The following is a 71,047-nucleotide window of genomic DNA, read 5'->3' as shown; positions in this document are numbered from 1 at the left end:
CCAAATCCAACTAGCGGTCAGCTCCCCGACCTCCACAAGCGGTCCCGAAGGCTACACCGCTTTGTTGTCAACACGGAAGCATGCCTCCCAGAGCGTTGGCCTGACTCGTGTACAGTTTTCAAAACCTTCCCAATAATGGACTCGCACTCGATCTGCAGCACCTGATTCCGGACTACCTACCTCCTGAGACTAATACCAAATGGGCAAACGGAGCTTCGGGACCATGGTTCGATCGCCTTCACGTTCGCCTTGTACGGTTGACTGCGCGCCGCCCCTTGCTGGCGTCGGAGCGTCGATACCCTTCGCACTCGGCTCCTTTTACTTCGGCGTACTTCCCCCCCGCGTGTAACACTCGGTTTCTATGGACATCCGCCGCCGGGTGGATACGTACCATCCAATGCCACATCTCCGCCGCCCCCCCTAAGGTAACCTTCCAGGCGTCACAAAGTCGATCGTGTTAATATGCCGAATAGCAGCAAGTCGCAAGACCGTACTCTATCCTTCCTAACTCCGTATCTCTGCACCGTTTTATAGATCTCCAGCGCAGATTCCCTGCAGTGGAATTCGCACGAGCCTTTGCACCTGGCCACCAGGAAAAAACCTGCTCGTATCGTCCACCGGCGTCACCCGTATCTACTGCTGTCGTGACCGACGCCCCCCATTCATCTGCTCGTAATCATCAGCCCCATTAAAATGTCACCGCAACCTCGCCTGCTTACAGCCTGTGAAGCCCGGCCACAATTCCTCATACGCACCGACTCTGGGAATTCCTGCAATCCGCCATTCACGACCAATCAAGGCCCGCGGGACACCGGGAGCGGCCCCAAGGCCTCTCCCGTACACCGCGCCTACCCGCGAGCGCCGTCAACAAGCGGAACTGACATACCGAGCTGATTGAGGATTCGCCCGAATAAGACCGATACCACGACATCCCTCTGTATTAGGAAGGGACCGCAAGGAAACTCCTGTGCATGCGGAGCCGAGGTTTCTCTCGGCAAGCCGCTGTGGCACTTCGATTTGCACTCATACAACTGTGACGTATGCAAAAAGTTCGGAATCAGTTTCAGTACTGCAAATCGGCGCGAGGGGAAGGAAGGGGGCGGGCATGTGCCAGCTAACAGCCATATTACGAACAAAAACGAAATCAATCAGCATATGGGACCGTGGACCCAGCGAAACCCCGTCCCGCTGGCCGGGAACACAACAAACGTTTGACAAAACACGCGCTATCAAACGCCAGGACAGAGCGAGAATCAAGAGAGAATCCAGATGCAGCTGTCAGTTCTGCGTCGTCCTCATTGTTCTGCGCTGACGAAATTCGTGTTGTTGTGCTATACGAACAGGCGTGTCAAGGCAGTTGATGCTACTGTAGCCAACTCATGCCCATAATAGGGAGCATCTAATGGACCAGCCGCAGACTACCTCGACTGACCTCAACCCCACCCCGGGGCGCGTGGCACAGCGTGTCTTCCGTTTCCCAGGCGCCTCATTCTACGCATCGCCTCAAGGAATAGTGTGACGAATTCGTACATTCACCAGCTGGTGGAACGCCAAGTGGCCGCCGCAGAAGACGCCGAATGACCGTGTTGCCTAAGCGAAGCTTCTGAAGCCACGCCTGCCGCACATTGGCCCGCCCTTTCAAGCCTCCAGCCTCAATTCTCCAGCAACACCCTAACCCCCACACTTGTCTCCGATGTCTGCGCCTCACGGTCCACAGCGCACCCATACCTGACCCAACACCTGTGCACACCCGCGTGTTGTTCACAAACCCACCCACGTACAGGACTCGAATTTCATCTACGAACACGAGTTTGCGACGACCTACACCCTGAGCCTGACCAGGTCGAATACAAAACACAGATAGGGCCTCACTGTGCACACATCAAGGTGCATCTGCAACGGTTGACATCCACTCACGCCGTTGTGCTGGCGGAGAGTCGGAGTCTTTCTCACTAGGCAACTGCCTACACAAACGTATGCCCACGTGTCGCAACGTGCCTGACCTTGATGCGATCCGCCGTCGAACGACAGGACTAACCCAATTCGAGACGCTGCCTCTTCTCTCAAGGTAACACCCAGTCCCTCGCCAAGCGGATCGAGTAAATATGCCAGTTTCATTCGGCTAGACGAACATTCACGACCCATCGATACTTAGTGCTACTCCCTCGAGGCTTACTTTGTTCCCCACCCCTTCCACTGGTGCTATTGCCTAGATATCCGCCCCCGGCTCCGTCGCCCTGCTCCCACGACAACCAGGGATCTCTTGCTGTCGTCCGGGGTCGCCATCCGCGTCCCGTGCCATCGCTGACACCTCTGCTCATGGCGGCCTCCTCGCACTCGGTCTCCCTCTCTCCGCGCTTCGTGCGCAACAGATCTCCTAACCGTGATCAGTTGCCTACGGTCTTTTTGGAACGTCACAATCCACAACACATGTCGGGCTAGGGCATGGATGTGAGCAATCGTCATAAGACTGGTGCTGTGCTAAAACGGCGCCGTGCCCGGATGGTAGGCTTCACGTGCCTTTCGCGTAAAGGACGGGTTACCAAACCAGCGACTACCCCTCAGCTGTGCTAGCCCAGACGGTACTCCAAGGCCAGGGCGCCGCTCAGGCGACTCTCGTCACCCTGATAAATCAATACCGAAAGAACACCGGAAAACGCCTGGAAACACCTCCCGCCGTGATGCTTCACGCTTTTTCTACCGGCCAATTTGCCGCCCCCCTGTATCGGTCAATGTGCTCTGATACGTCCCACGACGCTCCTTGTTGATGGGGCCCGCCTCCACGGCATTGGCAGATCATGAGTCTGCGCTCGCGCACGTAAACCAAAAGTCCATCAACGAGCGTGTGGCGCCCTGGGTCAACCGTGACCGCCCCCATCCGGCTAGCAGCTAGCAGCTCAGCTAACCTTTTGGGCAGCATGCTCGGTCACAACTCTGGTTGACAGAAAGAGCCAAAAAACGAGTGAAGTGGGATGCAGTAGTGGGGACCGCTTTTGCAAAAATGTTCTTCGCGAACGGCGGTCGTACCGTAGCCTCACAGGCACAGGCAAGTCAACGTACTTCTTGCATGTGCTGTCGACTCGGACCTGTGATACACGTCCTCAGGGTACCAGGAGTCGGCAGCCTAATTCGGGCACAAACAGCACCCTGCCACTCGACATGGCGGCAGCTTTCCGTCCCTCATCCTACTCGTTACACTCAATATCTCGACGCGCATGCTTACTCCGGACACCTGAGGAATCCGTGCTGGACGTCGCATCAGACTTGGGATGACGGCTTCGAGGACGCTGCGATCCCGGAGTCACGCTGGCTACCCCACAGCCTGCCCTTGCACCCATCCACAACCATGCGCTCTCAGCACCCGATCTACCCGGCTTCGAATCCCTAGTTACCCGGCCGCAACCTCACACACGTGTCCCGCTCCCCTGCGCACACTGGTGTGCTACCCGCAGACGCGCCCAAGCACAGAATTCGCTATCCGTCTTCCATGCAATTAGTCACAACGTACTAGCTCCGTCTGGGCGAGTAACGCACAAACTGGGGATAGGGGAAACCGTGTGTACTCACCCAGGTTCGTCTGAAACGGTTGACATCCAGTCACGTCTTTCTGCATTCGGAGCGTCGCAACCCTTTTCACATGGCAATTGACGCAACACACTTCACTTATGCTACCTTGCTGCATGAGAATCGGAATCGGCGCACTTTTGCCTCCAAACAGCAGGAATAGCCCATATCGAGAACCCTGCTGCCCCTGTCGCGGAATGATCCTGCCTCTGCAAGCGGCCCAAGTGCACATTCCCAACGATATTCGACAGCAAAACTAGACTCCACCCTTTCAGGCTCGGCTCCACTCCACCGACGCTTAATGTTCCCGCCCTCTCCGGTATATGTCTGGATATCCGCCCCCGGCTCCGTCGCCCTGCTCCCGCGACAGTCAGGGATCTCTTGCTGTCGTCCGGGGTCGCCATCCGCGTCCCGTGCCATCGCTGACACCTCTGCTCATGGCGGCCTCCTCGCACTCGGTCTCCCTCTCTCTGTGCTTCGTGCGCAACAGATCTCCTAACCGTGATCAGTTGCCTACGGTCTTTTTGGAGCGTCACAAACCGCAATACATGTCGGGCCAGGTCATGGATGTGAGCAATCGCCGTAAGACTCGTGCTGTGCTAAAACGGAGCCGTGCCCCCGATGGCAGACCTCACGGGCCTTTCGCGTAAAGGACGGGTTACCAAACCAGCGACTACCCCTCAGCTGTGCTAGCCCAGACGGTACTCCAAGGCCAGGGCGCCGCTCAGGCGACTCTCGTCACCCTGATAAATCAATACCGAAAGAACACCGGAAAACGCCTGGAAACACCTCCCGCCGTGATGCTTCACGCTTTTTCTACCGGCCAATTTGCCGCCCCCCTGTATCGGTCAATGTGCTCTGATACGTCCCACGACGCTCCTTGTTGATGGGGCCCGCCTCCACGGCATTGGCAGATCATGAGTCTGCGCTCGCGCACGTAAACCAAAAGTCCATCAAGGAGCGTGTGGCGCCATGGGTCAACCGTGACGCCGCTGTTCTGGCCGCAAGGGCGTCAGCCTCAATGATGTAACATGCGGAAGCAGATGTTGGGGTAGGGAGTACACTCAAGAGGGTCATCTGATATGGTGACTGGGCTGGGAGGTGGGCAGGCTGTCCTCTCGATGCGCAGTTCGAACAAGTGTCGCAATGTACTTCCTTGCATTTTCCTCGATTCGGTTCAGTGGCACACGACACGGCGTGCAGCTGAAGTCGACCGCGGTGATCAAACACCCCTGCCCCCAGCCCGTGACACAGCATCGAGGACGATTCGCGTCCATCCACATGTCTCCGCTGACTATCGTCCGACATGTGCGTACTTCGTCGACCTGTAACAAACAGCAGCGGCTCACACAGCCGCCTCGGATTCAGGGAAACGCTTAGACAGCTCTTCCGCAGCCACGCCTCCTACCCATCCGCCAGGCCTTGCAGTCGTCGAAAAGAAATACGGTGTAAGCGTCCCGACTTCCACAGATGGATCAGACTCCTACGTCTCGCGGTCCTCATGACCTGCACATATGGCGCGACGCTGGTATCACTCGAGTACCGGTTGCAAACGCTTCCAGGCAATGTACCTTCCTTTCGTCTTCAACCCATACTCTGGCTGCGTACTGCCTCAGCCTGCGCAAGAAAAATACAAAACATAGGTAGGGGTCACACTGAGAACAAACGCAAGAGCGCCTCTAACAGTGGGAAACGTGTCACGCCGCTCCAGTGTCCAAGCGTCGGCGCCTTCTCAGTAGGCGATTGCGTTCACAGGCGTATGTCAACGTGCTGCATAAGAACTGACCTCGATACAAACCGGCCGCCCAAAGGGCATACAACACTCAACTTCAGAGCTCCACATCTCCCCTCTCGGCCGTATACCAAAGCTATCCTCCATATCCAAGCGGATCGAGCGGATATGCCAAGTGGCATTCAACCGGACGAGCATATTCCACCCATACAAACTCTGTGCTACTGCGACACGGTTGTATGCCCCTCTGCAGTTCCCATTGCACAACAAATTTCACCAGCATCGCTCCATCCCACCGCTTCCATGGAAGTTCTCCAGTCGTTAGCCGAATGTGCTGGGGGCCTGCAATCCCTTCCATTTCTCCTGTCACATCGGTTGCTGCATATACGCCCTCACGCCCCCCCTCCCCCAGACACCGCCCCGTCTCCAATGCCACAAACCCTCCAATCTCTCCTTACAGTCTATGAAACCAAAACATAATATGTCATATCCGGCGGGTCAGAGGTGTCATGTTATCGACACTCTCACGACCAGTCGTGCTCCATAGGAAATCACGAGGCGCCCGAAACCCGTCCCGCCTTAGCACCGCAATTCCCCAGTGGTATCAGTGCGCAGCGCCATTGTACCGGACAGATAGGCGATTGTATTTCCCCCGATTAGGTGGATACCATGCCCTGTTGGGATCCGAAAATACCGCAGGGACACCACTGTCCTCATGGGGACCAGGCTTCCCCTCTCCCACTGTTTTTTAGTCAAATCTGCCTCCATACGTATGACTGCCGCATTGACGGAGAGCTCTGACGTCAGATGCAATTCTGCGCTTTAGACCAGGCCGACCGCCTCCTGAACCTCCACAGGTAGCACACGGAGGCAAACAGGCCACACGTCCCAGTGCGGCCGAGTATACAACGACCGTTTGAGGCACAATCAGGGAAAACTAACGCCGGGGCAGAAAGGTAAAATCAAAGGCAAATGCAGATACAGTTGTGAGGTCTGCGGGATCCGGATTGTTCTACGAGGGCAAAAGCACACTCGTCGCTGCAGAGGGACAAGGACAAACGTGTCAAGGCAGTGTATTCCAGTGCTGCCGACTCAGATCGGCGATACACGTCATCAGATGAACATGCTGCAGGTTGTATCGGTCAAACGAGAACCCCAGCCCCTGACGCGACACCGCTGCAGGTGCCGTTGCTTCCTTCTAATCATGTCAAATGATTGTAGGATAGCAAGTACGTACTGCGTGGAGCTGACGAATTCAGCGGTGGCGACCTCACCTCACCTACAAGGAAGGCGCCACTGTCGTCGCACCTTCGGCGTGTCGCCTACCGCCACCCCCGCCGTCTGAAACCTCCAAACTAATAATTTGTCAGCATTCTTACCGCCACAGCCGCTTACGCAGCCTACGCCGTCTGGTCTGCCGCACAACGATTACCTGTTCGCCCCCGGCTCGCACTCATACACCGCTAGTCACCCCTACGAATCCAGGCACGCGCAGTCGATCTTCATCCACGGCTTCCCCATTGCTTACCTTCATCCCCTGAAGACGGAACAGAGAGAGCCGCTGTACAGCGCACAGAAGAAAACTCCAACACGAAAACGCCGTCGACCTTCTCGCGGAAATATACCGCCTCACCAAGGGGCCCAAGTGCATATTCCCAACGACACTAGGCAGCAAAACTAGGCTCCACACTTTCAGGCTCGGCTCCACTCCACCGACGCCTAATGTTCCCGCCCTCTCCGGTATATGTCTGGATATCCGCCCCCGGCTCCGTCGCCCTGCTCCCGCGACAGTCAGGGATCTCTTGCTGTCGTCCGGGGTCGCCATCCGCGTCCCGTGCCATCGCTGACACCTCTGCTCATGGCGGCCTCCTCGCACTCGGTCTCCCTCTCTCTGTGCTTCGTGCGCAACAGATCTCCTAACCGTGATCAGTTGCCTACGGTCTTTTTGGAGCGTCACAAACCGCAATACATGTCGGGCCAGGCCATGGATGTGAGCAATCGCCATAAGACTCGTGCTGTGCTAAAACGGAGCCGTGCCCCCGATGGCAGACCTCACGGGCCTTTCGCGTAAAGGACGGGTTACCAAACCAGCGACTGCCTCTCAGCTGTGCTAGCCCAGACGGTACTCCAAGGCCAGGGCGCCGCTCAGGCGACTCTCGTCACCCTGATAATCCAATACCGAAAGAAAACCGGAAAACGCCTGGAAACACCTCCCGCCGTGATGCTTCACGCTTTTTCTACCGGCCAATTTGCCGCCCCCCTGTATCGGTCAATGTGCTCTGATACGTCCCACGACGCTCCTTGTTGATGGGGCCCGCCTCCACGGCATTGGCAGATCATGAGTCTGCGCTCGCGCACGTAAACCAAAAGTCCATCAACGAGCGTGTGGCGCCCTGGGTCAACCGTGACCGCCCCCATCCGGCTAGCAGCTAGCAGCTCAGCTAACCTTTTGGGCAGCATGCTCGGTCACAACTCTGGTTGACAGAAAGAGCCAAAAAACGAGTGAAGTGGGATGCAGTAGTGAGGACCGCTTTTGCAAAAATGTTCTTCGCGAACGGCGGTCGTACCGTAGCCTCACAGGCACAGGCAAGTCAACGTACTTCATGCATGTGCTGTCGACTCGGACCTGTGATACACGTCCTCAGGGTACCAGGAGTCGGCAGCCTAATTCGGGCACAAACAGCACCCTGCCACTCGACATGGCGGCAGCTTTCCGTCCCTCATCCTACTCGTTACACTCAATATCTCGACGCGCATGCTTACTCCGGACACCTGAGGAATCCGTGCTGGACGTCGCATCAGACTTGGGATGACGGCTTCGAGGACGCTGCGATCCCGGAGTCACGCTGGCTACCCCACAGCCTGCCCTTGCACCCATCCACAACCATGCGCTCTCAGCACCCGATCTACCCGGCTTCGAATCCCTAGTTACCCGGCCGCAACCTCACACACGTGTCCCGCTCCCCTGCGCACACTGGTGTGCTACCCGCAGACGCGCCCAAGCACAGAATTCGCTATCCGTCTTCCATGCAATTAGTCACAACGTACTAGCTCCGTCTGGGCGAGTAACGCACAAACTGGGGATAGGGGAAACCGTGTGTACTCACCCAGGTTCGTCTGAAACGGTTGACATCCAGTCACGTCTTTCTGCATTCGGAGCGTCGCAACCCTTTTCACATGGCAATTGACGCAACACACTTCACTTATGCTACCTTGCTGCATGAGAATCGGAATCGGCGCACTTTTGCCTCCAAACAGCAGGAATAGCCCATATCGAGAACCCTGCTGCCCCTGTCGCGGAATGATCCTGCCTCTGCAAGCGGCCCAAGTGCATATTCCCAACGACACTAGGCAGCAAAACTAGGCTCCACACTTTCAGGCTCGGCTCCACTCCACCGACGCCTAATGTTCCCGCCCTCTCCGGTATATGTCTGGATATCCGCCCCCGGCTCCGTCGCCCTGCTCCCGCGACAGTCAGGGATCTCTTGCTGTCGTCCGGGGTCGCCATCCGCGTCCCGTGCCATCGCTGACACCTCTGCTCATGGCGGCCTCCTCGCACTCGGTCTCCCTCTCTCTGTGCTTCGTGCGCAACAGATCTCCTAACCGTGATCAGTTGCCTACGGTCTTTTTGGAGCGTCACAAACCGCAATACATGTCGGGCCAGGCCATGGATGTGCGCAATCGCCATAAGACTCGTGCTGTGCTAAAACGGCGCCGTGCCCGGATGGTAGGCTTCACGTGCCTTTTGGGTAAAAGGTCGGTTACCAGACCCGCGACCAGACCTCAGCTGTGCTAGCCCAGACGGTACTCCAAGGCCAGGGCGCCGCTCAGGCGACTCTCGTCACCCTGATAAATCAATACCGAAAGAACACCGGAAAACGCCTTGAAACACCTCCCTCCGGGGTGCTTCCCGCTTTTTCTACCGGCGAATTTGCCGTCCCCCTGCATCGGTCAATGTGCTCTGATACGTCCCACGACGCTCCTCATTCACTGGGTACCTCCGGCCATCGACCAATCGTGCATCGGCGTACACGGTCGTAAAAGAGGATGCGGGGCGTGGAGAGCATGGTGCCGTGGAGAAAGTGCGTCCCCATCCCTCTGACCCAGAGCACAACCAACGCTTGAGCCAACACACGCTATCAAAAGCCAGGACAGAGCGAGAATCAAGAGAGAATCCAGATGCAGCTGTCAGTTCTGCGTCGTCCTCATTGTTCTGCGCTGACGAAATTCGTGTTGTTGTGCTATACGAACAGGCGTGTCAAGGCAGTTGATGCTACTGTAGCCAACTCATGCCCATAATAGGGAGCATCTAATGGACCAGCCGCAGACTACCTCGACTGACCTCAACCCCACCCCGGGGCGCGTGGCACAGCGTGTCTTCCGTTTCCCAGGCGCCTCATTCTACGCATCGCCTCAAGGAATAGTGTGACGAATTCGTACATTCACCAGCTGGCGGAACGCCAAGTGGCCGCCGCAGAAGAAGTCGAATGACCGCGTTGCCTAAGCAAAGCTTCTGAAGCCACGCCTGCCGCACATTGGCCCGCCCTTTCAAGCCTCCAGCCTCAATTCTCCAGCAACAGCCTGACCCCTCACTCGTCTCCGATGCCTGCGCCTCATGGTCCACAGCGCACGCACACAGGACCCACCCCCCTGGGTCCATTCTGGTGCTGATCGCAAGCGGCCCCATGCGCAGGATTCAAAATCCTTGTTGACACGTGTTTGCGAAGACCTACACTCTGAGCCTGAACACATAAAAGGCAACAAGGGGAGGATGCACGCTGTGAATAAGCGTAGGACCGCCGGGAAAAGTAAGTATCAAGTCATGTCCCGCTGGCGACGGAGTGTCGCGGGTCCTCACCATGCGGCTACCTCAACAGACATATGCCATCTTGCTGCATGCGACCTCATAGCGATGCTCACAGGTGGCCCTGGGAACCCGCAACTCAATCCCTCACCGCAGCCATCCGCCTCGCAATCAGCCCATCCTTCGTATAGCGTATCTTGTGGATGTGGTGGGCAGCACTCGCCCGCGAGAAACACCCAACCCTGCCTACATCATTGCTACTACCTCGCCTCAGAATGCGTACCCACAGAGTGCTCATGCGCCAGCGCTGCCTATGTCCTCCAGCAGTCATCCTCTCGTTGGAGACGCCCCTCCTTGAGCCTCTCATCACAAGACGCGATCCATTGCAAAAGTCACAAAAACTCCACTGTTCGCCTACCGCCTGTGACACAATTCCGCAATTCACCATCCACGCCAACCCTCCGACGTCTCGTGATCAGCCCCATACAGCATAGTTTGCTCCATGGGAAATCGCGAGGCGTCCGAAACCCGTCCCGCCTTAGCACCGCAATTCCTCAGCGGTATCAGTGCGCAGCGCCATTGTACCGGACAGATAGGCGATTGTATTTCCCCCGATTAGGTGGATACCATGCCCTGTTGGGATCCGAAAATACCGCAGGGACACCACTGTCCTCATGGGGACCAGGCTTCCCCTCTCCCACTGTTTTTTAGTCAAATCTGCCTCCATACGTATGACTGCCGCATTGACGGAGAGCTCTGACGTCAGATGCAATTCTGCGCTTTAGACCAGGCCGACCGCCTCCTGCACCTCCACAGGTAGCACACGGAGGCAAACAGGCCACACGTCCCAGTGCGGCCGAGTATACAACGACCGTTTGAGGCACAATCAGGGAAAACTAACGCCGGGGCAGAAAGGTAAAATCAAAGGCAAATGCAGATACAGTTGTGAGGTCTGCGGGATCCGGATTGTTCTACGAGGGCAAAAGCACACTCGTCGCTGCAGAGGGACAAGGACAAACGTGTCAAGGCAGTGTATTCCAGTGCTGCCGACTCAGATCGGCGATACACGTCATCAGATGAACATGCTGCAGGTTGTATCGGTCAAACGAGAACCCCAGCCCCTGACGCGACACCGCTGCAGGTGCCGTTGCTTCCTTCTAATCATGTCAAATGATTGTAGGATAACAAGTACGTACTGCGTGGAGCTGACGAATTCAGCGGTGGCGACCTCACCTCACCTACAAGGAAGGCGCCACTGCCGTCGCACCTTCGGCGTGTCGCCTACCGCCACCCCCGCCTTCTGAAACCTCCAAACTAATACTTTGTCAGCATTCTTACCGCCACAGCCGCTTACGCAGCCTACGCCGTCTGGTCTGCCGCACAACGATTACCTGTTCGCCCCTCGCTCCCCCCACGTACGCCGCATCTCACCGGTGCCAACCAGTTGAATCGAAATGTGTCTTCAAATCAGAAATCCTGGCTTCTTACCGCTTGCGCCTGAAGTCAATAAAGAGGAAGAAGCGGTAGGAACCACGCTGAGAACACATGCATGTGCGTCCAAAACGGCGAGATATCCGTCGTGGGAATCTGGCGTCAGAGGCTCGTTGCGCTTCCCACTAAGCCATATCTTTTGCTCCAGAGGCCTATGCGAGCGTACTGCGCAGGTCCTTCTCTCGATACAAACCCGCCGCCGAATGGGCATATCGCTTGATCTCAGAGCTCCTCGTTTCCCCTGTAAGGAATATACTGTCCCTCGCCAAGTCCCCTGAGTGCGCATGCTAAGCGGCATTCGACAGGAAGACTAGACCCCACCCTTCCAGACTCCGTGCTACTGCCCCACATTTTTACACATTGCCGCAGATTCTCTGCATTGACAATTGCACCATCTGCCGCGCTATCACACCAAGAGCCACGGAAGGGTCGTGCCATCCTCCGATGGTGTTACGGCTTTTCCGTGTTGTCAGTCACTCCTGTTGTCGTGGTGGGCCCCGCTGATCCACCGCCTCGTCCACAGAAAAGCCCCTGCACAGAATTCACAAATCCTCCAATATTGACCTACAGCCTATCAAAAAAGACCGCGTTGTGTCATACGCGCCGAGTCCAGACATGCACTCAACCACATCACCAACTCATGTGCTGTCCTGGATAGCGGGAGGGGCCCAAAGGGCTAGGTTATCCCGCTTTATCGCTGCAGTCCACATGAAACATCGACAGACACTCCCCTTCTCCCCAGCCTATATTTTCCGCGGTTCAGTCATACCTCATGTCTTTTGACGGGATCAGTAAGTACCGCAAGTACATTCAAATGCTCAGGAGGAGCGCGGGTACTACCGAATCGGCTCCTGGTCCTCTGTGTGCACACGTATGACTACTGCAACTCACGACGCGGTCAAGCGTGGCCTGGCCTACTCAGAATCGTCAGCGTGGTGTGGCGTTGCAGGTGTGGGGCAGTCTGTGAGGGCGGTGGTGAGAATGGAACGTGAAAAAGGGGCAGGATGTGTGGTCGTCGATGGGGAAGGGAGAACGCCCACCGGCTTTAGAAGCATATTCCGGAAAATGGCAAGGCCGCATGAATATGACTGCAAACTATGACACAGGATCGCCGCTCGTGTCTAACGGCGGCGCTTCCCTGTGCACAGCTTTCGCAGCGCGAGATGTTTTCTAGATTACACCTCTATTATTTCATGCTCGCCTCAGAGCCGTGGCGCATCAGCACGCGTGTTCAGCAGCCCAGCGTCCCCCCTGCTCACGTGACTGGACTGAGCAGACTCCGCACACAACTAACCAAGCCGTCTCATGTAAGCCCTGCCTGAGTAACACCTTCCGCCAGAGCGCTACATCGAGGCGACCATACCTGGCGACATCAAACGTCTCAAGTCATCAACGCCCCGGCTCCTATATGTGGCTCTGACGTCTACGCACAATGGTCCTCAACTCACTTCAAAAGCACACCCTTGCTGATCCCACTGGCATACAAGTCACCAGCGCTACTAATCGATGTAATGACATTCCGTCTTCAGCCTCAAAGACCTGACTGCGTACCGCCACAATCTAAACTCCGAAAAAAATGGGAGCAGCCAAGCCACGGTGTGAACACATCCAGGAACGTATGAAACTGTAGGATGCTAGCGACTGGTTAAGCGGCGACGGAGTGTCGCACTTTCCCTTGATAGGCCATTCCTTGCCGAGGCGTGGTTCATCGCTCTGCCGACGTCCATATTCCACATCATTGTAAGCGTCCTCGTGGGCAGGCATGACCGAATGCTATGCCTCGGCAATTCCTCTCGTAGTATCAGCCCGTCGCTCGCAAAGCCTATCCACTGGAGGCGCTATATCGCGCTGAAACGAGAGACTATGCTCAATCCGTCGTAAGCAAGTACCAGTGCTGCTGTTCTCATGCGTAATCACCTCAAACCTCTGCCTAGACTGTTTTACGGGCCTAGAGCCTTCCCACGCAGGAGCCAGACTCACCTCTCTCCCTCCCCTACTCCCTCAGTGTCGCTGTCCTTTTGCCGCCCCTAATTGACGCCATCCCTCACCCACAACGTCTCCGAAAAGCCAGGACACACTCTCGGGCATGTCCTTACAGCCTGAGCAGCAAGGCAATACTCCATCATACACCGAGAATCAGAGAACATGAGTCCGCGTGCCACACGTCCTATCGCGAGCTCGACTACAATGGGAGCCGCCCCATGCCTCACCCCCCATTATCCTTAGATATGATATCCAACACCCACACACAGTACATCCCTCCCGAGGCAAACAAAACGCCTGCACGGTTGCTAAAAGCTTTTCCTTTCTTGATGATCGCAAACACGTAGGTGCCTGTTCTTCAGTCAACCGGGGTCATCGGTTTTTGGACTCTTCAAATCTGCTTTTGCCACCTCTGTGCTGCATCCATTAAAACACACCCAACCATTCAAAGGCCGTAGCCCCCACAATCCTAGCCGGACGCAAGCCATGCGGAGTACTCAGCGTCCACCGTCAGGCAAACGCACACCCACAATGCAGCGTGACACGAAACCGGCCAAGCGAAACGATTGCGACGCAGTGTCACCTCGCTCTTCTACTCTCCTGCTCTCTCATGCAGACACAACATCGGAAAACCCTCATTTAGAGCCCACACATAGGGAGGACAAAGGCGGCAAGCTTAGCTGAGGGACGGATCATTGTGATACGCGAAGCACGACGCCTGGTCTCAACACACGACGACCGAACAACGCGGTATAATGCCACGCGTATTCCCAGCATTGCTTCTGTGTTCCGCATTCAAGCACAACAGTGACCTGAACCCTGTGACTTCTCACAGAATCCGCACGGCGGCGCTGAACTCCCAATAAAATGGTCGCGTCGCTTGCCTTTTGGCTGCCCGCAAAATCTCCTCCGCTGCCAGCGCATACTTCCTGAATCTGGCACAACACGCCTCGCTGATCCCAGAACGCGTGCGCAACCCGACTCAGGATATGAGTTCCCCGTCCAGCGCGTTTCGCAGGCTATACCAATGCCATGAGACCGCAGCCATATGCCCCATCATCTACTGTCACAACTGGTCCGTCCCGCGCCACTACTCTCCTATTCGAAGCCCCACAGCATTAACAAGTCGCTGGGCTCATTTCCGTGCTGCGCCATTGAACTTCATTGTAGCGCATCCTTCCGCGATTCACTCAAAGCCACTGATGCCGTACCACCTCGGGCTGCAAATGCCACAAACCCGGGCCCAGGTATCCTTGGTGGCATACCAACCCGCCACCAAACGAGCTGATGGTGTTGTCTGCCTCCACCCCCCCCCCCCAACCCGACCATAAAACAAGAGGACGCCAGGCCACGGCACTACCCACACACTGCACATGTAGGCGCATGCTTCAGAAAAACACAGCATTTCCAGATATACACCCCCGGACATCTTCCCACCGCTTCCCTCCCTGTTGCCCTCCGTGTGTTTGTTCAGCCGCTACAACAGCAATTGTCAAATGAAAGTTCCTCTGCACTCTCCCAGCATCGTCCACGACTCATGCCTCAACCGTCCTCGACACCTCTGCGGCAACGGGCTCTCACTCGAATAACGCATTCCGCATCAGATGCTCGCTTGCCCAAAATACCAACACCCTGCTGCATGTCTATCTAAACGGTCTCCACTACAGCCACAGCCAGTGGCCACGCTTCCGGGCACGGCTACGTCGCCTGGACGTCACTGGTCTACCCGTCTTTCGACCCGCTACGAACGGCTTACAGACTGATTGCGACACCCAACCCTCCACCGTGTCGGCTATGTGAACCGGCCTTGGCAACAGCTCCCGTCCAGGGTCTGGCCTCCAGCGAGCCGCGCAACTCAGCGGTCGGCACGATGCACACCTCCCAGCCTACTGAAGAAAAGAATGCATTGTCTCTAGTTTTCTCGACACGTTGTTGTGGCAGATCCCCCACTACTGCAGCCCGCGTGCTGTCCTCGCATTATGTCAACAAAACATAGGTCGCACGTACGTAGAGTCCAATCCTAAGGCCGAATAGCCTGGTGTCTCTAGTGTCTCTTTTCGAGCGAAACGATTGTTGGACAAACCCCACGCTAAGGTGCATATACGCGTCGCCCAACAATGCTTGCCTGCATCACTTGTTAACCCCCAAAACATTTACTCCCACTCGCATTCCCACTACATGCTGATGTCTCCTCGAGCCGAATCCGACGTGTTCCCCATGACGCACGCGTCGGTCCATACGCGTGCTGAATTCTCATTCTCTCCATCTTTCTCTGACCAATTTCTCCTGAAAGTCAAATTCGTCAGCATACCGACTGAAGCTGCAGCGAAGCGAAGTACCGGAATGCATGCACACGCAGGGTATCCAGCAGAATCGGCTTCATCATTCCTGCCGCCCGTCCGCCTGTCAAAACGCCTGCCCTTGCATCTTTCCAAATCTATACGCTGCCAGCGAGACAGCCTCCATACCAACATCCGACACCCCCGGATCAATGCCATCTACTCATGCACACACCGCTGGACTCCTTGGTTCCATCTGGCATTCAAAAAGTCGTGCAGGATGCCACCCCTCTCGATCAATGGACTCGCATTCCGGCTTGACTCCCACGTCCGTGGCTGCATACCCCCAGAGCCTGAACACGCAAAAAAGAGAGAGGAGCGGCAGGAGCTACCATATGGAAACAGACTGGCTGTCCGACTGGAACGGTGGCAGCCAATCAGTCTTTGCTGCTATCGGAATAGCTCCTTGTTACTCGCAAGGCTAGTGCCCCCCGGCTTCCCACGACGCATTTCTACGGGTTGCAGGAGACCAGGCATCGATGGACACACCGTCTACTGGGCATGCACCACCCAATTCCGCGCCTCTGCCCCTTCCCTCACCGCCACGTCCCTCCAATAGGCCATAGAGCGGCCATGCCACGTAGAAATAGACCCCGAGACCCACCTCAACCCTTTCAGATAGTGTGCCCCTCCCCCCGCTCCTCAGAATCCAGGCCAGCTCCCTTCCACACTCCTGTATACGTGCGACGAGCCATACTAAGAAGCAGCCACAATCTGCTGCCTCCTTCCATTTCCGCCCGTCTTCAACGCTGCCGCTCTCTTGGCGCCTATCGTTGAGTCTCTTCCTCATCGCCAACGTCTCCTCATCACACCCGATGCACAGTTTCTGTCATGTGCTTACAGCCTGCGCAGCAAGGCCATACTCCACCAGGCACCTAGAATCAGGGAACATGAGTCCCCCCCGCCAACGTCCCATCGCGACCTCCACTACAGTGGGAGATGCCCGATGCATCTTGCCGCACTCTTGTCCCAACGCCCATCCCCAACCCACAGGCAGAGCACCCCTCCCGAAGCCGACAAAACGCCTGCACGCCTGCGACACGCTTCGCCCCTCTTGATCAACCCAAGCATGGGGCGCGCCTGCCGTGTAGGCGACGAGAGTCAGTTCCAGGCTGATCGATCATATCAGCGCCTGCCCCTCTTCCCCAAATGCACCGGCGAAAACCTTGTTGTACTTGACGTTGCATCGTATCCACACACACAAAACGCCCGGAATCAATATCCGGTACGCAGCTCCCACCTGCAGACCAACACCAGCCTGCAGGCAGGCACTACACGAAGGTCGTTCACGTGAATGGTAGTCTCTACCCGATAATGGCGGGTAAACAGCAATACTGTCCATTACACGGAAAACGATGCAAGGCAGTGTGCCCTCCCCCTTCTACACAACATGTCCTGGAGGCACGCACGGCACTGGAAAAACCAGAGCGAAGTCCAGGGCTGAGACCGGACAGTACAACCCAACTCAAATTACAATCGAGACATGCCGGCCATCCAGGTAACGCTGGGGGTCGTCTGAATAGACGTCGTGCGCCCAGTCCGGTCTGACTTCAAGACAATCCCAAGCTTCGCTACCGTGCTCCACATTCTAGCACAACGGTGACCTAAACCGGGTGACACTGATTAGCATCCGCACGGAGGAGCTGAAAGCCTGATGGAGTGGTCTACTCCGAGTTGCCTGGGGGCCTCCTGTCTACGTACAAAATATCCCCCGCCGGCCCGGCATACTTCCTGGAGCTGGTCAAACACACCCTGTCGCTATAGAACGGATGTGCAACCCGACTCCGGATATGACGTCCCCGTTCAGCGGGTTTCGCAGGCTATACCAATGCCATGATACCGCCGCAGTGTGCCACATTATCGGCCACCACGAGTGGTCTGCCCCGCGCCTCCACTCTCCTATTCGAGGCCCCACAGCATTCGAAAGTCGCTGGGCTCATTTGCACACCATGTGATACCGTTATGGAGAGCCGCCTCTAACGAGATCACTCAATGTCAGATTTGCCGTACCATCTGGACCTAACAACCGGAACACGACTCCAACGATACGGCACGTGTGCGCATGCACCACAAGCAAAGCTACCACGCTACGGAGATGTTGGAATCGTCCCAAGACGACTCTATGAAACAAGATGACCCTAGCCCACTACACCTATGCCGACAGCACACCATCTGCCACACGTTACGGAAATCCTCGCCACCTCCGCGCATACACTCCCGGACATGTTGCCACCGGCTTCCCCCCTTGCTGCCCTCCGTGTGTTTGTTCAGCCGCTACAACTGCAATTGTCAGATGAAAGTTCCTCAGCGCTCTCGCAGCATCGTCCGCGACTCACCTCTCCACGGTCCTCGACACCTCTGCGGCAACGGGCTCTCACTCGAATAACGCATTCCGCATCAGATGCTCGCTTGCCCAAAATACCAACACCCTGCTGCATGTCTATCTAAACGGTCTCCACTACAGCCACAGCCAGTGGCCACGCTTCCGGGCACGGCTACGTCGCCTGGACGTCACTGGTCTACCCGTCTTTCGACCCGCTACGAACGGCTTACAGACTGATTGCGACACCCAACCCCCCACCGTGTCGGCTATGTGAACCGGCCTTGGCAACAGCTCCCGTCCAGGGTCTGGCCTCCAGCCAGCCGCGCAACTCAGCGGTCGGCACGATGCACACCTCTCAGCCTACTCGATGTAGACGTCCGGTCCCCAACGCGTATACAGCATCTCGCCAGTGACTACTTGAGATAATAGGATTTGTTGTTCGACACATCTTCACGCTGTGTGCCGTGCTGGCACGCCCTCGACACATTAATGTTCATTTGCACACAGCGTACAGCCATAGCTCAGACCCTACGGGTGTCTCGAGAGGGGCAACGAAGTAAAAGGAAAAATTCAGCGCGAAAGCGGTATACCCTCTTCCCAAAGCAAATAGGCCAGCGCACGCGTTACCCCCCGAAAGAACGACTCCCACTAGCATTCCCCGTACATGCTGATATCGCCCCGTTCCGCATCCGATATGATCACTACTACCCCTTATCCGTCGGACCATGACGATGAACGAATATCTCGTGTATCTCTTGGGCGGTTCCATCGCGCGCCTCACGCGAAACACATACCCACTCAAGCTGCAGCGAAGCGAAATATCGGAATGCATGCAAGATATAGTTTTTAGCTCCTGCACAAGATCCCTTCCAGTTTTATTTGACTCAGTTAATTAGCGTTAGGTGCGATCTTCTGTACCATCGCTGGTTTAGTATAAGCATAGCACTAATCCGGACACATGCACCTCGGAAGTTAATCGAACTAAGTGTACATATCTTCCACTTACATTTAAATGCTTCTACAGAGTACTATCGTACTGGGAGTGATAATGTCTGAAAATATAGAAATCGGACACTTTTAGCTGTCTTTCCTTCTCGCCGCTAGTATGACCTCAAAGTTAACGAATCACTAGCCTCTGGATTTAACACCAACAAGCTAGACCGAACCCCCAATATAGATTGGTACAAAGATGTCGAACGCTAGCAAATGCACAAGATGCTTCTGAGGTAACCAGCAGAATCGGCTTCATCATTCCTGCCGCCCGTCCGCCTGCCAAAACGCCTGTCCTTGCATCTTTCCAAATCTATACGCTGTCAGCGAGACAGCCTCCATACAAGCATCCGACACACCCGGATCAATGCCATCTACTCATGCACACACCGCTGGACTCCTTAATTCCATCTGGCATGCACGTGGCCATCCTTCTAATGCAAGGCATTTGCATGGCCTCTGTAGCCCCAAATTCGTGTCTACCTACGTTCTGAGCCTGAACATGGAAAGGACAATGGAGCGGTAGGGGTCACACTGTGAAACCATCCAGGTGCGTCTGAACTTATTTGCCGGTAGCCGCGCATTGCTGCCATGTGAATGTTGCCCCGTATCTCACGAGGCGTTTGTGCCGCTGGATGTTTCTCCGACGCACCGTATGAAGCATATAATCGATGCCCACACGCTCTCCGGTGGGAGACCATCAACACATGTGGCACATCCGCCGCTTCCCTTATCATAACATCCCGTCCCTCACAAAGTCCGTCGATGGGGTATACATAGGCGCCGTGCACCCGAAGGCCATACGTAGCCTTTCCTAACCCCCCGGCAATGCATTTATCCTCCATCAGCGACAGCCCCTTACATGCAACGCTATACCTGCTATGCCCCCCCCCAAACTGGATCCAGAATCACCTGCCTCCCTCCCCTCCCCACTCAATATCGCTCTCTTCCCGACGCTCCTGAATAACGCCCTCCCTGTACCACAACGTCTCCGAAACGCCGACACACTCGCCATCACCCGCCTACAGCCTGGGCAGCAAGGCCACCATTCGCCGCACGCCTCGACTCAAAAGGCGGGCGACCGGATGCCCCACGGCCCCTCACAAGATCGAGTAGAATGGGAGCCGCGTCATGTCTGATCCCGCATTATACACGTATCCGATATCCAACGTCCACACGCAGTACAGTCCTCCCAAGACCAACAAAACGCCTGCACGCCTGCGACACGCTTCGCCCCTCTTGATCAACCCAAGCATGGAGCGCGCCTGCCCTGTAGGCGACGAGAGTCAGTTCCAGGCTGATCGATCATATCAGCGCCTGCCCTTCTTCCCCAAATGCACCGGCGAAAACCTTGTTGTACTTGACGTTGCATCGTATCCACACACACAAATCGATCGGAATCAATATACGGTACGTCGCTGCCACCTGCAGACCAACACCAGCCTGCAGGCAGGCACTGCACGAATCTCGTTATGGGTGACGATGCGACGCAGAGTCACCCCTACGTTCTACTGTTCCGTTTTCGCAGGCATAGTGTGCACTGGGAAAACAAGAGCGGACGTCATTGGTGACGATGGAGGGAGCCGTAAATCTCGTTCAAGCATGCAGTCATGACGTTTCAAGGAATGTGGTGCCTGCTCTGCACATACCCATCCGAAGCGTATTTACTGCATTCTACACTCACACATGGTATGAGCGAAACCGCTGGAGCCTCTTTTCAAAATCTGTAAAACAGCACCGACCCCCTGATAGTGCGGCATCTTGTGATTTGGCTAGCATGTCTCCTGGCCAGTTCCAGCACCTGCCGCGGCTCTCATGCATACATCCTGCAGCTGGGACCACGCCAAGGGACTCCGCGCCCGGAGCTCATTTGCGACAGTCGATATGGGAGACAATTCCCTCCGTCCAACGGCTGTGGCGCAGACGGTTCCACGAGACTCAGACGCGGCGCGCGTCACGAACAGCCATCCTGACTGGCCTATCCCCGTCACCAAAGCCCTATTCGAAGCAGAACCCTCGTAAGGAGTGGCCAGATCGATTCGGTTGCCCTTTGTGGCTTCTACAGGTGCCCAAAGGTCGCCTGCAACTAGTCACAAAATCAGATACCGTGTGCGTGCCTCCAGAGGAACGCGGAGAACAGTTGATCTCCTGGGCCCAAATGACGACCAGTCTCAGTCATGCAGGGTAAACGGGGGGGGGAGGGATTGACAAGCAGTTCTACCAACGGAAAGCGTTGTTCTATGCCACAGTAATGTGCGCTTCGGGGTGTTTTCAGACAGGCGTTATTGACCTGCGACGATCGTAGTTTGCCGCCTGCATCAAGTAGCCGATTCGACGCCTTTCAAAAAAGGTATGACACTTCGTGGACAGCGAGGGAAACGTAATTTTGAGGGGAAATGCTTCCGTGAAACACCACACTGCGCGAGAAGCCGCGCAATTGTGCGGTGTACAGCGAACTTGTGTTTCACTGGCGATAGAGTCGACTGAGAAACACAAGCCAGTGAGGTGGAACTCTAGATACTAGCTTATCTAGGAAGTGACTGCCCAATATATGCTGGGTGCGTTATGTCGACAAGTCCTCCTCGAGCTGTGGAGAGTTGGAGGCAGAGTCGTGCGCTGAATGAAGGACAGGCGCGGGCTACGGTATCTCATTGATGCTGGAGCCAAGCTTACACAGCTGCTGTCACCACTGCCACCTTCTGCAAGTCTCCGTTTGGTGTTTCCTTCAGTTTGGCCATCGGCGTTTTTCAGCAGCTGTTGCCGGCACTGGTGTAGCTTGACAGAAGCCAGCAATAGCCCCAGGACCGCTGTCAGCAAAACGCCCACCGTGACCGGAATCACCTTTTGGGTACGAGGTAAGGTCAGTGTTCTCCCCTCGGCGGGGATCCTTCTGTAGTGCAGCAGGCAAACACACACAGTTGCTGTTTATTCAGATATAGAGGGTGTCCGAATGGAGCACTACTGGAACTAATGAAAGGACTGTGTGCATACAAGCTGTAGAAAAGCAGGAACCTGGGAGAAGGGTGGTTTCTGGACGGGGACAATGACAGTAGGTTCGGCCATCAAAGGAACGATGCTCGCATGCGCGTGGCCAATCCCAACTAAAGGCCAGAGTCATGTTATCTCTGGTACTTAAGGAATCGCGTGATGGTCTCCCAATTCAGCGTCGTCTTGGCTCCGTGTCCATTGATGCGTTGACAAGAGTCCAGTTCACATCACAACGTGTCAACCCTACCTCCTCGGTCTCTTCGGAAGACGTCCAACTTGAATTCGTTGCTGTTTCCCTTCAGCTGATATGGCTGAACTTGAGACGGCGGATGCGGCATCGCTGCCATTGTCCCCGCTGGTCATAACTGGTACGAAATCCAAAACCCCTGTCGTCATCACCCGACTTCCATTACACCAAATGTGTGAAGGGTGCAGGGAAAATGTGAGAAAGACAACAGCGGCTGTCGAAGACGAATTCACCATCATGTGTTAGTTAGCTGAAAATACGACAAGACACGCAACAGCTAATTTGCGTTCCCGCTGTGCATGTCGCGGGAGATCCGCTAGGACGAATACAACGTGTGTGTTGTCGGAGTAAACAAACGTACTCATGACAATATGCGGGAATTTTGCATCTATTTTCGGTAATGTGGAAGTGTTCCCGTGTCGATAGCAACCATGAGAGAACACCAAACGAGAACTCGATACTGTGCCCCACTCTTCTCGCCGGCAGTCTGAGCACATTTTCGCCGGCAACCGTCCGGCCCACCCGTGCCGCGCAAGATACGTATTCTAGCAGGCTAGCATCGGAAACGCAGTAACACGACCACAGCGCGACCGCTGCATGGTGAATCATGCCTGAAACACCTCTCATCCAAGTCAGAAACACGATACTGTGAAAGGTTTTTCGATGCATCGACAGAGAAGAGCAAAATTCAGCCCCAGCAAGCGGGTCAGTCTTCGTGGGTGAGGTTCGAAGAGCGGGCTCCCAAAAAAGAATAGAAAACAACAAAGCTGGACAGCGACCTCCGCCCTTACTGTTCACATCGAACACGAAAGGTTTTGTTGAGGCGCAGCACATGGATTCTCAGAAAGGGGCTCGAAAGTGCAATTCAATTGTGCGGTAAGCCCAAACGGACGGCGACCTCCCACACATGAAACCTGTAAACGAGAAAGGTTGTCAGGCCTGAAAGCAGCTGCACCGCGCACCAAGACACGTAGATATTCAGCAACTTGACGAATGAGGCACCCAGTGCATCGGCTTGTAGCTCTGGATGTAGGGAAAATACATCGTTTTTTTTCAAATCTGGGACGCGATTGGGACTCTGAACGCAAAGGACGTCATTCTCAACAGATTCGCGGAAAGCCGCCCCCCGTCCCCCTCCCCCCCCTTCCTACAGTCGCCTACGCGAAACTACAAAAAAGGGTCTCAGCCGCCGGAAACGTTCTTTATGCAGGATCATCGTATAAAGTTGCCGCAGTGCTCATCTGTGTTCCGTTCCATCTGCCTTGAATCAAGTGGAAAGTCACCAACAGAATTGTGTCAAGGACTGAAAACGACCGGCTCTTTCTGGTTGCCGAAGTTGGGGTGGCCCAGTGGAGCTGCAGAGATTCAGTCTGATGATATACCACATTTTCTCTCAAAAGCAGGGTGGCTGTCACAGGGACCACTACTGAGGCAGTAATACAAGCGTCAGTGACCTGCCACTGGTGGCACAGTGTGAATATAAGTGGCAACAGTCGCTCTGACCCCCCTCTATGCTTCCCGTGCGCGGCCGTATACACGGCGACCTGAATGTACTATGCCAGAGTGTTCCACATCTGTGGACAGTGCTGACTGCTGTCTCCAAACGGCGAAGTTCTTCTTGGAGATACCGTGGCAGAATCTGTCCCGAATACGTCCGACAAGTTTCGGCGCTGCTATGGACAAGGGATACACCTATTATGAGTGATATCCGCGCCACCACACGAACCTCATTCAGGATTGCTGCAGTATGTTCTTTACCCCTCACCAACGATATGTGCTTTATCCCTCATCAACGATATCGATTTACCTCAGTTTTTCCGTTGATCTTCACCGGCTGTCAAAAGACACCCTCCACATGTGTCCGGCACACTAGAATTACTTCATCACTCAACAACCATCCTCCACACCCTGTAGACTGGGAGAGACTCGGCGGGAGACAAGCAAATTGCAAGAATGGTGCAGTACGGTGGGCACGATCTGTGACGCGGAACATCAGATTGTGAAATTGATGAAACAGCACCAACCAGGTTACCAAGTCAGTTGCAGGTGTAGGCGGATGATATAATGAGACCAACATGGGGACGCCGGTTCAGCGTTCACCCCTAATCGCCCAGGCGCCTGCAGGGTGACACGGCTGACGCAACCGCATTTTGCCTCTCACCTCATTTTTAGATCTTCCTGTTGTTTGTGTATGATGGTTCGACCTTAGCGTGTGACTGTTATCACACTCGAAACGAAATTTGTGTTCCCCTCTGCGACGCGTCGCTGTCACATGTCGGAGTTGTGTCAAGTGCTATCACGACCCACCCCAGCATGATGAATGATCAAATCTCATGGGGTCGATGATGGAAGCGGGTGCATTCATGTGACTTTTTCAGTGGTCTCACACTGGCATACCGCTAGGAAGAACGACTTTTTCCTGGTGAGAAACGTACCGCTAGTGCCAACTTTTTCCTTCACACTTGAGGGGGAATCAACACGACTTGTGCGCGCCTTGGATCACACGGGAGGGATAGTCCCGTAAAATGTTTGACGATTCCCTGCCGGGCTTCCTTGTACAGCGCTTTTACATCAGTTTGCTCGTAGACACTCAAAGCAATGCTAGCGTCGACCTCTAAGCACTAGCCACATGTTGATCATCTGAAACCGAACCCGTAAGAACCCAAAAACCGCAAGCAGCAGTCCGCGATACTGCTTTTCACCGGTGTGTTTGAGCGCATTTCACAGCTACGTTCCCAGCGCGGTGTCCTGTCAGAGGGTTCACTGTGTCTGATGTTTTCATGCGTTTTTCGTATCCATGCGGATCAAGGTGTCTTTTCCAGCAATGTAGTCACTGTTTGAGTGCATCGTTGAAGTTGATGAGAATCCCCCGCAGTAATCGACCATCATACACGAACAACCTGGTTAAACTGTCTCTTCTGACCCGTGCGCGCGGTGCATATGCTCGCGTCATCACGATTGCGGAAGGCCGATATCGCGGCATATCAAAGGGTGCCTTGCCTATCACGGCTTTGGCGAATCCCAAGATAGCACCGACAACGACGTGACTCAAACACATACCAGGATATATGAATCGACCATTACCAAATCCATTATCGTTAATATAAATAGACAGACCTAGGTATTCCGTACAGACTTTCCCTACGCCTGTCGAAGCACTGTCCTGACTCCCTACACGCGTGCCTGACAAGAGCATTCCTGCTCATTCTGCAACACGCTAGCGGCCCCTTCCCCTCAAATTGTCATTTTATTACAAGTTTAGTTCGCACACAAATAAGCCCACGTAATGACAACAGATGACCCTCCTCGCCGCTGTGCGTAGTGAGTCCGAGTTTCGATATGCGCACAGCGAGTCCATGTCGGACGAGCCTGCTCAACGTTGACTCACTGTTAAAGCGGTGCTCATACCCCTATCGTGTTGGAGTAACGCGGACAACTATTACGGAGTTCCACACGCCACCCGGCGCAAACTATTTGCGCGCGTCTTTCAGTCTTTCACCGACAGACAAGCAGAATTCCAGTGCAAGGAGGTGTCGCACGCATGAGCGTAGATAGAGTAGGGTTGTAAGGGACGAAAATTCCATGTGAACAAGCAGTGGCGCAGTTATTACTGAGGCTCCGCCAGTTAGCCAAGCCGTTTCCGCTAGTTTATTGTGCATCACTTGCCGTCGGGGTGACTTCCAACTAGCCGCTTTACAGGAGTTACCTGTGGCGCCGCACCAACTCAACAGACTTGATGTGTAAGCTGCTCAGTCTCTGAGGCACGTGGTGTACATCATATTGGTAACAAACGGTAGCTCCATCAAGCAAAGGGTAATTCGCAGGGAACACCCCTAGCAGCTTATTCTCCCGCGCGTCACACTCTGACTTTTTTGCGTTTTGGCTTCGTAAACGAACGGTAACTCAGCTGGAACGAACGTGGTGGCATTTTCGTAGATCCCTCCTCGTCTGGCGCCACGCGCACCGAGGCGCCGGCATCTTTGCGGCTGGCCCGCATTTACGTGGCAGCGGGGTAGGGGGGGGGGGTTGCTGCCTTCTGTGCACAGGGACCTGACCGCACTTTTGCTAACCAGCTTTTCCGTGACTCCGTACCGTAATCATTTGGTCATTTGTTCACACACTTAGTAGCTAGTGTTCCTTTTTGTTTTCTGGTTGAATGCGTCACAAAACGTAGGTGTTGTTTTTCTGTGTGCATGCCTTGGCTGCTGGCTGGTTGGTGGGCCATATCGATATTCCGTATGAACACATCGCACATTTTCGTCGTTTGCTTCGTTTTAGTTTTCTCCCTGCTGCCTTCATTTCATCGGTTTCTCCGTTTTAGTGAACGCTTCCATCCCTGCCGCTTTTCTTTTTCGCTTTGACATCATGACTGTGTAGTGCATACGCAACGTGCCGTCTTCATCGAAACCCGTTGTCGCTGGCGGGAACTGCGATCAGTGTCTTCCCGGAAACAGGTGAACATGTTAACGGTGCGCGGAGCCACCCACAGCTGTTCATGGTATTCGAATCTCGCGTTTCGAGAGTGTCTTCCACTTTGAGAGGGAAAATTGTACCGTCAAATTCATTCGCAGGTGCGCCAGTGCTCACGTTCATGTCCCCTTCTGTTGCAACAGCGACGTCGGTGGACCCCGACGAGACAGTCTAACTTTGCTGCCGGCGAAGCAGAGCACTGCTTTGTGACAGAGGATTAAGACAAACCTGAAGGGAATTTTCCTACTGAGCTGTGCACCCTTCCTACGGTGTGTTGACCACCGGATCGTGGAGTATCGCTGGCGGTCTGGAATTCCACAGACACGAATACTTCTGTCGCGTGCCCAGTTTCTCGAATTATACAATGGGTAACCGGATCTCAGACTGCAGCGATGGCAGTGAGAGCCACTTTTCTGAGGAGGAGCCTGAGGAGCTTTCGAGTTCTGTGTACGCGGCGAGCGAAAGTGCCCGTGATTCTTTCCTGGATCGTCAGGATGGAGACCCGGCAGGGGATATCTCGCGATTGTGGCCGTCCAGAACGGCTGTCGCTGACAAGCCTCGTGAACGGGGAGCGCAGAGTTCTGGTGCATATGACGGGGATGGCCACGAACATTCTAACTCCACTTCGCCTGGAGGAGACTGGAATTCTGCTGGCGTTTTCCCCGGTGTCAACGCCAGACCTTCAGGGAGGAAATGGAGGAGGGAGCTCGGTGTTGTTGGATCGCTCTCACCGTCCTCCCGAGGAAGGGAAAGATGTAGCAGCACTGCATCGTCTTCCCCTGGACCACTGGACCACACTGCAACAGCCGATGCCAACTCCGACCGCCCACGGTCACCGCGGAAGGCTCACGGGCTCCTCCCAGCGGAACGCGTCAGAACTCCAGAAAGGAGGCCTGCTGACAGTGCCTCTTTGCCACGCTGGGGCGGGAGATGTAGAGAGGCCGACTGGCGAGGTGATGATGACTCTGCTTTTTTCTCTCCGGTCTCTCGCCCCCCGGACCGAAGGCATCACGAGGCGCGGCTAGCGAGGGCTGTCCGTCCTCGAGTGGCACAGACTGCGGGGCGAGGTTCTGTTGACGCAGGAGCTTGTGACGAACGCCCCTCAAAGGAACCTATAAGTTCCGCTTTCAGTTCAACTGGAGAGAAGACAGAAAACGAAAGCCACTTTCCTGAGAAGCGGTCACGCGGAGCCCGCCAGCTCTCGAGCTATGATCAACGGCCTATTCTTGGGTGCCATGCTTCCAGCTGGCATGAAGCAGCGAACGTCCCTGATCCAGGCAGTCAGAGAGTCTATGCGGACGGGCATCCTGTGTCATCACTGCCAGGGGATCGAGGGAGGAAGAGGACACGCGACATGCGCCTCGAAGAAGAACGGGAACAGCACCTGGAGCGAGCGTTGCGGGATCCTGCAGAAAACATGAGAACAAGGGACGGTGAAGACAACGCGTGGAGGCAAGGTCCTCCGTTTCCTCGCCGGCAAAATGCAGCGTATTCATCGGTAAAACCCGACGGTTCATGCAGTTATCCGAGCCACTCTTTACCGTCGTCACAGATTTCTGCACGAGAGGAAGACAGTGGCGGAACTGGCATGTCGCTGCCAAGCTACTCCAAAGACGCGCCCACGACAGGACGATCCGTGCGAGAAGTCGCTGAAGAAAAGGCGTGGGCAAGTGACGAACAAACTGCGTGGATGTGCAGCTCGCCGTCCGATCGTTCCGGAGCTGTCAGTCGAATAGGGAGTTGTCAGACTCGAACTTACCCGTGTCTTTCACCCGAGAAGGGATCCATTTATTCCACCCGAAGAATGATAGGAAGGTCATTCGGACAGCGAGAGGGAGAGCTGGAGACGCCCTCGCCCGTCTCCTCTCTCCGACAGTCACCGCGGAAGCGAGAAACAGGGGACATCGAATACGCCAATGCCGCCTCCTCTCGTAATTACCAGAAACGTACAGGACAGGGTCACGACGATGCCGTTAGTTCGTCTGGGCCTATGACTGAGGGCCGGCGACGCGAGGAAGCGACGGAAGAAGGACGATCGTCTCATGACTGCCGCTCGAGAGGTCGGGACAAAGCAAGCTTTCCGAAGTCCTCTCTCTATGCCCATGTCCAACACAGAGTCCCCTCGCATAGGGTGCCGTCATCCACAGGACGAAGGACGACAACTTGCGACAGCAGTGGGACGAGGAAGGAAACCGATTTCTCGTCCTGTGTCACAAGTTCAGGTGATATGCCCGACGAATGCAGAGACAGGGCCCCGGTGGTGCGCGCTGACAGGCTGCAAGTAGAGGCCGACCACGCATCACTGCACGCTGAAAATGAACTGGAAACGACTGGACTTGAAGCCAGGAGCGGCCCCGGAGGGGGAAGCTGCCGACCTCTTGAGGAGTGGACGGAGAAACTGGAAGGAGCTCTTCAGAAGCTCATGACTCAACAGCGAATGACACGCCTCGCACAGAACACCTGGAAACTCCACGGCAAGGAAATCAGCCTTGCAGGAGGTAGTGCCTTCTGTCTGTGCGAGGTAAGTGACCGAAACTAGAGTCGTAACAGAGGAGGTGCTCAAGGACGTCGGAAGCTTCGAACACGTTGACATATAGGGTGGCAAGGGCGCTCACTGCGAGAAGTCTCCGGTCGGCATGAAACACAGATATCTGACTGATCCAGTTGGCTGCTGTGCGTTTCCGTGGTTGGAAAAGCCAACTCAAGGCACCGAATCTGACGGGAGGTCTCGTTACCTCCGGTTTTTCTAAACACATCTGTTTTATACGGTTTACGGAATTGGGTTGTGGAGGGTTTTCGCGTTTTACCGTCGTATTCTTTTCTGCTGAGCAGGGAGAGTACCCCTTCTTTGATTGCACGCCGCAAAAGCTGAAGTTGCTATTCTCTTTAAAGACTGTCCTTTCCAAACGTGGACAGGATCTTCCATAAGCTCAAATGGAATGTTTCCCCTCTGTGTTTTACGTATTGTAATCCCGGTGTTAAAATTCGCGGTGTTCGTTCTACTCGTGTCCTCTTTTCGATAGTCGCTTATTCATGTGCGTGAATCTCTTGCAGGAAGTGTTGTGCGTGAATCTCTTGCAGGAAGTGTTCGGGCGCAATCGAGAGACCCTCCCCGCTTTCTTCTCGCGTCGTGAGGCTGCCTGGGTTCTGCCGGCGGCCGAATTCGGAGACGAAAATGCGTGTTCGGGGAAAGATTGCGAGCGACTTAAAACATCTTCAGTAAGTCAGCGGCAAGCAGATGGGCAGTGGAGCTGTTCTCGCCCACATTTGTAACTCGTCTCAAGAAGGGGGATGTGAACAGCGCAGCGTTTGAGAAGGTCGGGAACGCATGGACTTGCCTGACTACTATTTTTCTCCACGAAGTGTGTCGGAGTTTCGCGACGGTTCCACGCATACCGTCTACACACGGTGCAAGACTATCTCCGCATGCTGTGGGATACCGCATCGTTATTCGTCGAGTTGGTGCATGCCTGTTGTTCGTTTGTGGTTAGTTCGGTGATCCCGTTGGCAAAGGAATGAAACAATCTGTCAAGAGTGGCTTATCTAAATTAGTTCCCTGACGTGCAGGTCCGTCCTGTGTTGCGTGTTTGTTCGTCCTGAATCTTGGGGAGTAGTTGGCGCCGACTACCGGTACATCGGAGCCTTTTCTCGCTTGGAAGCGGAGTGGCCAATGATGCTGTCTTATGCGGGGGAATACTCGTTGTCGACTTGCGCGTCGGGTAGATGCTTCCAGTGAGTTGGTTGTCTGGTCATTGAGTGTATGCGACAGTTTTCTTCCTGTTCTGTGGTCACATGCAGCTCCAGTGCATCCACTGTCGCGTACCTGTCCACGCACTCTGCGGCGCCGTAGCGTCAAAGTTTCCTCGCCGTCCTGAGAGGTTCTACTGCTGCCTTTGCAGGATCCTCCTGTTTGTAAGTGCTGTCGGCATATTTTCTTGCTTTCCCCGGATATGACTAGCTCCGATTCGGCGGACTGTCGTTGTCCTGTGTTCTGTTCTTCCTTTTTTCTTGTTCGGAGCGAGGCCACTGATTGGGGGTTCCCCGTCCTGGCAATGCGGCGGCGCGTGTGAAGAAGCGACTCCGAAAGCTCACAGACATCCATGTTCCTACATTCCCTGTTGTTCACTACCGAACTCAGTCCAGCTGGAAGTGTGTCGAAGCTTAGTGGACCAACACTGTGAATCTTCATGCGGTAAAAGTCAGTTTGCAACTGCGTACTCGCCGGGTTGTTCCATTCCGCTGGCTGGTCCCCAATCTCTCTGTAGACCAGCCGGAGACGAGGATCACCAGTCGGGCATTCAAAGGTCGAACGTTCTGGAGATTTCCATTTGCAGTGTTGGTCGCAAGCTTGTCTCGTGTTGTCCAAGGCTTTATGAACTTGCATTCTTGGCTGTCTCACATTTGCTTCGTAGGACCCGAGCAGTGAAGTTACGTGGTGCTCTTCTATCGCATCACTCGCATGTCCAGCTCATTATCTGTCCGAGGAAGATCCGGCGGGACCGCCTGCACTCATCCCGAGCCTCGCAGGCCGATGTGTCCTTCCGTTTAGTCACTCCCCGGTGCTGCAACGCGAGCTTGCCTCGAGTCCCTCTGCGGCTCTCGAGTTGAGATTCTTTCCCATGGATGATCCAACGTGTGGACGGCATCGTCCTTACATTCCTGACCGCCTTCAAATCTTCTTCAACCCCCGCGTTCGAGCGCTGACAGCCCCGGGAATGGACTCGACTCCCGTTTCGTTGAGGAAGCGAGGCGGCTGTCGGGAGGTAGACGGGAGAAGCGAGAGGGACGGATTCATCAGTTACCCCTTTTCAGGTGCGGAGGAATTAACAGCGACTGTCTCGTAACGTCCCTGCGCTTGCATATTGGACAGTGTAGAATCTCTGTAGAACGCAGAAGATAAGCATGCACGTTGCTCACCAGAAGGAATGTCGATGATCCTCTCCAGGACGCACACAGTTTTTTTCCCAAAGGTTCGACAACTTCAGTGGTATCAGGGAACACACCGGGATGCAGACTCAGGATTCCAGTGTGTTCTACGATATTATCTCATGATCCGGGATTTTTCTTGGACATGGAAGCTCTCTTGGCCCGTCCCTTTTTACTTCCCACCCGTTTTTGTTTCTGTTCCATGAGCAGCTGCATAAAGTCTGCCCGACTTCCCTTAATCTCTCTCCGTTTTGTGTGATGCAGAATCGACGCCAACAGGCCCAGGAAGAGGTGGACGTGCAACGCCCACGCTGAGGATGAGCCCTCGGAAAAGCAAAATAGGCCTAGATACGACTCGAACTTGTGTTTCAGGTTTCGACTGCTCCGTTCCCGATTTCCAGGCTCTCTACGACCCCGTTGTCCCTCACTTGCACCCAAAGCCTCCCCTGTATCTCTCCGATATCAAGCGACATGCCAGGCTAAAGAGTGGCATGAATTATGTTGTGGTGAGCTTTTCTTTTGGTTGTACCTGGGGACAGGATTCATCTAAGAGCACAGACGTGACGCAGACCAAGTGGCAGTCTGAGGATGGGTTCCATGCTTGCGACGCACTCAGATATGTGCGTCGTCCAATAAACTGTGGAGACGATTGTGCTACCGTAGTCCCCAGGGAAATCGAGGATCTGGGTTACAAGCGAAGTAGTTTTTTTAGCTGAGGATGCGACGGCGGTATCGGTGGAAGCTCTTTCGTTTGTAGCTCTTGATGAAAATTGATGTGAAGCGTGCTCTTCGATAAGGACTAGCTATCCACATGCCAAACTGTTTGCTCCATTTTAATCTTTCCACCAGTTTTCGAGATGCCTGTGCTTGGAAGACGGGGCCTGCCGTGAAGAAGCGAGATGCGCCGTCTTGTTTGCGGTGTCTGTCCTTCGCAGGCTCGTGGCCAGCATCGAGAAGGACGGCTTTTCCTCGTTCAATTGGTTTGCTCTCTGCCTGTCGAAGAAAGCCAATTGCTGGAGGCCATCGTACAACGCCGATCGCTACCTATTCCATACTGCACAGATTTTGTAAGTACAATGCGTGTCCCGGTTCTCGGAACTGACGCTGGTGTATCCTCGCTTGCAACTGACCTAGCGAACTTCGAGTCATAACACTGCGGCAGCGTTGCTCATGCCGTCGCTTCAGCTCTTTCACGGTGCTCATCAAGCAGTGGAAACGCGGAATGGCGTTCATACCGTTCTCCCGTCGCCCGAAAGCTTTCAAGAAGCTGAAGGACACATAAATAGGTTTTGCCTAACGTCTGAAGTTTTGCAGACCTGGATGTGTCAACTACGCGAGTGGAATTTCTATGAGCATGGGTGATGGAAAGCTGCCGTGTGAAGTCCTTCATCCGCATGCCATACCGGTGCAGAGATGTGGTGGAGAGTATGCAGTAATCAAGGACTGGAGGAGTGTTGGTCTCCGCATGCTATGGCTCAGCTGAAGTGGCTAGTCGCACAGAAAAGACAGCGGCGTGTCTCGACTTCATCCGATGAAGTGGAGATATTTGGCGACAGCCTAGGACCGAACCGACTCTCAGGCGAAGACAACCATAGCGTCCTGGAAAGCCCTCGGAGTCGCCGATCTTCTGTGAGTTTGGCGACGCTGAGAGGAACTCGAGGTTACTGTGTGAGAGACAACGTCCGGAATGAGGATCGCCGCGGTCAAGCGCTCAACGACAATGGCAACCTAAAAGAGACACCGTCAGGACGCGGTTTCTGGTCGGCCATCATCGAAAGACTTCCAGGATTCAGGCGGAAGAAAACAGGTAACGTACCCGTGCAGAATAAAGACATGGTGGTGTGGTTTACGGCAACGAGGTAAACGGTCTCCTCAACTAGGATCTTCTTGTTTCAATTCGTTTCATGCTTCCATCTACTCCTGGTTCAGCATGTCTCTCTCCACCTGTAGTCAGGCGCCGAATGGTAAGCGGTAGACTGTTGTTTCCGACCTCGCATGCGCTAGAGATTTTCTGCAGTTCCTGCTTAACCGGGCTTGTTGATTCGTGGCGTGCTATTCATGAGTCTGTCCTCTTGTGTTGTGTTTGCATGCGCCGGTACCAGAGGCCTCGCCGCAGGGCAGCACGACTGCAAGTGCGAGTCAATCGCCTCTTCCGCCTGTCCTGACTCTCTCCCTCTTTAGCGACGATATTGCTGGGCGGCTAAGGACTCCTGTTCGTTCGGTTCATTGTCGGCACCCCGAATGTTTCGATTTACAGTTTTATGTTCGAACCAACTACCTCCGTCACTGTGCAAAGTCGAGCTGGAAATGTCCTCTGTGCGAAGAGTACGCCTTTCCTCACGAGCTCTACGTGGACACCTTGGTCCAGGAGATTCTTCACATGACCGATTTCAGTCCTCCCAAGCGCAAAGCAAAGGTTGTATCCTTCCACTCTGCCGATCTTGAAAAATACGTCGTCGATGAGTGGTGCGATGAGGACGATTATGAAGATCTCGGTGTGGAACTCTCCGGCTGGTAGTTGCTTCCGTTGTTCGTATTTTCCTCAAACCACGCTGTGGATGCATGCCATAGGGGATGACAGCGAGCGTTAAATTCGCCTTCTCGACGCACAGGCGGCGCACCCGCGCAGGTGTCGTGCGACTGTGGAAGAAATACTGTCACACCGGGAATGCTCGAGAATTTTCTTCGTATAGAAAACGAAGCAGCTCAAGTGTCAATCGTTCTCGTGGCTCGTCAGTTGTTCGTGCCCATCCTGAGCTACCCTGGTGGTTGTGTAGAATACAACTCCCAGTACCGGTTTCGGAACCGTCACGCCATCAGGTGTTAGGTCTAAGAGGATTTTCTGTAGTGCTAATGCACTTCTCCGTTAGAAACGTGAGACGGTGCCAACGCTGGTTGAATGGCAGACCTAAACATTTGGTCGCTTCCTTTTTGTTATTTAACACATAGCTGCAGGAAGAAAGGTGCATAGTTCTCCCTGGAGCACACCAACCATGCTTGGGAGGTAAAGCATGCGTATGCCAAGGCTTCCGTATTCTACCTGGTGTGGGTGCTACCGCCTAACTTCAATCCGTGCGTTCGCTGTGTCCGAGAGAGACTTTGGATTGCGCACCTGTGCTACTTGCATTGTGGGCCTGCTGCGTCTTCACTTCGAAAGCCGGAGAAACAGCAGCCTCATGGCCATGCGAGAGTACGCTCGATGCATGTTTTATCGTATCCCGCAATCGAAAACGGAGTTCGGCGTTCTACATTCTGCTTTCATTCTGACGGCGGGAGCGAAAGGCTACTCAGAACAACGACATTTGGAATCCAGTGTGAACTGCCTCCTGGTGTACACCCACGCTGTATGAGCAGTGATGGAGGCCGTACTGACGGTACTTCCGCAGTGTTGGTCATTAGCCGAGTTGTGCTTTTAGCGAAGTGGGAGAGTGGCATAGAAGGAATGCCACAGTACACATGGAAAGAGAAACCTGTGTATAAGTCCTCCTGTGACATACCACTGTGGCAAACAGGGTATACTCGAGACAAAACGCCCGAAGGTGCTTCACTCCCACCAAGCATTAGGGCTTTTAGTTTGTGATGGTATATGCCTTAGCCATTTCGTCTTCGGTGTTCCGTTCCTGCTGATATTCTCGCTGGGTTTTCTCGATCCACACGCGGGGGAAAACGACTGACATTCCCCCTTATTCGGTGGCAGCGTCGCGCCGTGTTGTTGACCCGGCAGTTACCGTAAATATAGGAGAGGCAGGTTTAGAGACAGCGATGGAGTCCCTCGGATTATTTTGTAACGAGAGCACTTCCGTGTCCAGTCACTGCAGCCGTGCTCACATGAATGAACAGAGACGTGTCGCAGAGTTTGTAGGACGCATAGATGCCCCCAGAAAACCAGGGCTCTTGCTCTCGGCACAGCCAGGCCCTTCTCCCCAGGGGATGGGATAGCACGCAGAGACGTAGATACTCGAAATATCCGCTTCCGGCAGATGAGAATATTGGTGTTTTACAGATGAAAAATGAGAGGATTTCTGTCAGCTGCGACGCCGGAGATGGTCATTATCAATGTGCCTTGTAGATGAGGAAGGAAACATGGGCTAAGGAGAAATAGACGAACCGCCTTTTCTGGTGCACGACGTAGCTGCCAAAATTGTTTCCAACGGTCACGTGCCTAAACATCAAGCAGAACAGAGCACAGAAGTACGCACAAAGTAGGAAGAGGTCGAGTGACCGATTTCCTGATGCTCAGTCAACATAGGCATCAGGGGACGTGTATCGTTCTGGATGAAGCACGGCAAAGAAGCTACAAAGACTGAACGAACAAAGAAGTATCAAAGCTCACCAGAAAAGCCCCCACTTTGCGTCAAGTTCTTTTTTTAGCTTCTCTGCTATTTGAAGCGCATTTTTGTCTGGGTTGAACTCTTCCATGAGCTGTTTGCTGCAGAGGAATAGAAGAACCAGAAACATGCTGTCCTCGCCACAAGAATACCCGTATATTCTCATATGATTGGCAATTTCACTAGTGAGTGCAGTAGCAATGGTGACAGCCTCCGCAAGCTAGCGAGCTCGGATACCCCAGTTCACTAAGAGCACATGCGTTTCCGTCGAACTGCCACTCGCTAATGTAGACTCAAATGCCCGTGTGACACAGATAAACGAAATACGTTTTTACGCATATGAGCCTCTTTAGACTCTGGTAAAGGGCGCGGCTGACAGCTCTCTCTCTCTCTGTCTCTCTGTCTCTCTCTGATCGTTGAGCCCGGTGCTAATGCCTAAGATGATGGGGACTTTCTAGCAGACCATGATATATGAGATTACTCCTAGCGTACACTAAGGAATTCTGCCGAGTGCATCGACTAATAAAGACTGCAGTAAGGCCTTTTGTGGGGGAAAACAGTAGGAAATCGTGATTACTTTTCTGCCGTCCATTGTGTACAGCAACGCGCGCAAGCACTATAACTCATGACCGAGTGTGTGACTCGCCGCTATGGGACGCAGAAAAAGAACCATAGCAATTGCTTTTAACGCACGAGAGGGCAGGAGGTATCCATGATAGGTGGCATTTTTCGCACGTGGTTTGCCGACTACATTCACCTCGAGAAATAGTGAAGAGGGGAAAGATCTGCAAGACATTGATGGTGGCATCGTGGCTATCGGAGGCCCAACAGCAGGAAAACCACCATACCAGTTTGGTGATCAGCACGAAATAATGCATAATATGTCTTGTAATTGTTTGTTATTTCTTGCTGGTTTTCAACCACAAGCTTGCGACGTTCTTCGTTGTGGACATGCGAAAGCGTGTTCGTTTTTTTTTGGAAGGGTTTGTGGTGTATACAAGTCCAAAGAACCAGCCTTACCAGCGCACTACTGTGTAGTCGACAATATAATCAGGCATATCAACAGGCCACAAAATCTTTGCACCCTTCCAGTTTATGAATTCTTCTTGAGAAGAACCTTGGTCCCCAGATCCCATCATCCTGAGAGCAATAGGATGCACGAAATGTAAATTAAAGCTCCAAAAGCGGTCTTGTCCGCAAAATCCCTTCGCAAAAGTTTAGAACTGAAGCCAATTACTGGCGATCGCATCCTGCGCCGATCTAAAATCGTGATGTCTTTTTGTTACGTCTCAACTTCGTTTCACCGCAATATCGTCACCCAAGAGATGAACTCAGCTCGAAACATAGTGTATTGCGGACCTGCTCAATTCCGGAGCACTTTAGTCAAAAACCATGACCCGGCAACGCCCCATGAACTGCAAATCATGCAACACCAGGCACAATGGAGTACTAGAATAGTCGCAGCAAACACAGCACACAAGGGAAGTGACAGACCACGCTGCGCGGAACTGCCCTCACGAAAGCTAATAGCATGCGTCTACTGTGCATGCGAAATGGATCGTGTTGTGCAACAGTGCCGAGGCCCCCCTATCGTCTGACTCTCGCAGAAAACAGATGCACACAACTTCGCCAGTTTACTGTGCGAGAAACCACGCGACTCGCCATCAAATTGCCTGGCCCCCCTTGGAAAAAGCTGAGGCTCCCAAAGTAGCGCAGTTGGGTGTTCCTCTGGAGAAGGCGATTTTGCGGAAAGGACATGCATCACACTACAAGAACCCACAACCGCATTTTCACATGGCTTTCAATTATTGTGAAGCTTTGTTTACACAGGTGCGCCTGGCGGTGGAGCATTGGGAATTGCGCTCTACCTCGCGAGCTGCAAACCGAATCAGTTTTGATTTATACAACAATCGGTCTTTCATTATCCAAAGTTAAGAAGCAGTTAAACTAATGATGTTTAATCCCGTGCCTCATATTTGTTTTATTATAATAGTTTTACATGGCTTCTCGCTGCACTCGAATGGCTCTGGCAACCTTGCAAGTTTCAGGATTTTTAGCCACTAGTAGTTTGAACTGGTAGTTAAGGAAGTACTTCCCCCCAGCTGGTTCTTCCGGAGTCCATTTAGAAACACGAGCCCGCTAAACCAAGGTGGTCCATCTCGTTCTCAGGGCCAAACTAGTTGTGCAACTTCTGCTATTTAGAGGGAAAGTCAGCAGACGCCTACCGCCGTTGACTACCATTCTCTACCTAGAACACAGCGTTGGCTGTACCGACTCATACATGATCACTGGCAAAGTATCGCCTCGTTTACAGGGTACATTACAAATGGTAAGGCGGTTCTAATGGCGGGACCCGCTCCGTGCACTTCTCGACTCGGGCCATTGCACAGTTCTCTACAACTGCTGGCTTTCGGGTTGTGATTAGTGGTGCTACAGAGTGCGTTCAACTAGGAAAGTTACAAGGCGACAGGGAGTCTTTGCTGTGCGACTTTAGCGCACCACCGATACAGGAGTCACCCAAACGTTTTGGATCGCACAGAATACGAAAGGTGGAAGAGAATGATCTACGCCAGTCGTGGGCAGAAATCACAACACATTACATATGTGGAAGTCGGTTTCGGCTTGGGATTTGCAAAGTGTAGGGCAAGGACTGCTTTGTCTCTCTCGCCTCCCAAATTCGCTCGCACTACCTGCTGGGACCACACACTACCACCTTTATTTCTGCCGCTGCAGAAAAGGGTGCAGTACGAGGTATCTGGGACTCAAATTCACATTCGCCTCCCATGATTTCATCTTCGATAGGACTTGCCATTGGTAGACAGTCCGCACGATGCAGTTGAAGATGCGGACCGGTTTACTCCGCGTTTTTTGACCTGATGCTCCGTACAACGGAACTGTCTATAAAGCTCCACGAATACCGAGCTTCTTGCCTGTCTCGCGACATGAAAAAGAGGCCAAACAAAAGAAGGCAAGACATTTTTTGCGATCGATAAACATATATGCCTGGTGTTGCCGGTAGCTTTACAATGAAGCGTATCATCGCGGCGTAGTCAGCTTACGGAGTCTTCTGTGCTGACAAGCTCTGAGCACCAGTGCCAATGGTCCAAGTGACAGTCATGCCTACCCACTGGGAGAGGCGGAGTTGCTCTTACTTCTTCGAATCTAGAGCTGGGACACGACTGCTCCACGCAGCAGGACTTTGCCTACTTCCAGGTGACGACGACAACGACGAACCTCTTCGCCGGCCGTCAGCTGAACAAAAAAGACGACCAACAACGGGTGCAATGCAATACCTTTAGTGCCTCACTCGTGACAGGCTTCAGGCTGTGTGGATTCCCAGGGTTGGCGGCCTTCCTCAGCGTGTGAGGTGCGGATCCTGCTTTTTCGGGAGTATTGTCTTTGTCGAGGTTGATGCAGTATAGTAGTTTAGACGGATGAACAGCTTAAATCGTAATTCGTGTTTGATCCGATCTCCGTCTTAACTACTTTCGGACCAGCGGCACCGCGGACATGCTCTTCTAAAGTGACTGCCTTTGATGGTTGTGCAGTTCGCCGCTTTTTGTAATTCTAAACCTTTGTTTTTCTTGGCAGGTGCTCTGATAAATGATTCATACCTATCGTCATATTCAGTGTGATGCAGGGGACGGCAAGAGGTTCACGGGAGGATGGCGTCTGGCGCCTGCTTGACAAGGCTTCAGCTGGCAGTGTTAGTTGTTCGCTCTTCGATCGCTGGAGAGACTTGACTTCCTTACTGGATGTGTGGCTTCTTCTCGCGGGTCGCTGTACCCGAGTGACCGTGTTGACAGACTGACAACTGGGCCTTCTCACACCGGAATGCGCAGGTTGTAGCCAATGATCGCCTGATCCGTGACTACCCTCGTGAGGACATCCGTGTTGCTGGCTTCTTGATCCGGTGTGCGTTGACTGCTCGCCCCACACCGCCGTCAGAGAACAGCTGTGAGGACGTTCTGTTGCTCCACTTGGAACGCAGGTTGCGCCTCCATAACACTGATCTAGGGTATACTTCCCACGGAAACCCGAAACTAAACTGCTTTTTTCTGTGTTTGGACGACACGATTGAAAGCGAGGAGAAGCGTCCGCAGAGAGCAGTGGCACCGAGTTAAATTCAACGAACTCGAGGGCTGTCGAGCTGCCGGCTTGCACGTCGGCTGGAGCACTCCGGAAATGAAGTGATGGCGTATGTGTGTTCCTTCCAGCTGAAGCGTTTCTTCCACTGGGGGATGGCACCCATCGGAGTGCTAGCTCAGCGGAAACCTGAGCTTGTTGGGGGCGTTTTCTACGTTCTGCAGTCCGTCTCCTTTCGTTATGCGCTTCGTCTGACAATCTTGTACATGGAGAACCTCCACGCCATTTGCACGTCTGGCCTCTCAAGAACATACTCTTGAAGTGATCGCACAGAAAAAGTGGAGGAGGCGGGACTGGGCGGGGGTTTGTCTTCAGGAGCAGCGAGACGTCGCGATGAGAAATCCTGTGACAAGTCTGCAAATTCGGACGGAAAACTACGCTAGATGTTTGGAGCGCGGTGCGTTGGCGGACAACCACACGATGCAAGATGTTTAGCGTGCATCCGTGTAATGTACTCCGAGTCACCCGACAAACGGTGTCCGTATCTATTAGGAAGGCTTCTTATGTTGTGATCCAGAGACACTCAAATTCTGAATGTGGCACCAGGTTCAGAGCACCCTCATTGTACCGCTCCTACAAGAACATAAAAACCCAAAATGTGAGAGTTTTCTGTTTAACGCTCACAAGAAGAAAGTCTTCCACAGAGACCTTCACGCGCCTGAGAAGGAAAAGTACTCAAACAAAGGAAATTCAAAACCAAGTTTTCACGAGTGACCCGCAGCACAAGGAGGTCATCCCATTCAAGAGAATATACTGGTGGGGAAGATGTGAAAGAGGGGATTCGTGGGAAGGCGGGATTGCGTGTCGCAGCGTTCTTCTGCATCGTGGTACATAACACATTTGAAGTAACATCTATCTCACTGCATTGATAGGGTCTAAAAACACGACACTGAATCCGCCAGTGGTAGTAAGACGTTCCTTTGACGAGCAACACGGCGCAAGTTGAAAGTCCCTGTGCAAGGCCCATGTAAACCTGTTCGTGGTTTACTCGTCATCGCCACTTTATTTCGATCATGGCACAATAGACTCGATACGTACAGCAAGCGGTGCTGTGAGTCTGTGGTGTGCTCGTAGATGCTTCGTGCCAACTGCTGGGAACGAACAGAGAACGGCCTCAAACTGCCGATGAAGTATTTCGCGAGCTTGAGGATCAGTTGATGATTCTCGTTTGCGATTCGCTCAGTGTTTCCGAGGCACACCCTCTTTGCGTCTTTCCACTGTCGCCAATGACCTTTCTTTAAAGAATTACCAGTCGATAATATGCAGGAAGGTGGCTTCGAGGGTAACAGCTTCATCGCGCTCGAGACCTCCAAGCTGCACCGTATGTAAAAGACGCTATGTTGGATATAGGGTTTCGGGTAGCCTGTCTTCACTGTGATCCTCAGCACCATACACCACTGTACGTTCTCGAGGTATTCTTCTGCGCGTGCCTTTGTGTATCACCGGTTTCCCGTCACGGATAGTGTCGCCATCCTTTCGTCGCAGGACAGTAATAACGCGCTAAATTCTACGCGAAACGCCCACAATGTTGCCATCCTGGATCTGCAAAGGTGCTCGGGTATATCATTTTATCATGCCGGGTAGTAGAACCCCTGGGCTTGCTCACAGACCGGGATAAAGACCACCAGCCTACCCACTTACCATCCTGCTTCCATAGGGTGCTTACCTTAGCCCAGTGTTTGAGGATTATGCCTCGATCATATTGTACTTTATTGGCTATGAGACATGCAGTTAGCAATACCCTGTGAGCGGTAAGAACGTTGAATTCAATACCGTCTTCTCTGGCAACAACGCGGTATGTCGTGGCCTTCCGAGCTGGTCTTGATGACATAGAACTGTTCGACTGTCGCGAACCTTCTGACGGTAGGGAGCAAGCGTCCTCCGCTGAAAGAGAGACTGCGACTCCATTAGGTCCCCCAAGTGGAGCTGGTTGCCGAGCATTCAGGAGCTTGTTGATGAAAATCACCGCTAACACAAAGTCAGAGGACTGCATGTGTGTGTACTTGACAATGCGGCCGAGGAAGTAGTCCCGCAGTGATATGGAAGGCGGATGAGATGAGTGGAAAGGAGAGGAAGAAGGGTCGTTTTTTTCGACGTCAGCGCCATACATGGAGATTTTGCTGCAGTCCTCTAACAAACTGATAATCTGTTCGCATGTCACTAGATCCTTTCCTCCCCACCAGAAATCGAAGCAGCCGTCCGCTTTTATAACCGGGTTCTCCGGCCCATTATCGAGCGGACTAGGCATTTTTTTTTCTTCTGTGGTGTGCTCCGCCTGAACTGGAGTGGACCTTGGTGACCTCTTGGTGGCGTGCTGGACATGCTCAGAGGAACCATCGTTCCCTCGTGGGTTCCCTAGACAGTCGCCACCCGCCACTCGCACGCTCATTGAGCCTGAATTCTCGCGACACTTGTTAGTTGTTTCTACTGGCTCCTTTAGCCCGTTCGGTTTGGTGCCAGGTGAGCTAATATCAGAGTCCGTGTCGGTTTCCCGTTCCTGTGCACCGTCTTCCGTTCCCGACATTTGTGCTGGCGCAGCGGCTGTGCTCACGCCGGCGAACTCAGTGCTCGCTCCAGATGTCGTTCCGTCGTCTACCGTCTCATTTGCAGCCAAAACAGCAGCGAACGCAGGCCGACGTGTAGGCCGAATTTTATGGCCTTCACTTGCAACGCATTCGAATGTTGGCTCAATCGTCGCCTGAATGTTGGTTGTTCCCTCTGGAGAAGGGGTACACCACACATCAGACCTCGCGTATGGTTCGGACACGGCCCCGTTATTCCCAGTCGAAAGATCGTACCCTAGCCAACAGCTCCCGTTTTGTATAGTGAAACTAGAGTCCTCTCCGCAAAATCCGGCCATCGAGCGGTGGTGGCCTGAATTTGAGAGACGGCAGGCCTCACTGACACCTTCACAGTCAACAGTTCCGGCCCTGCTCAACTTGCAGAGGATAGTGCCTTTGGTGACTTCTGGGCTTCGGCTCCCAACTCCGCCAAGACTGCAATATCGGCGGACGGATTCTGCGCGGGGCTCCGCTTTGGAAGCTGCGCAGCATCGGGACCTTTTGCATTTGGTACTGACGCTTGCCGGCGCTTCCGGGGGTTGACCTCGGGGAGAGCTCACTTCAGATGCACAGTAATTTGCCGACACTGTGTCGCCGACGGGACGGGGAGCGGTGTCGACCGGTGTTGCTGTCGAACTGGGGGCAGCTTGTGTGAGGCCGGCTTTCCAGATCGCTGGTCCAGGGCGAACTCGCTGACGGTAGTCCGTTATCGTACAGGATGTCCTGGACCCTACTGAACAGTGATTGGTCACCTGTCGGTTCTTTGGACTCTCTCGGCAAACGAAGGGCCTGGCTTCTGTTCCGCAAGTCAAGCTTTTTTGGCAAGCCAAAGTCATGAGCAGTAAGCGGGGACTTGGATGAAGAGGTTGGTATTCGTGGGTTTTTTCTGAGGAACTCACTGTCATTACCGGCAGTCCACCACCACACGTTCGACCACAACGAGTGTCCGTTCCTCTTAATTTGGCGAACGGCTCTCTTTGATAGCGCCTGGTGTCACTTAATGACGGGCATCCCGGCATTTCCCTAGTAGAGGCTAGATTATTTGCAACGGCCAAGTGTGCGCAGAGAAGATGCGGCTCACGTTGTCGGCTGTAATGTAACTGCTCATGCTCAAGTAGACGACGCAGGCCTCCAACTTCTTCGATCGACTTCTTCTGACCGTATAAAGAACGACGACGGCGAGGTACTTGTTGGGGCCAGTGCTGGGGCTGAGGGATTTCCTGATAGCTTGACAGTTGAGACGACCCTTGACACGCTTGCTGACTGCTAAGGACAGAACCGTAAGCCGCATCATTTTGACGGCTCTTCCTTGGAGCGGTAGCACCTTTCATCATGGCTCGCCAATTAAGTTCTCCGTTACGGACACAAAAGTTGCTCGGGCAGAACCTAGCATTCTTTTCAGATACAAACGCCTCTTGCTAGGGACGCTCGGATAATGGAATAGTGAACACGCGTGTTGTTTGTTGCTTTTCGCACGTGTGCATACGACTGAGTGTGAAGAACCACCCCCGAGTGGGAATGCCAAGAGATGGTACTGAAGGTTCCACAGACAAAATCGTTTAGCGCGTGATGGGAGTATCACTTCGTGATGATGGGTCACACATGAGGCTTCAAGAGAAGAATGCAAGAAGATTGATGAGGCGCCGGGGAAGCCGGGCGTCTCACAAGCTAGCGCCGGTAGCCAGCACGTCGACTCTCAGCTACCTGCCCATTGGAGGATATAAACAGGGATAGATAGCCTCAGTACATTCCTTGTAACATTGCGGGAGGGGGGTTGTGGAACTCGACTGAAGTGCAGTTGAGGGCTATTCCCCTTTTCGGCAAAAGGTGGAGACAAATGGAGACAGCTACTAGCCCCACGTGCCGTTTTCACAGAAGGGACTCGGACTTTCTATTGACCCCACAGCAGTTGTAGTTGCAAGGATGCCACGTACGACAGAAACGCGCAAGAGTTAAAATACTAGAGAAATGTTTTTAATAGAAAACACACAACACAACTCGACAATGCTTATGCACCCTTGACGTGGTGCCCTGTCTCCTGTGTCGCAGGAAAAACGCGTCAGTCGGCATCATTAGTAGTCGATGAGTAGCTGTCGAGTCCGAAGATGGCCTTGTTTCTGCTGCAAAATTGCAAGAGGGATCCGGTGTCACTGCACCTATCCGATGTACCTACCCCCTGGGCTTACGGTCGTGTTGGACCGGACTGAAAAGCACATGGCCTGGACCGGACAGCATATCCGCAGGCGGATGAGATTCTAAAAAAAGTGCGGGTCACAGCGTTAAACCCGGAAAGCCGGCTAGCCCCACAATACGGAATCGCTAGACAGCTTCAGATGTCATCTCCGTTTTCTTCACTCTTTTCCGACCTTCTACGAAACGAAATCGTATCTCGGAGTCAAGCGGGGCAGTCAAGCCCCGCCCGTAACGACTTTCGGGGCTGGTGACCGCGCGTGTTGGTACTTTGTTAGCGGGGCTGCAACTTCTGTGGGAGCTTCCGTGGCTCTAGCGCAACAATTATGCCATTCACCTAAGCGGCTGTTTTTGCTGTCCCACTAGGCTTGTAGGTGTCTGTGCGGCCCGGAACGAGCGAGAGGCTTACCGAAGGAACTGCAAGCTGCTTCCACTATGCCGCACACACACATATCTTGAAAGGAACCACGCAATGATCTTACGAGCACACACCACGCCACTGACATTGCCTTTCGCTTTCTCGAAATATGGGGCATTTGTGCTCCTGCTCGTACAAAGGCACACGCTGCGACAAGATCACCAGCACCGTAAATGGCGTAGAAAAGAGTAGTGCGCAAACTGGAACCATTCCCTCACAGGCGTTGCGCGCACCGTCTGTCATGGAAACCATGCTCTCTCGGGTTCGCTGTCTGCCACCAGTGAGACCTGCTCTCCCTCGTTTCCTGCAACTGCAAGTGGAGTATCGACCCATCATTTCAGCAGCATGTCAGGACATCGCAATAGAGGACTGAATGCACACTCACCATTGCACAAACCGCTGCACTGGAAGAGGACCTCATGACACCGCTGCTAGAGCTATAATGAAGATGGACGCTGAACGGTTAGATTGGAGAACCAGCATCCGCGGATGGCATCACAGTTTGTGGCTATACAATTCAGCGAAAACCCTCCCGTTTTACATGTCAAACTTTTCGCAATCTGCAGGCCCTCGCTGCAACGTTACACCATTTCCCCCCTGCAAGAAGTAAAACTCCGGCCAAGTGCCGGTGGCTATACTGCTTTCCGCAACGTCACGGTGGTGGTATTCATGAGGGCGCCACGGAAAACGTTGTCCCATTCGCTATAGAACAAGTAGATAGTCATGATGGCCACGACTACCGTATGTGCAACTCGGCACAGTCGCATCTTTGACTGCAACTTGCATCCGACGTAGCCAATGGGGTAATGCAGGATGGCCATGAAATGTATCATCCTGACACTATGTGGGAATCGTCAGCCAATGATTAACACAAAAACAACTATGCTGTGAAAGCAAATCAATAAATCTGAAATGAGGGACGGAGGGTGGATCTCCGGGCAATGCTATTTCATGTTGGACGTCTAGCAGAACAGGACGTCACCGATGGCTCCCCGTAACTGGCCTAGATTGCAACTACGTTCACGCGGTTTTGAGGGGGCGGTACACATTTCGCAATAGACTGGCTCTCAGAAAACTAAAACGACCAAGCAATCTGTCTAAATGCTACCGGGAGGAGAATCCTTGTGGTGCGCCACTTTAGCATCCTGTAGTGTTTGTGACCAACGCATGCCCTTCTAATACGAAACATCACTAGGCCTGGAAAGTGCTTGTGTCGACGTGAGTTTAATTCCAACCCGTTCGAATGAGCTCAATTATCGTTTCACCTATTGTGCTACAGGTCCATTGATGGTGATTCGCCTCATTGCATGGCGGCGAAGTCATCGACTAATGAACGCGCTACATACGGTAGAGCACCGTGCCACAAAAGAAACAGGTTCAAACAAGAGAAACCACATAAACAATGTCCCTGCCATGTGTAGGCAGTCGACCATATAATATTTATATATACGTATACATACAGAAACGAAACCTATTTTGTTTGCCGCGAGGCGTTGCAGCATCAACAACCACGATATACTCACAGACGGTGTATATCACTTTGACCATGCTCCCTCATTTAGATAAAGTCAAATGCTTTTCGTTTTCGCTTTTTCTTCTTCTTGGCTTCGTCATCTCCGCCATTTTCTCCGGGATTGAAAGCTTCGTTCGACAGTGCCGAGTCGCGCCGCTCCTTGTGTCGATGTGAGCTTTTTTCTCTCTTCACCCCTGTGCCTTCTTGCCCTCCTGCGACCTCCCCCCTGTCAATCTCCGGTGCGTCCGTATTCATACGACTAGAGGGTTTGTCGTCCTCATGCGCCGACTTCACCAGCTTTTTCTTTATCCGAGAGACGAGTGCTTCAGGCTCATCCTTGGCGTTTCCAGTGCTGTCCCCTTGTGAGACGCCGTTGCCCTTCCGCGAGAGTTTGAACAAATCTCGTTGCCGGTGCAACGCAGGATGCAGCTGAGTGAATACCTGATGCTGCTGAGACCCGATCACCGACGGAGTGCCGACCACGAGACTGCCCGACGGCGTAGACAGAGAATCTGAGCAACATCGGGAAACAACAAAGTAGCCGGATAACAGCAAACGAGCAAGCACCAGTCACGACGTGACATAGGAACGACAGCCGTAGAAGCTGTTCCATGAGTAACAGCTGACATCCGAAGCTGCAAACAGGTATGCCTGAACAGCAGGCACCTGCGAAAAAAACAGCTGTGATACACTCCACTTCTGTTCGATCAAATATTTTTTCGGATTGTCGAATCTTCTCTGAAACCCAAGCAGTATCCAGTAGTTGAACTGGTCCTGAGAGTTGAAGAATTCATTTCTATATCGGAGTCGCTGAGGCATTATCTCCAGCTTCTAGAGAAAACACCGTCACACACTCTTGCACGTTCACGCCACCAATCGCCGTTCCACGCACGAGTGGCTGTACTCACCGACTGCGGCCCGTTCGCAAGCTTCCGTCAGGAATTTGAAAGACGTCTCGTAAGACATCTGGAGGAAGGGAGCGTTCGACGCAGCCATGCCCAGCCTGCAAGAGCAGCCGTCAACAGACACACCCCGATGACACATCCAGCTCACTCCACTGCAAGCGCAAGCGTTAACGATAGCTAAGTGAATGCCAATTCATGGAGCACCCACAGAAAAAGGTGGATCTTTTTGTGGCAACGCGCGTATGGATAACGGACCATGCTGGCTGCATGTTGGCCGGCCATCCCAACAAATCCTCAGCCATTCGTAGGGATGCATCAGGGAAGCCAGCCGGCCCCTCACTCCTCCACGCGGAAGGACACGCGGACGGTAACAACAATTAGAACCCTTCTTGGAAAAAGAATAAGATACAGCATCGTAACCCGCATTACCGTGGTCTCCGTACACAAGACTACTATGGAATCTTCCAAGCATATCTACATAATTACATGTACACATGTGCACATCTAGAGTGCGGTTGTGTAACCACAAAGCTTCACTTCCTTTCCTATGCGCTATGAACGGCTTCTTTACATGCAGGTGTCTTACCGGTTGAACGGCCGTAGCGTGCCATCGTGCGTCATAAAGTCTGCTATTAACGTCAGGTGTCGATAGTCAACTTTGATACCGTACGCCGAGAAGACTCGTTCGAGCTCTCTAGCAAGACACACTCTGGCTGCTTCAATGCCGTAGTACTTCAAGACAGCCCTCACGTCATTCGTCAAGATACTGCAGCGTCACAACGACAAACACACAATGACCACGTAACTACGCGACGCGCGAGTTTGACGGCCTGCTGCATGAGACTTCTAGCGCATGTTCTGTTGCGTCTTCGTATTAGGGCGCCCCTTATCCAGATTTCCCTCAGCTTAGACGCCCCGTAGCTCGTAGAAATAGTTCCCTCCGCTAACCGCCACATCGAGCATCCTGCGGCTTGAACGCCGGGTTTTCGGCCAGTCTCCACAAATCCCCGGAACCACAAGAGTCCACACTTAAAAGTAGAACACTGCAGCGAACCTGCCGGCTCGCAGAAGGCAGAAGAACTTGGCCAATTTCACTTCACAGCCCTACGAAGCGGAAGCTGACTCTTCCCCTCGATTTTCAAGATCGTAACAACGGGTAAGAGATTGCCGCCTATAGCAGCAAACAGAACATGCAGATCTGTATGAACTCTGTACTCATGTGAAGGTGATCGCCGTTAACTTGTAGACTGAGAATAAAAGCCGTGTTTACTATGGCGAAATAAGACTGGAGCGCTGAACATTATCAAGGGACTAGCTGATACTCTGTAGTCCCCGGACGGTGGCAACTGCCTCTAATTTTAATAGGGCTTTCACAATGCAAAATGACTGTTTACCGAAGGTCTTCGTTTTTTAGTACCGTTAGCCCTTGATAATTGCGCTCCTGACAAACATCATTGAAACAATCTGCCAGCTAGACGGGGAGACAGTTACGCTACTCACCCATTGTGGTCAATCGCCTCGTCCTTCATGCGGTGGATCCATCCGAAATTGGATCCCTCACACTGGATCTCAACCTTTTGCTTCGTGACGCATCCCTCGCCCTAGAAAAACCACCAAAGACGCAACCGGCAACCGATGGAACATGAAATCCGACAACTGCCTCGAAACACACACAACTGCTGGGCCCACAAGGTTCACCGCCTCCCTCCGACAATCTGCTGCAGAGCAACGGGCGTTTCCAAAGATCGTGCGAGCGTTTCACAAAATGCCACCCACCTAATAACACAGTGTAAAATAATACAGTGCCCCAATCGGATGAACTCAGGGGTAGCACTGTGAGTACAGTCCCACGGGTGGTTCCGAGACAAGCAACGAAATGCTACTCAGTCCCGCACTACGAAACAGTCGTTTGTTCATGGAAAACCGTCGTTCACGGGTTATTGTGTGTTGAAGCAAAGACGTCTAGTGAGGCGAGGAGCTGTTGTCTCGGCTTTTGAATCAAGTCAATCTTCAGTTGGCTCGAGGAGTCGACCAGCCACTCGCGAAGAGTTAATGCTAGTCATATTCAGAACAGGGAGAGCTACACAGAACCAAAGGCAAACGCTGCGGCTTCTTCGAAACCTCCCTCCTATGTGGTGAAACGTGTTGAGTCCAACAAGAGTTTTTATGAAGCTCTTTATTCACCACTCTTTCGAGTGACCTTACACAACCGCAGATTGAGAAAGGAAGAAACAGGCGAGGGTTTAAGAAGCCGGAGGGCTACTCTACCTACTGCTTTTTTGTGATGCCACTGGGCTGTTTCGTCCCCTCATCGTTTCCGGCGCAGCTATCCATGCACAACTCACCTGGACAATGCGAGGAGCGGCAACGCCCTCAGGCTCTTGCATTTTGCATTTCTTCAGCAGGCCCATAAGGAGAGGAAGAAGTTCTAATCGACTGCGGGGCCGACACACATCAGCGTCACACAACTCCCAAGTGTCCCACGTCCAGGTTCGGTACACCGGATTGACATTCTAATCGTTCTTTGGAAGAACGGCATGCACTGCAACATACGGAGTTGTATGTGCTCAGGTTCCAGCAATGGATGTGTTGTTTGGTTTTATGTGCCGGTGTACATATGCCCAACACAATGACGACATGGCGTACCTCACACAAAGCATCGTCCGAGAAAACCGCCCCGTGCAACTGCCGGTGTGTAAATGGGAAATAATTACAGGGGCAAAGCAAATGATGTAAACGCACCCACATTACGTGCAGAGGATATATATCTAAACAGGAAATGGGACGCGTTCACGTACGAGCACATCCACATGAAACGCCGTACTCCAAGAAGGGTGCCATGTGTTTCTCCAGATTTGGTTCCCCGAAAAAAACGCGTGCACCTTCTGCCCCTCATGTGGTTGCAACTACGTCCATCTCCAGTGTCTGGAGGTACCGCTTGATCGTTACAGTTCCGTACACCCTTTTCGCTGCATGCGACCTACTAGGGACAGCGCTCGAACGGCCAACCAAACTTGAGGATGATTCGCCAGGTCCTAGGACACACGAGGACTTCGTGGAGAATGGAGGCGACTGCGGACAGAAGTACACATGCATGGGGACACGGAAAACCAGTTGGAATCGTGGCTTCTTGAGAGGGCGTTCTGGGCCAGGAAGGCCCAAGCTCGGCATTTCTGTATATGTAATATGCACGACCTGCCGATGCTCTTACCCGCCTGCCGATCTGTTTTCCCGTTCACTGATCTCCAGCTAGTACTGTATGTGCCTACCCATATGTAGTAACAGCTCCACCTATGTTTCAGTCTACACCCTTTATAGATAAATAATAATAGCGCCTCGGTACATCCGCGGAGAATTAGCTAGCTCCAAATTCGACAAGCATTTCACAGCTAACTTCATTCTTCTGATACTTTTGCAATATACGCCCGAACGTCTTCAAAGAACATAAAGACTGAATGTTTTCCTCTTCTCTTTACTAGCTGAGTGTAAAACGTTACAATGACTGATGTTGCCCACTCAGCCGAAATTACAATATAAGCAACATATAAACTAAAAAGTAGATTGTAAATCTAGAAATAAATCTAATACAAAAAATAAAGTGAAATTATTCCTACCAACATTTCACCATTTTTATGATTTAATTGATTTTCGTTTCGACTTGTTTAAGTAATACAAGCCTGCGGCATTCTGACCTTCCCGAGTGATGAGCACGAATCCCTTGTATTTGCGGCCGTCGGCCCAGAGTGCATCCGATTCGACTGGGGCAGGAACCGCGATGGGCCTCTTGGTTTTTGAGCCTACGGGCAAACCCAGAGAGAATTCAGGACTAACGATATACGGGAGACAGTTTGTCTCCAAACGTGGAAACGCCCCACAAAATGGCAGAAACAAACGGAAAGAGGCAATGCAACCCATGCGGGGTTTTCACTCCTGCCCCCGAGGACAGACGCCGAGTGACTGTGGCAGCAGAAACGCGCAGGCCCACCACCAAAAACTGTCTACAGAGGCACGTGCACACAGGTACAAGCACTTGGTCACGAAGTGGAAAAAACTGCGTTCGAGCAGGTGAAGGGAAGGGCTGTCAAAGCCAGTTGGTAATTCCCCCAAAGTATCATAGGGTAAGGTACTCCCAAAATTACACACGCATATAAAGGCATATATATATATATATATATACTTTTGTGAAGACATAGGCACACACCGAGTCGCGACGGGCTAGGCGCGTGACAGATGATTTGCGTGCATGCGGATATGGCCACAGCGACACAGGAGACCGAGATACGGAGACGTGAAGCAGAGACGGAGCCGACCGGCTTCTCACACCTTTGAGACCTCCGACGTAAGCAGGCCATCCAGTTCCTAAACTCACCTTGCTTCTTGTCTTGAGGGAAGAACAGGTGCGTATTCATGTCGAAGCTTTCCCCTTTCACGAGGCGAGCAAAAGAGAGAAGCAGCGGCGAAAACATAGATTCAAAGGCATCGGCACGTGGCCGCCCTCCCCTCGACACCTCTCCTTTTGCAAGCATGTCAGCATTGAGTGATTTTCCCCCCGTCTTTCCACTGCGGCCGTCGTCCTCCGGATCGTCTTCATCCTCTGAACTCGTTGCGTCTTCGTCTCCAGAACCTGAGCTCTCGTCTTCGTCAGTCACCTGCTCTGCTTTAACGCCAGCATCTCCACTTGCGGAGGAGACTCCACGTTTCTCACTCTTGGTGCTTCGCGTTTTGCTTCTCTCCTGGTCGTCGTCACTCGGAGCACCGCTTTGTTCGCTTTCACTGACCCTTCCATCTGGTAGCTCGTCGTTTTCAGCTTCGCCCTCCTCGTCGCTTTTCTCTTCCTTTTCTTCCTCGTCGGCGCTGCTCGCTCGATCGCCTACCCAACGCGCACATCATGAGACGCAGGCACAGGATCGCGCACGAGCCACAAAAAAAAGAGACGTTTCGCGAAAACGCGCGAAACGTCTGGAGGCCGTGTTACACGCGGCGCCCCTCCCTGGGTCTCTGCCCCGCGCTGCCCCCACCCAGAGCAGCCCCAATTGGGTCTTCGCTTCTTCGCTACACGCCCTTGGACCTTCCCCGTTAGCCGCGCGCTACATCCTCTGCTCCGCCTCTCGCCGCCGTGCTCGAGCTTTTCGAGCCTCGCGTCTTCCCATCAGACGTGGTTGGCACCGAACGCGGCGCTCCTTGAATTCCTACGTTTCCCAGACTATTCAGCGCTTACTTCCATCGGCCTCCTTTTCATCGGCGTCCGTTTCGGTTCGCTTGTTGTCTCCCTCTTCTCGTTCTTCTTGGTTGCCGGCCCTCGATGCCCCTGCAGAAAACAGCTCATCAGTTGCTTCGCCCGCCGCGCTATCGCCGACACGCGCTGTCCGAAGAATTTCCTTCACTTTCGAGCGATGATCCCTGAGAAAACACAGAATCAGAAAGCACACAGAGCCAGAGTAGTTTGCGCATCGCTCTGGATCCGGAGCGCGTGGGTGTAATCGCCTTTCCCTCTCCCCTTTGATCGCTGCGCTCCCGCTTCCGCCGCTGAAGCTCTCCAGACTGACTCTCAGGGAGAGAGACGACACGATTTTTCCCTTGTGAAGCACCAGCACCTGGGAAAAACTCGCCGCTAACAGGAAACCATTTCTCTTCTCATTCTCCGCCTGAAGCGCGCACCCTTCACTTCTGCGTCACGACCCCCTTGTTGGTTTCGTACGTAGACACGCGAGTAGACTGCGCGTGCACATTGGCCGAAAGTCCAAGGAACAGAGAAAACAGCAAGCGATCGAGGAGCACCAGCGAGGCGAGACAACTCGAGGCGGTGAAGAGAAAATGAAAGACGACACCGAATCGGTTTCCAAGATCCCTTTATAGTTTTTTAACGAAGAACGACGAGTCAACACTCCCTCAAGTAACCAGCGTCAAACGCCGTATCTCGCAAAAACGCAGCTCCACCGCACGCACCGTACAGCCGTGTGAAAACGCTCGCCAACCCGACACTGATTTTCGACGCGAGCAAGACAGGAAACAGATCTTACCACTGCGTCAGTTTATTGTCTTGACAAATGGCGTTTTGGAAAAATGCTTGCAAGTCGCTCCTCACTTCTGCGAAGTCCGTCCGGCCGTGATGAGCGACTGCAGCCACCATAAGGCGATGGGCCTGCACACATTTGCGAAAACCGACGACGCCCGGGCCCTCCGTATCTCTCTTGCAGAACAAGGCGCAAAAGTGCCGACATCAATGCCCGAAAACGCACGCTGCGATGCATGCATATGGGTAACCATTTGTTTGCCGAGAACCTCACGTCCCTTCACTTACATGCACACCCATCACGCACGCCCATCATGCACACCCATCATGCACGCCTATCATGCACGCCCATACGCCTGCCATCTGACGGCAACCGGAAAGTCGCCTGTAGCAGAAGCTACTTCGATGTGCATGCGTCCACATGAAAATGTACATACTTGGTTCCCTGTGCAGCAGCTGCTCCGTTGCCCTGCAGGACGCCCAACATCACCGCCCCGTACCTTTTTCAGAAACGGTCGAATGACCTTGCGCAGAACGAGGGTGCATATTTGAGCGGGTGCGAAACTTTTGACGACTTGAGAGAAATGGGACAGATTCTCCAGTTGAAGGCAGACTTCGTACTGCCAGTACAGTCGCGACGAAGGCGCGGTGAGCTGATTTGGAGAATTGCTGCGGCTCACGTAGGGCGGGAGGTGGAAGGCGGGGCACCCTTTGGGGCAGTTCGGCGGCTGCGAGAGGCACACGCGACGCCGCCACGACAGAAAGCACAAGCATGCAAACCGCAAACAGGATGGCCTGCTGAGAGACAGAGACGCCAAATGAAGAAGGGAGGGAGACGCCAGAACAGGAACTCCGCGTCCCCGGTTTTCAGTTCCTTAACGTACCTGGTAGCAAACGTTGGCTTCAACGCCGACGCTGTGGACGCAGTCAGCCAGGCCGATGGAGGTAAAGCTTCGAAGAGCCATGCCGGCATTTCTGACCAGGACACGCCCTTGATCCACTTCTCTCTCTTCTGGATCTGCGCCGGGGCTGTCTTCACGCGGGTTTGCCGCAGTCCTCAGCGGAATGTACAAAATTGGAGTTTTGGTCACCGCACCCTGCTGGAGCAGTTCACGAAGACGAGGAATACCCATTGTCACGTTCGCCGCGCCGTGTCCTGCCTGAAGAGAGACAACGCTCGGAAGGAAGAGGAGGCCCGCTGTGGGGAACGAGGCAGCAAAACGACGAAGAAAGCATGAGTGAAAACGACGCGAACGGCCGCCTGCGACAGGTGGGTGTAGACGGGAGACAGATGAGGACGAGGAGCGAGAAGCTGAGTGTGAATCGAGGCACAGAGAAGGCGACAAACGAGAGGAAACGACCATGTCAACGAGAGCTAAACGCCTGAGGGAGGGAAACTGACGACCGGTGAGTGAAGACCAGAAGAGACAAGAAGTCGGAGAATAGCACACAAGACCTGTCTGTACATCGGTCGGTGCTGGTCTCTCGGAGCACGACGAGAGACACCACCATTTCTGCCACCACGGAAACAAAGACGAGCAGCCAAGGCAGAGCAGCAAACCTACCAAGTGGAACGTGTTGAGAGTCATTTGCGTCGCCGGCTCGCCAATGGACTGGGCAGCGACGCAGCCGACGGCCTCGCCTGGCGGCATGCAGCATTTGTGGTAAATCACGCGCAGAATCTTTTCCAATTCGTCCTTCTCGAGTCCAATACGCGTGTCTCTAGCCACCGCCTCGGAGACTCCGTGTCCAGTCGCCTTTCTCTTTTTCTTCTGGCGCGACGTGTCTTGGGTTCGAGAATAGGCTGCCCGCAGGGTCTCGTACCGGGCGACCGCTTTGTCTACAAGCTGCACGGCGGAGAGAAGGAACCCACAAAGCACAGAATGTGGAGCCTCGGGTGCGCGAGCAGCGGCGGCCATCTCAGCGCGTCCTTGGACGCGTGTCGCATGCGTCTCCGTTGTCTTCGCCCTCCTGTTTTTGTCCCGTGTTCGTGGTAGTCTTCCGCTCATTCGCGTAGATAGAGAGACCACGCTCTCTTGTTTATCTTCTGGCGTACGCGTCTCGTCGGTCTGTACCCCGGATTTCTGCGTTTGTGTGTCTGGCCCTTTGCGGCGCGCGTTTCACTCCCATCCACCCGCGCGGTGTGGCATATGATCCGCGCTTACCCGCTGCATGTCATTCTCGAACTGGAACGCTGTGACGCCCAGGCGAGTTAGCGGTGAGCCGTACTCTTGGACTAGGCAGTCCGAATCGGCGGTCGAATCTGTGTCGATGTCTTCGTCTTGCGCTTTGGCTTCCGCGTTCTTTCCGTGCCCACCCGCCAGCTCAAGGCGCCGCTCCGGCGGCCGAGAGCCGAGTTGCGAAGGAGGCGCATGCACGCGCTGAAGAATAGCCGGATTCTCGAGGAGCATACTGAGGGAAAGAAGGCCAAAGAAGGCGAACCGAAGCGTCGGCGCGGACAGCGAGAGAGGGACCGGAAGAAAGCGACAGACGACGAAAGAGACAAACGGAGAGAACGAGCAGACGGGAGAGTATCTAGAGACAACTACGGAAACCGGCCAAGACTAAAGAACAGACGAAAACAAGTACCAACAAAGTAAGATGACACATGTGGGAAAACGGAAACCCGAAAGCTTCGACGGACTCATCCGTGCCCGGTCCCCCCTGCAGATAAATCCGGACCAAACGAGAGGGTGAGCCTTTCCGACTCCCCGCCGGAGTCTCCTTGACCTAGATACAAAATCGATGTATGCAACCTCACACGTACATTAGTACATACGCAACGAGATATGCTTGTCTCGAGATGTAAACGTGAAAATGCAAATGTGTGGAGAGAGCCCAGTGTGAGAAAACCGGTTTGGCGTTTTGATCGGGCTTACTCGATTTTTTCAAAAGTGAGTCTGTGGGCCGGGTCTCGACCGTCATCTCCGTAGACAAACTGGACGATCGAGTCGTCTGCATCTCTGACGCTGCCGTCGTAGCGCACCGTGAGGGCTTCCAGACCTTTCGTCACACTTCTCTGGAGGTAACCACTTTTCGCGGTCTTCACGGCCGTGTCGACAAGACCTTCGCGGCCAGCCATGCAGTGGAAGAAATACTCTTCTTCTTTCAGACCTAACGCAACAATCCAGAGTGACTCCCAAAAAACACTCACTTTTCTCACTTTTTCGCTCGCAGGTTCTCCACTCATGCACGAATCTATCTACCGATGTGCCTAGATACGGATCGGCACACAGAAACATTGATGCACGCCCTTATCCATACTGGTAAAATACCATCGGGATACAGGCCTTCGCCTCCTAAGTGTTCACAGCTTGCCAGCCCAGTGGCAAACCACAGCCCCACACTGAGGAGAAAGACAAATGCTGCGTGTGTACCCACTGCATACGCACGCCGGCACGCACACAGCACGGCACGGTCGACACAGACTGGACAAGATCGATCAAGGCTGGGGGGCTACACGCGCAGAAGTCTGTCGCCTCCACGAGCGGAAGAGACCGAAGAAAACCAGGAAAGCGAGAAAAAACAGTCTGCGATGCCGTGCCGCCCCTACCTGACAAGAAAGACGACGTGATGAATCCTCGGGCCCGACTCCCAAAATCAAACGGCAAGAAAGCAGGCAAAGACCTGTCGCTCGTCATGAATTTCACTCTCTGACCCTCGAGAGATTGCTGGCCTGCAGGAACGAAGAACAGTGACAACTCAGAAAAAACACCCAACTGTAGACCTCCACACCTCTGCTGCCCTATATAGCATCTCCTTTCTGCCACCAAAAACGAAAGAAACATATAAGGCAAGGATACATCTCTCGCCTTCCCATCTAAATACGCACGCGCGTCACTAGGCACAACCAACAAGGGAAAGGTGAACTGAGAGCGCCTACGCCTTTGTACGTACGTGTTGACGTGCATATATATATATATATATGTCATATATAAGGATAATCGTGAAGTATGTGATCAGTCACCGGTGTGGATGTCTGTGTGTAGATTTACCCCACTGAGTGTGTTTTTGCATCGAATTCGCATCACACGAGCGTTTCCAGAATGCACACGCACTGAACTCTCAGTTGCATGCACGGAGGACAGGTTCTGTGTGCATGGATCGAAGCCATCGGACGGCACTGCATGCGCGCACCTAGAAAGACAGAAATCATAGCGAAGTTGACGTTGCTTCCCTTGGACCCGCTCTTGATCATGGATGCGAAGCCATTTCGAGGGAAACGGTAAAGGAAGTAGCTGCCAAGAGAAAGCACAGCACAAGACACTACAAATACACACGTGTCGGGGAGCAACCACTTCCTCCGATCGGCCTGCGTCTGAGCAGTGACATGAATAGGCTTATACATGTATCCGAACGCATGCATTACGCATAAGCACAAAGGCACTGGCATGTTTACACATTACGAGCACTAAGCAAGTCAATGCTGTATCCACCGTTCTGCAACCTAGACACAGGCATGTTCCAGTCGTGCTGCAAAAATTCCTCCTGCGCGCGGCCGTTGGAAGAAAAGCGAGAAGAAACGTGCGTCATGGGTTCTCGCTGTCCCCGTAGCTTGAGGTAACCCGTATGCGCTCAAATACAACAGTAAAGGAATCGCCTGAGAGCCAACTCAACGCCATCCCCATACGGCCCACTGCCTTTCTCGGCGTACCGACATATATATCTATATCTATATACCTATCTATATCTATATCTATATATCAACATATATATATATATATATATATATGGCTACGCCGAGATGTCATTCTCGCTAGGCTTTTGCCGTTGCTGTCACGTGGACTGCCAGTGAAAAGGAACACTCGCGAGGGCTGCTTACCTCCCTTTCATGATGTCCGTCGACTTGGACGCAACCTTGCCCATCGCTGACTGGAAGAACGCGTCGAGCATCTCGTTGAAGGTGTCTTCGCGACCCCGAAAGTGACTCGTATATAAGGCGCCAATGCGTCGCTGAATCCGAAAGCACACAGGCGGACACAGCAGGTAGCCGTCTGAAACGTTGCCCCCTTATACAGGAGAAGATAGACAAACGCACGTGCCCATCTGCCGCTTTCGTTGGATGCGCTTGAAGGTGCACATGCAAGGGTTGCATGCCGAAAGGAAGCAGTGGAAACTCGCAATTGTGGGAATCGAAAACGCAGAAATCCAGATTCAGGAGTGCCTCCACGGCCACCGGAAGAGCAACAGAACGAACGACGACTCCAGTGGCACGGCGAACCGTGAAATTCTGGCGAGGACAAACATCGGGTTGGACTGAAGGCACGCTTGAGCCTCTGAGGTTTTAGTTCCTGTTGAAGTGTCCGTGTCCTTCGACGAACTGAGTGTCGTCGCAGCAATACAAAAGGTCCCTTCAAGGAAAGAAAGCAACCGTACGCTTTTGATGAAGAATGCCATCACGGACAACTTCTCTCAACAGAACCAGACGCTGTCACGACAATTTCGTAGGAGAAACACATCCGCACGCGCGTGCAAATCCATGTTGCAGCGCCTAAGAGTATGTATACGAATATACACATAATCATATATATATATATATATATATATATATATATATATATACTCTCTAAGCTGCCTTCTATGTATGACCACACTTGGAGATACACTCTGTGTTTGATGCGTTTCGAAGGCCATCTCACGGATTATGGACTCAGGCTTCCAATACAAAGTCTATGTTCTCTCGGCCGTCCCACTGCGTCCCCGACACAATCACTTCACTTCGTTTCCTGAACCCCCTGTCGACTCATCTATTTCCTGCGAAAGTACCGCTCCTCTTACCACAGTGAGAAGCGACGGCATGAGGAAAGTACGCAGTTGTGCGCCGCCTTCCCCGCCGCCGATCCCGGCATTTTTCGCCCCTTTCAGCACATAACGCTCCGTCCCTTCGAAGATGTTTGCGGCCACGGAGTAAGCTGCATCTGAACTCTCTGTCTCCGCCGACTTGCTCCCTGCTTCTTCGCCTCCTTCCCACAGCCAAGATGGATGATAAAGCCGCTTCTGAAGAAGCGCAGCGTCGCCCTGGATGGCGGCCCCATTCGGCAAAGATACCTGGAAAACAACGATACCCCATGTAGCTTGATATCTATCTTGATCCACATATGTAAGCGCATATGGATATGTGTATATGTCTATATCTATATATCTATATATCTATCTATAGATATATTTGTATGTGCATATGCGCAGATGTATGGGTAGTGATTGATAGAAAGGCTGGGCAAAAGGCGGCAGAAGTAAAGGGGGGGAGAGACGTAGACGAAGACTGGAGGCACGCGATGAATGCGGAAGCACACAGAGCCAGGGCCAGTCAAGGAACTCGACAAAGGTCTGGGATCGCAAACCCCAGACAAAAGACTGGGACAGCCAAGGCGGAGAAGAAGGGCGAGAAAAAAGCCATCGAACTGCGGTCCGTGGCGGCAGGAACGGGGCCTCAAGCAAAAGGATGGAGAGGCGGCCGAAAGCACGAAACAGGAAAACCGAAACGAAGAATTCGACTCCCGAAAGGGAACGAGAAAGCAGAACCGACTCAAGTGAGAAGCGCCGAAAAACAGGTGAAAAGACACCGAATGCCGCGGGACCAAGACAACACGCAAAGTCGCCTCGATTGCAATGCGGTCCGCGGTCCATCTCCACTTACCATGTGGTTAGCTGGAGGATGGAGAAAAGGAGCTTGAGGAGTTTCGTCTTGTGAACCCTGAGTGGGGTGCGTTGTCCTCAATCGCTGTTGCACTGGCAACAGCCTGTCTGTGCCTAGGACTTTCGCGAGATGCGGCAGTTGCTGTTGGAGCGAGGGCGAGCACGCGAGGAAACAGAGGAGCTCTTTCCGCGCCGAAGGACTCCCCGTTTTCTGCACGTGGGTCAAAATCTCAATCAGACGCCTCAGTTCTTCACACATTCTTCTTCGCGTCGGCAGCGTGCCTGAAGCTGCCAACAATTCCGGCGTCTTGAGATACCTCGACAGGATCCAGGGATTCAGCGACGATGCAGGGAGAAGCGCCGAGGTCGCGGCGGGAGACTCGAGACTGTCTTTCCCCTGGTGTTTCGCAAGGTCCTTTGAATCCTCAGCATAGGCGCCTGCCTCGTGCTTCACGCGGGCGGCCTTACCCTTGTGTGCTTCGGTGTCCGCCGAAGGCGACTGAGGCTCCGCTGCGTCTTCACAGGCTGTCCCCGTCCCCAGCAAGCGGAGAGCGTAAGCTGCGGCGTCCGAGAGCCTGGCAAGATTCAACTTTTCGACCTTCAGAGCCCCTTCGAGGGCAGCAGACAACTCGTCTTGGCCGGCGTCGTCCCCTGACATTTCGCTCTCTTTCGCCTCGTCTTTCGGCGCGACAGAAGCCGCCGCCATCTTAAGAAGGGCGGTATCTTTCGACAGGACATGCGTCTTCTCGTCCTTCGCCAGGCCGCCCTCGCATTCCGCTCCTGTCGGCTCGTGAGAACACGAGGCCGAGAGGGTCGGCAAGAGCGGATTGTCTCTTCCGTCGTCGTGCCATCCCATCAGCGCATTCATGCGAGATGTGAAGTGCTCCTGGAGGTAAGTCCCCGCCTGAATCACTTGGCGCACCAAGGCTTGTCTGAGAAGAAAGGACACAGGAAGAACGCCGTGAGAATGATGGCCAGGCGCGAAACAGGGAATCGAAATCTAAAAGGGAGGAAAGGTTGACAACAGATGCATGCGCCTTAGGGCACGAAAGTAGCGAAAGAACAACTGACACACACACACACACTCAGGGGGGGAGACATAGACGGAACGACAACATTGCAGCAACACGACCGAGAGCGCGAGAGTAAAAGAGTGGAGGGAATGGAGGGAACCTCGACTGAGGAGGCAGAAGGAAGGAGAAGCCGAATAGCCAGCACAAACCCAGACACGCGACAAAAGGAGGCGGACGGGTCGATCGAAAAATGTGAGGATAGATCCCGCTGAGAAAACCGGAACCAGACGTTTACCTCTGGAGCTCGCCTTCGCGCCGCATGACGAAATCCGCGGGGGAGGTTGTGGCGCTTCTGCAAACACAGGAGAAGCCGTGGTGAATACAGACCGGCATGTTTCTACAAATACTCCGCGGAGACCGAAAACAGCTATCTCCAGGTGTCGGCCTCCACGCGCGCATGCGCACCTGATCGCCTCAGTATAAAGCACTCATTTAACGCTCTACAGATTGCCGGTCTTCATTCAGACAGCAAGCGTCGCCTCCCGGGTGTAGGACCGTCCGATTCTGCTTTTCCGTTCTATCTCGCGTGTGCGTGGATCCCCACGTCGTCGCTCCGTCGTGTGACTGTCTCCGCGCTCGACCTCGTCAGCGAGGGGCTTTAGCAGGACGTGCCTTGAGCAGTCTGGGCAACGCAAAGTTCCCCTCGTGCTCGGACGGTGCACACCTTGCGGAGGCCGTTCGTACCTTAGCTTCAGGAAGGCGCAGAACAGCGCAGCGAGCGACTGAAGAAGAAGCCCCGCAGCTGCTCCGCCAAAGAGAAGAAATACGCAGTGAACGAGACCGCCAGCTGTCGGCCCAAATTGCGCCTTATCGAAGACACCTTGGAGAAGCTCTGAGTTTCTGAAAAACACAAAAAATCGGTTAATGGGAAATGCCTGTCGAATGAGAAAAACGTACCCGTGAGCGTAGGTACGCAACGCACGCACATGTACGAGAGACACTGGCTTCTTCGAACCAGCTCGGACAGACATCCGGGAGTTTGTGTGCGCCTGCTCGCGTGGACCATAACGTGATCCAGGCAACAAACCATAAAATCCGTTAGGAAAACAAGGTTGCCTTTCGTCCTCCTTTAGTGTTTCGAAACCCCGCCACGGTCGTGCATAGAAAAGCGTTTGTTCAGCTCTACCGCGTCGACTCGGTTCCTGCCGCACGTCTGTCGACTTTATCAGCGCATGCAACAAACGGCCGGTGCATGCGTGGGCGACACCCGAACGGAGATAAAATCATAGACCCGTAGGTCCGTGAGCATCTCTACACAAAACCGTTGATCTACATGACGGCGCAGTTCGAACTTGCGCCGTCGAGTATTGCCCCCTGGGAGCCGCTACACACAGGAGCGCAAACCCATTTCTTTCCTTACCGAATAATGACGACTTCTTCTTCCTTGTCGCCGTCTTCGGCGCCTCCCCACGCATCTCCGGGAGTCTTGGCTTTTCCAGTGAGGTTGACGCCTTCGTAGCGATTTAGCGCGTCTTCTCCTTCCTCGTCGCCGCCTCCGGAGCCGAGGCCGCCTTTCCCCTGCCCCGAGGCTCTGCACTGCGAGAAGCGACTAGCAGCCATGCCGTCGACGAGCGTCTTGAGGATGCATGTAATCACCTAAAAACGACGCACGCCACACGCGGCACCCTGCAAAGCGTGTAGTTTGCTTTGTTCTCGCCGCCTGCTCCGGCTTCAAATCCCGACCGCCTGTTTGCTTTCCAGTCCTTCGCGTAACCACACACCACAAAGCGCGGGGGAACGAACGCCCTGTCTCTCGCCGATATTCCCGATCATGGCCCCCGTAGGGAGCTCGCTGGCAATCGGACAGGGTTCAAGGAGCCGACAAGGAAATCGCTGTTCTTGGGCCCCGTCCTTCCTCGCGTTTGAGTTGCACACAGGGGGTGCGTCGACTCCGGTTCTCGCTTACCTGCTTCCCGGTCCACAGCGGCTTCGGCCAGAGAATTGCGGGAGGCTCCATGTGGAGGCGCGAGTTCCCACGTCGCGTCTGTTCGATCAGCTGCCTCCTGTACGGGTCGCCTGGGGCCTTGAACCGCTCTCGCCCTTCCTCGCTTCCTGTCTCTGGGTCGCCTTCCTTCTTTCCGCTCGCGGGCGACGCCACCTCCGACGCATGCAGGCGGCTCAGGGCCTTCCGGCCACGGTCGAGGATGATTCGGCCGGGGCCCGAATCGAGGTAGCACGAGAGGCCTGAGTAAACCTGAGACAGACCGCGCAAAATAGGAGGGCGAGGCGCATGCAGAAAAGCCACAAACAATCAGGAGACCCACCGGAGGAAGATGGATAAAAAATGGACAGCAGTCACGAATTAACACTTTTCTGAAATTTGGTGTTCCAAAACATTCTGAAGGCCGACCGGCAAGAGGCACAATGGGGCGCGACGTCGGGGCACGGAGCCCATCACGGAAGGAAACACGAGACGGAAAAGACAGTCTCAAGATGAGGACGGGGAGAAGCGGAAGGAAGAAATTCACGATATGCGACGAGGGAAGCGAAAGGACGCGAAAGGAAGAGAGTGGGAGAAGCGAAGAAGCAACGAAACAGCGCGCGCTGGGAGGAGGCACGTCGGCGGCGGCCCAAGACGCCCGTCCGCCCCGTTGTCAATGCACCTTGTCAATCGCCCCTCAATTCATCTTTCAACTCGAGAGGAAGGACACGCGGCGACCCCGATCAATACGCCCTTAGACAAACACGAGAGGAAGGACACGCAGCGACCCCGATCAATACGCCCTTAGACAAACACGAGAGGAAGGACACGCAGCGACCCCGATCAATACGCCCTTAGACAAACACGAGAGGAAGGACACGCAGCGACCCCGATCAATACGCCCTTAGACAAACACGAGAGGAAGGACACGCAGCGACTGACAAGCGTCTGAAAGCTGTGGATGTCGAGGAAGGTGTCTCGCGCCGTCAGGAGACAACCGGCGAGACACAGATCCTGAATCAGGCCACGAAGAGGCTCGCCGCTTTTGGGCACCAGAAAGTGGCAGTCGGCATTCAGAATATAGGCCGCCTCCGTGCGGGCGACGTGGTCCTGCAAGCGACAGAGAAAAGGAGCCAGGGATGAGAAACAGAAATGAAAAGAGACCAAAATGCGGTACAAAAACAAGCAGCGGTCGCCTTTACTCGCCTGGTGAAAAGGATTCCGCCCCCCCCCCCCCCCCCCCCGGCAAAGACAGAGACGAGACGGGAAGACGTGACAGACGAACCAGCACGTCGCTAATCGGCAAGAGGAAATGCTACGGCTACGAATCACCGAGTCGTTTGATCGCCAACAACAAACGGAACTTGACGAGCATTACTGGATTTATAGATAGGCACGGACATCACGAGTTTACATCCGTGGCAGAACATAAAACCTAAGACTGCCGAACTGAGCTAAACAATACAAGGCAACAACAGAGCCAAGAGAGCAACGAAAAAGAAAGTGAAGTCCCAACAGAGAGGAACGTCTGTGCGACTGAAGGACACGCCTATGCCAGGGCCTTGTGCACGGAGTGGTGCATTTCAAGAAAGGTTGCGGAGGGTTGAAAAAAAGCGAGAAAAAAACAATCGCGACACGCACAAAGAGGGTTGTGCGTCGGTTCTGGCCTTACCTGCGGAAGATGCATATTCATTTCATCGCCGTCGAAATCTGCATTGTAACTGCTGCAGTTCACGAAGTTGAGCCGAAACACATTCTCTTTCGTCAGGCCCCGTTCTTCGTCGTGGTCGTGTTTCCTCTCTTCTTCTTCCTCGCTTGGCTTCTCGGTCTTTTTCTTCTTGAACAGGCCAGAGAAGTGAATCAGACTCTTCTTCTCGGTCTTCCGCGCCTTCTTCCGGCTCGCCTCGTCCTCGTCACCGACCTCTCGCTTGTCAGAGCCACTGGCGTTCTTCAGCGCTTTGAGTTTCGACTGCGCGCTCTTCCTCTCGACCAGCAAGTGGAGCAGATTGTTGCGGATCAGATAGTCGTTGATGTGGTACACCGAGCTCACACCGCGCGTGATCTTGACAAAGTGCCCCATGAGCGAAACGCGATGGAGCGAAGGCTGGCGGTTCATCAACACGGCGTCGCCGTCGAGCACGTGTCTGTACACCGTAAAGCTTCCGTTCGTTGTGGGCATGTCCGACGAGGAAGGCGACAAGGAAGACGAAGAGGAAGAGGCAGAGAGAAGCAGTTGGTGCGCCTTGGCGCGGCGAGTCGCCGGAGACAGAAACTCGAGGTTGAAGCTGGAGAAACACGCCGCAAACGAAAGAGAACGCAGTATACACAACCGAGACGAAAGGGAACGCGCACGAATGAGAGGGGGAAACGCCACACAAAACGAAAGGCGGAACACAAGTGCTGTGCTTCTGCGAAATGGGGGCGAGGAGTTGCGAAGAAGACACATCTTGGAAATCTTCGCAGTGACACAATGTCGCCAAACTATCGACACGACGAGCTCCCGCGGGACGTGTCAGAGCCTGTCAGCCGCCTCGCTTTGCCCCTTGATTTCGCACTCGGACGTGAACAGGAAACCCTCTCTCGCTTACAGGTTTCCTGCATCGTCCATAATCGCCAGCGCGCCTGGATGCTTGTGTGGGCCGTTGATGACCATCTCGGAGAGAACGTGGACGTTGCGAGGGGTGACCTGAACAGGCGCAAAGATCGCGAACGATCCCACACGTTGTTTCATGCGCACGTGCGTGTAAATGCGCCCCCGGTCCGTTACGCCCGGTGACAACGCGAACTGGCGCGCGGCTTTCCAGGCTATAGTATAGGCGCGTCCCTAACCAGCAGCTCTACACGGATCAAGGCCGCCCGCCGAGACACGGCACTTTGCCGGCGCGTTTCGTCTGTCGCGTCTCCATCTGTGGTTCCTACGCCTCTCGTCTTGCTGGCTTCCCCTCTGTTCGCGACCTTGACTCGCCTCGTCCTCTGCGCGTCTCTGCCTTCCGGCTTCCTACCTTTTCAGGGATGCTGAGCTTCATGGCGAAGTCGAGCGGGACGCCGACTTCGTTGGTGGCAATCAGCGCGTCGGGCGCGAGCACAGTTCGCGCCGCGTAGTTTACACGCTTCCCCATCAGTTTCTGCCGGATCGTGCCTGCCTTTCTCTCCATCCACTGACGGATACCCGCCGGGGCAGTGAGTCTGCGGACCGCACACAAAACGGGAACGGGAAGAGTGGCAGGAGGAAAAAAGAGGAAGGAAACTCGGGAAAGGCGTCATCTGTTTCAAACGGCGAACGCGCGCCTGGACGCCAACGTCCCGCACGCTGGAAACGCCAAGGGCGCTCCTAGCGGTCCCCGTGGTATCCCTATTCACGGCTCTCACTAGGCCACGAGCTGGGCTTTCCAGTCCACAGAACAACCTCGATCAGACACGAAACACCCAACCTCTCACGCACGCGAGGACTGTGCTGCGAACCGAGAGAAGGACGGACCGCAGATACTGAGGATGTTGAGAGACTTCACTCGCTGCGATGCGCGCGCGTCTACCACCCAGACTAAGAAGCCCACACCTGGTGGGATGTGCGTGCCCGCCACCAACGGCGAAAGAACTTCTCTCACTTCCCGTTTTTGTGTTTCACCGCTCTGCTGTCGTCCTCCCTGATGCCTTGCTTGGCGTCTTTGCTTACGGTTTTTCTGCCTTGGTTTTGTCGACGATTTCGTTCACTTTCTGTTGAAGTTGAACGGCGTAGCTTGTGAGCCACGCCGCGTTCCCGGCGGCGTGGACGAGGACAAACTCCTTCAGTTTCTGCTGTTCCTCCGGACTGAGAACGGATGCAGCGGCGCTCTTTGACTCGGCAACCTTCCCTTTGGCCTTCGCCTTCTCGCCTTCGTCATCGCCATCCGTTCGCTTCTTCTTCGGGGGCTTCTCCTCTTCGTCCGGGCCTGCCTCCTGAGTCGCCACGGAGTAGCCAAAGAGCTCGCCCCAACACTCAGGATTCTCGAGAGCACCAGTGGGGTCGGGATGGCGCATGATGGTCAGCGCAAACTGAACTTTCTCGTTGATCTTCAGCAACTCCAGAAGCGTCGCAGTGCGCGGGTGAAGAAGCGGCATACCTCCGCCCTCGCGGCCGAACGCCGCGCCGCCAGCGAGAGGCGGTCGAAATTTGTTCGCCGACACCGGGAGCGAAGAGATAAAAAAGCACGACGAACTCAAACGAATGCCTGAGAAAGCGAGAGCGGGCCCAAAAGAGGAAAAATCGGTAAAAACGATCGGGCTTTCGGCTGCTGCATAGAGGCGCTCTAGGGCGCGGCCTCGGAAGCGGAGCGAGCGGGCGTTGCGGGAATGAACGCGTCGTCCTACAACGCGACAAGACACGGAAGACTACCAGAGGCGCAGAGACGAAGCAGAGAACGAAAACAGTGCACCAACCGCGGAAAGAAGAGACGTCGACAGAGCCCGGCCTTATCCGACTTTTCGGAAGTTCGAGAAGAAAGAATCAACTGGTTCGGAGGTTCACACGCACTCATCGGAAAGAGACAGTGCAGGAGCCTTCGGTCGACGGAGTTCTTGAAGACATTTTGAAGCATTGGCATCAGCTGGAACGCATGCAGGTGAAGCTTCCCGATGGCGCGGCCGCTCTTCCCTGGGAACAGGCAGAAAGGAAACGGATTCAGTTGGGACCCCTAGAAAAAAATACCGAAGACTACAAACAAACGATGGTCGGATACCGGGAAGAACAGGATCGAAGGACAAACGAGACAGTCTACAGAGACAGAGGTATTTGAGAGACCCAATTCACAAACAGTTGCATAGCCACTCATGTATTCATTTACATATATATATATATATATATACATATATACATATATATATATATATATATATATATATACATATATATATATATATATACATATATATATATATATACATATATATATATATACATATATATATATATATATACATAATGGTATAGACATGCTTTGGCCTAGATATATATAACTGTTGATCTAGATGTAGATAAATATACTTTGTCTAGCTATAGATATGCACAGGTATATGTACAGACAGACGCTTAAAAACATAGACCGATATATAGAAACTATACATAGTTCTACGTATTGGCGTTTACGGATGCACAGATTCACAGTCGGTCACAGCGCAGTATGCTGGAACCTACCATAGGTAAGACAGCGCTCATCAAAGAGCGCCGCAGCGTCGTCTCTGCCATCGTCTTTCTTCCGTCCTTCGCTTTCTTCCTCCCGCCCTGGCCGCTTCGTCGCGTTGCGAACGAAAGAGAAAAAGGCGCTATTCTTGTCAAACGGTGGAGTCCCTGTCCACTTCCATCGCATCTCCACACCCGTCGACTGCTGAGCCACGTGGAACGTCACTGCATTGGAGCTGAACGAAAAGGCCAGTCCAAACTGCGATCCGCCAGCGCATGCATGTACTCAAATATGCATGCAGTTATTACAAAAATAGATACACGGATGTAGATTTATATCCAGAAAAATACACATAGATATGCACACATATGTGAACATAGATGTACGTATACTCACATGCATGCATATATATATATATATATACGTGTATACCCGTATCTGGGGCTTTGTCTAGATATGCATATAGCTGTATCTCTCTGTAAGGGTCTGAATGTTTACATGTCTCTATCTGGAAACGCATGTTTGGAGAAGGACGCGTTTACCGTTTAACTTTGCTCTGCCTTTGTGACGGCCTTTTGCCCAGTTTGTCTTACCGGCCGCAGTTTGCGCAGAGGGCGCTGGCGGCGGCTCGGGTCCAGAGCAGATCTCTCAGTTTCCTCCAGGTGGAGACTTGCCAAGCACTTCCCGAGATGTCGTGTCCGAACGTCTCCAGAAGCAGGCGGTTTTCTTCCTTCTCAAAGTCGGTGGATTCACGCAGAAGATTCGCCACGCGTTGCTGTTCCTTTGCGTCTTCTGCCCGGTCGGTCTCGGCGCCTGCCGCGTCTCTCTTTGTCCGACGTGCGGCGCTGTGCGCGTCCTCGCTCTCGTCAGGTTCCGGCTCTTCCACAGCGTCGTGCCTCTCGCCGCAGTCTTTGCGGGGAGGCGAGGCTGGGGCAGACGCCGCAGAGACGTTTGGATGTGCGCCGCCGCGCCTCTGCAGTTCTTGGTCAATTTTCTCGAAGATCCGCAAGACGGCCACGCGCTGACTGGGGGGAAGAGAGAACGCCGCAGAGACACCGCGCGCTCCAGAGCGCAGAGCCGAGGAGGCGCAACGCGAAGCTTCGTCGACCGCGTCGAAACAACCGAGCTGGAGAAGTTCGAAGGCTTTAACGAACAACGCCGCTGCCGCCGGAGAAACGCGCAGCCTCTCGCAGTGCAGGCAGGACTGAGAGAGAAGGACAAGAGCGCATGCATGATTGCGAGACGGGATCGGTTTCGTCGGCGGGGATAAACAAGTGAACGGGGTGGGGTGGGGGGGGGGGGGGTGGGAAACGCTTAGGAAGCAGATGCGAATTTCAAGTCACCGAGAGAGGACGTTCAGCCCTAGCGCGTCCGACTGAGATTCGCCCCGCGACGAGAAACAATGAAGAGGGCGGAAACGCGAATGCGACGACGTTCTTGCCAGTCTACTGCCCGGCGTGTATCAGGTCCCTCAATACACGTACGGATCATGCACGCATGATACGAATATATCCGTATCTTGTTGAACCCGCGTGCCCTGCACAGCAAAACCTAGACATGTGTCGGATATCTCCGTTCTGGAAAGGTTTTCCACGCTTCGCACAATCGATATACACGAGCTCGGTAACTCTCATCCCCACACAGAGAACAAGAACATATATATATATATATATATATGCATAGATAGATATATGAGCACTTTAGTGTTTGCTTACCAGTTTGAGCACTTTAACAAGCGAAGGAAGGAAGATCGGTTGGAAGACAGGGAGGGCGAGGTCGATGTGGCCCAGGTGTCCAGGACAGTCGCTGCGACAGCCGCAGGTTTCGCAGATTTCTCTGCCGTCGAGACTTCCGAGGCGAGCATCGTGGAGACCGCCTGACACGGCTTCGGGTCCCCCGCCTCTGGCGGCGGTGAATGTGGCGGAGAGCGAAGAGCTCGACGCATGCGGATCCAAGAAAACATTTGTGTCGGAGATTCGACAGGACGACAGCGTACGAACTTCCTCCTGGGAAAACAAGGTCAGCGACGCGCTGTGGACTGAGGAGCAAATCGTCGAGTTCGCGTCATACATTTTGAAAACAGAAAAGGAGAAAGGGGGGGAAAAGGGGAAGGGGGAAAGAGAGGCGCTACCAGAGTTCTCTCAAAAAGAGAGAAAAGCGAACGGGCTGTCTGTGGAGGAGAGGAGAAGCGTCTCGAGACGTGTGACGCCTGAATGGAACGAGCAGAGACCGGGAAAAAGGGGGAGGGGAGAGCGGTGTATGTTTCACCCGCGCGCGCCTCATAAAAAGAAGAAAAGGGAGAAGGAAACGGAGAAGGAACGAGTATATAT

General features: G+C 53.6%; 4 protein-coding genes across 4 annotated transcripts; 1 reads left to right on the top strand and 3 right to left on the bottom strand.

Annotated features, from left to right (window-relative positions):
• Positions 1-29,353: 29,353 nt before the first annotated feature.
• Positions 29,354-34,375, top strand: NCLIV_019370 (putative MIZ zinc finger protein; the record flags this gene model as incomplete). Its single annotated transcript, XM_003882131.1, has 8 exons — positions 29,354-29,452; positions 29,986-30,150; positions 30,831-30,843; positions 31,399-31,694; positions 32,259-32,363; positions 32,793-32,924; positions 33,337-33,664; positions 34,182-34,375. 8 exons carry the CDS (start codon positions 29,354-29,356, stop codon positions 34,373-34,375), a joined length of 1,332 nt encoding a protein of 443 aa, XP_003882180.1.
• A 1,535-nt stretch (positions 34,376-35,910) lies between these two features.
• On the bottom strand, positions 35,911-37,321 carry NCLIV_019360 (putative dynein light chain type 1; the record flags this gene model as incomplete). Its single annotated transcript, XM_003882130.1, has 3 exons — positions 35,911-36,019; positions 36,191-36,286; positions 37,206-37,321. The coding sequence occupies 3 exons, from the start codon at positions 37,319-37,321 to the stop codon at positions 35,911-35,913; spliced, it is 321 nt and encodes a 106-aa protein (XP_003882179.1).
• Positions 37,322-40,981: 3,660 nt separating this feature from the next.
• NCLIV_019350 (putative cyclin domain containing protein) lies at positions 40,982-42,441 on the bottom strand (the record flags this gene model as incomplete). Its single annotated transcript, XM_003882129.1, has 4 exons — positions 40,982-41,005; positions 41,366-41,408; positions 41,581-41,645; positions 41,998-42,441. The coding sequence occupies 4 exons, from the start codon at positions 42,439-42,441 to the stop codon at positions 40,982-40,984; spliced, it is 576 nt and encodes a 191-aa protein (XP_003882178.1).
• A 4,617-nt stretch (positions 42,442-47,058) lies between these two features.
• NCLIV_019340 (putative DNA-directed RNA polymerase I largest subunit) lies at positions 47,059-70,789 on the bottom strand (the record flags this gene model as incomplete). Its single annotated transcript, XM_003882128.1, has 33 exons — positions 47,059-47,525; positions 47,922-48,016; positions 48,505-48,684; positions 49,419-49,519; positions 50,264-50,354; positions 50,903-50,990; positions 51,611-51,715; positions 52,288-52,788; positions 53,137-53,318; positions 53,939-54,060; positions 54,432-54,659; positions 54,816-55,091; positions 55,497-55,778; positions 56,097-56,343; positions 56,811-57,045; positions 57,485-57,607; positions 58,069-58,169; positions 58,754-58,884; positions 59,710-59,979; positions 60,569-61,499; positions 61,876-61,932; positions 62,325-62,480; positions 63,001-63,236; positions 63,547-63,834; positions 64,504-64,671; positions 65,234-65,846; positions 66,150-66,247; positions 66,564-66,747; positions 67,235-67,769; positions 68,072-68,191; positions 68,732-68,952; positions 69,311-69,921; positions 70,433-70,789. 33 exons carry the CDS (start codon positions 70,787-70,789, stop codon positions 47,059-47,061), a joined length of 8,400 nt encoding a protein of 2,799 aa, XP_003882177.1.
• Positions 70,790-71,047: the final 258 nt, after the last annotated feature.

The sequence above is a fragment of the Neospora caninum genome, chromosome VI (genome assembly GCF_000208865.1).
Source record: "Neospora caninum Liverpool complete genome, chromosome VI".
NCBI lineage: Eukaryota > Apicomplexa > Conoidasida > Eucoccidiorida > Sarcocystidae > Neospora > Neospora caninum.
The sequence above is the reverse complement of the archived record's forward strand: the minus strand, read 5'-3'. Positions and strand labels throughout refer to the sequence as shown.